This window comes from Neofelis nebulosa, chromosome 14 (genome assembly GCF_028018385.1).
Source record: "Neofelis nebulosa isolate mNeoNeb1 chromosome 14, mNeoNeb1.pri, whole genome shotgun sequence".
Taxonomy (NCBI): Eukaryota; Metazoa; Chordata; class Mammalia; order Carnivora; family Felidae; genus Neofelis; species Neofelis nebulosa.
In genome coordinates, this window is record NC_080795.1 from 65,196,041 (window position 1) to 65,268,129 (window position 72,089).

Sequence of the window (72,089 nt, forward strand, 5' to 3'; positions counted from 1 at the left end):
TCTGTCAACTTAGTTTAAACAGGAAAAAAAGAAGAATTTATCAGTGAGTTTAGACTAAATGAAATAAGACAAAGAAACTGGTCCATACATGTTCTCATTCATGATGGTAGAAAGAGACAGTGAGATTATAGCTGAGGCCCATATTTGTCTGACTCCGGAAGTTCAGCTGGACAAGATCAACTCTGAAGAAATAGTTCAATGTTTATATACAGATTCTCACCCAGTTATATTTCTGTAGACTGCTCGTTATCTGGTCTATGAAGGAAATGATTCAAGCATGGAAAGGGAAGGCAGATAATGCCTATGGCATCACTGGATTTGTCCCTTGCCAGATAGTATTCCAATGGAGATGCTTTCTTAACTGGACCTTGTCCAGGCTAGGCTTCTATCCCTGCACTGAGATATCAGCTCTATATGCCCAGAAGTAATGTTTTGAACAGTTTGGAAGGTGGCCATCTGATGGAGTCACGGCAACATAAGCAGCCTTAATCAAGGCCCCAGAAGGTCAATGGAAGCTTTCAGCCCTCTTCACACTCCTTAATCTCTAGCTGTTTCTTCTGCCAAAAATATACTCGGGGAAAACTAGTACTGGTTCCAAATTACCATCCAGTTCCTAGATTCTTGGCAAGACTGGGTGGGGACTTTTCCTGGGTGGAGTTGAAAATTAGGCAAGCAATAGCTGTGGTCATCAATGCACACAGACGTAGCGTATTTCCCTTTTTAAAGTTATCTTCTCCAGATACTCAGAGATAAAAAGAAGGTTGTCGGCTATCAAAGAAAGTAAAAAACATAAAACCCTCTTTGTGTGCTTAAATCCACATCTATGCAATATTGATTAAAACATGGAAAAAAAAATTTAGATCCGCAGTCTGTATATGACCAAGCCACACAGTTTCAAGTATTTCCTTGGGTCTAACATGTGGGGTAAGTTCTTGCTTCATGGAAATGAACAGCAGAGAGAGGAAAATCCCTTTTTAAAATTTGAATAGCAAATGAGCCATTCTTTATACCCTTGATGTCCTCTGTTACCTGTGCTATGCTTCAATTTGGAGCAAGCAGGTACAAGATTTACGAAAGTTGAGCATTTAGCACCATTATTTTATACCTGTATGTACTTAGCAGTATTCACTGGGCACTTTCTATCTATCCAGCACCGTTCTAGGCTCTGAAATACAGACTATACCCCTGCTCTCTGGGTTTTATTCTAGGAGCTGAGAGACAACAGTCAAGTAAACAAATCGATAAATATTTTAGTTTCCATTAATGGTAAAAGTGTTGAGGAAAATCACAGGATGCTGTGTTAGAAAGTGACTAGGAATGGAGTTGTCACTTTAGGGAGCAGAATCAAGTAAGGCCTCTCTGAGGAGGTGACCTAAATAAGAAGAAACCAAGCATGCTAAGTTCTTAGGCAAAATAAATAGTAACAGGTAGTGATCTTGAAGTGGAAACAAGCTTGTCTCGGGTGAGGAACAGACAGAGTTCCAGTGCGTTGTATACTAAGGAAGAAAGATGGGAATTCAACAATAGGTCATGGAAACAGAAGGCAAATCACGAAGGACCTTGTGGAGCATAGTATCTCAAGATAAGAAGACACATTTGAAGGATTTGAAGGCTTCTAAGCAGGCATGTGACATGATCTCCCACTGACTGCTCTATGGAAAAATAACAAGGAGCGAGAGTGGAGGACAGATGGATGTCTGTGACAACAGGCACAAGATGATGGCAGTGCAACTAGGGTGTAGCACTAAGGATAGAAAGTGTCCGTTAAGACTAAGGGCCCTAGGGGCGCCTGGGTGGCTCAGTCGGTTAAGCGGCCGACTTCGGCTCAGGTCATGATCTCACAGTCCGTGAGTTCGAGCCCCGCGTCGGGCTCTGCTGACAGCTTGGAGCCCGGACCTTGCTTTGGATTCTGTGTCTCCCTTTCTCTCTGGCCCTCCCCTGCTCACACTCTGTCTTTCAAAAACAAAATAAAAACATTAAAAAAAAAAAAAAAAAAAGACTAAGGGCCCTAATCTCACTTCAGCCATGGTAAAAATCTGAATGCCTCTTGACGATCAGAACTAACAGGAACTCAAATCTGAAGGATTTTTCTGAATTTCCGATGGCCTTTCCCTTCCATCATTTGTATTGACCCCAACAGCAGCCTTATAAGGTTTGTGGAGGGGAGTTGTTATACTTTTACAAATGAAAAAAACTAGGGTTTTCACTAAGAGTCCACCGGAATATGGTGGAGGCAGGACTCAAATCCATCTGATGCCAACTCCATGCTTTTCCTACTTCTCATCTACCCTGTTCTAGACATTTCAAAATATTTATTTTGTCAGACACAAAATCGTATTGAGTGCTCTTCTCAAAGTCAGAACATACTAGGCAATTATAACAGTTCACCTGCTTTGTGTCTAAAGGAAAAGAAGGCCACCTATTCCTAGAAGAAATCTTAAGGGCATATAGAAACCAACAATTGGGTGATTTAAAATGCACATTTGAGGGACGTTGAAGGACACAACCAGTGGAATTGGTGGCTTTTGCAAGATTGAAATCATGGCAGGTCCAGAAACGGATGCCCGATCCCATTTCAGTGGTACCAGAAAAGTTTCAACTCACCCTCTCACAGGGAGAATGAATTGTGTACTGGCCACACATGAGGCATTTGTTCTGAGGGTCTTACACTTCAGGTCAAGGTCTAAAAAAAGAGCTGGCCATCGGGCTCTGTGCTGACAGCTTGGGATCCTCTCTCTCCCTCTCTCTCTCTCTCTCTCTCTCTCTCTCTCTGCCCCTGCCCTGCTTGTGGCTGCAGCCCTCAAAATAAATTAAAAAATGAATAAATAAACATGAAAAAAATTAATAAAAATATTTTTAAAATAAAAAAATAATAAAATTAAAAATTAAAAACACCAACCGTGAAAGAGACACGAACAGAATTTAAAGTGCGCCGTATCTGTTAAGTTCCCGGGCCCGGAGAAGCTGATGCTGCCTCATCACGTGATAGTCAATTTGTACCATCGTGAATTATGAACCTGGAAACAAAATAAAGATAAAATGCATCCCTGAGAAAAAAAATTCCTTGGTATTTGAGCTAAACGTCCCAGCCCTTTGTTCAGTGGTTTGCTGTGTAAAGAAATTTTAAGAAGAAAGTAGGGAACAAGTGAAGGAAACAAATTAAGAAAAGGAGCATTGCTTTAGTTGCATTAAAGTTAGTTGCTTAGGAAGGAGGGGGAAAAGAAAAGAAAATTTTACTAAACTTCCATTCTGTGGCAACTTTCTTTCCTAGGGTACTTTTCATGGGCTGTCTTGACACGGTAACTTTGAGATGTGTCACCCCCATTATCCAGATGAGGAAAATAAGAAGTGGGATAATTTTCTCAAGTTTAAGTCAATCTGCAACCAAAACCCAAATACAAAATAAGTCAGACCTCCACACTTGTTCTGGCCTTATGCACTTCCAAAGTGGGTGATATGGTAAAAATTTGTTTTAGGGCAAGAACTTTGGAATATCCATTTTTGACATGTTAAGATATTTCTTAACAGTGCTGAAAATTTCAGGTATTGTTGTAGACTGCCCAGGGTGGGTTTTTATTTAAAATCCAAATATCAAAGCTTATAATTTACAACCCCTTTTGAGGGGAATGGATCTAAGAATAGCCTCAAAATGTCAGATGTAAGAGTAGAGTAGCTGCCCAGAAATCGCTAATTTGAGGTTTTCTGCAGTATAAAGCAGGCCAAAACATCTGGATAAAAGAAACCCAGATTTGTAGCCAGAGGTGCAACCTTGAGCAAAGTGCTAAAATAACTGAATTGCAGTTTGATTCCTTTGAGATAAGGAGCCTGCCTCTCCCTCTCTTTCTTTAGGTCCTTGCCTCGTTCCACCAAAGATTTGAGGCAACTGAGTTGGACTGAATGAACCTCAAGTTTCCTTTTGTGACTATACTGAGAGCTTCACTTAAACAGCCACTCAGTTTTGATCCCAGAGATCCTTTTTTTCCAAGATTTTTATATCCTTAAAACTTTCGTTTATGGTTTTGTTTTTTTTTTTTTGTCTTACTTGAAGAGACACATCACGTGTTTTCTAGAAAAGCGGCATGTGTCCCTACGTGACATGCTCATGCCTCTGTTCCTTCTGAGTAAACATGTGTAACTGTGATTCTATCCTGACCTGGTTAAGAGATGAATGTGTTTGATTTTGCCTCCCAACAACCAACTCAATCCAAGATAAAAGGGAACCTTACCTTTGGCTTATAAAGTAATTGTGCCTCTTTTCAGTCAGTTCTCTATACAATGCCAAATTCTTTCAGAGAATAGGCTCCCTACTCATTCCATGTCTCCCCAACGGATCAGGATTGAACTTCTTGTTGCCCTAAATAGCAGAGCAAAAACATGTCACCTAGGTTTGCTGAAGCCAGAGCAGGGAGAGCTTTCTGACAGCAAGTGGGTGAATTGAACTTTTTGAGAAGAGCCTATTTCTGTAGCCCACAGGCTGAGCCATAATGAACCTGAAGGCTTCTCCCCCTTAACCCCTGATGTCACCTGGAGCTGATTACTCAAGAAATAAGGAGCTTTAAGCTTTGCATGTTTTTTCTAGATCTTGAAAGAACACAAATCCAACTTGTGGTGTCAGGAATTATATACTGGCGTTACCTAAACTATATACTGCAGGATAACAATGTTAATCCAGACGTTAGTCAACATCGCCATGGAATGGATGCCATAGTCATCTAAGTGTAGGAACTTTATGTGATGAGCCTCTCTTACAGATTCATAAAACTCATCAGCACATTGAGGTTTCTGAGAATGTCTGCAATAAAGAAACTTGACTAAGGTAAAGAACAACATGTGTACACGAGGGAGCAACACTACTTTAGTGGGACCACAAAAAATAGTAGGATTATGGACTGCAAGAGAGGACATAAACAGATCATTAGCCTTGAATGCATTCGTAAAGATGTAATGCTTTTATCTTGCTGACAATGAGATGAAATTAAACCTTTTATTCAGAGTTAGGTCTTAGAAGGAGAAGTTTGACAGAAATGTAGAGACTCCATTGGATGAAACAGAAATGAGGAAAAGAGGTAGTCAGGAAGTGTTTTTAACAGTTCAGGCAAGATATACAGAATGTCTTAAGTAGGGTGAGAGATGAAGTTGAGTGACATGGCAAGGCGGGGGGGGGGGGGGGGGGCAGGCAGGAATCAAATGGTTGTTGTGACCAGCTGGTTACATGGCATATGAAAGAAGCTGAAAGATGGTATTTGGATACCTGGAGGGAGACCTACAGGGAACAGGATGAAAGGAGCCAAGTGCCTGGAAGAGCAATACCAGTTTATTAGAAGCACACGTGAACCAAATCATACTTGTTTATGTGGGACGTTCAAATCCAAACCCCCACCATGTAGCTCAGTTTGCAATGTTAGACCCCCATTCAAAATTATCCGCAGGTACCGTGATCTATCACATTCAAACACTTCATCCTAGTATTTCTCCCTGTTGGGTTATGGTCTTCTATGATCTACCTTCAGATGTTCTTTCTATAGCTAAATCTGAACTCTTGGTTAAATACTGCCCACACCTTAATTAAACTTGTTAATTCTGTGGAAAGGAACACATATCAAAATCACACCACATTCTTTTCATCTGGAAAGTCTTCAGTCCCCATAAAGCCACACATCCTTAAAGAATCACCCCAGTGCCACACTATATTGAAGCCTATCTTTACAGAACTACTCATTCACCTCATTCCTTCTTTTTATATCCCCATGCCATTCTTTATACCTTTATTCTTCCATTTTGCACCAAATGTTTGTGTAATCACCATATCCTTCTTACTCAATTATAACCTCTTTGAGTATAAATTTTGATTTCTGGCTCATAAGAGGTGCTCAGTAAACTTCATTAAAACCAGGTATCTGCCGGGCGCCTGGGTGGCTCGGTTGGTTGGGCGTCCGACTTCAGCTCAGGTCATGATCTCACAGACCGTGAGTTCGAGCCCCGCGTCGGGCTCTGGGCTGATGGCTCAGAGCCTGGAGCCTGCTTCCGATTCTGTGTCTCCCTCTCTGTCTGCCCCTCCCCCGTTCATGCTCTGTCTCTCTCTGTCTCAAAAATAAACGTAAAAACAAACAAACAAACAAACAAAAAACCAGGTATCCGCCAACATCCATATTTGATACTAAATGTAGAAAGCTCAACAGGAAAATGCAAATATTTGAAATGATAGTTATCATAGGGATAATACTTAGTCTGAGGAAACCAATACACTAGATTAGAGCAATGCTTCTCAAACTCTAATGTGAGTAAAATCATCTATAGATCTTTTTTTTTGTTTAAGTTTGTTTATTTATTGGGGCATCTGGGTGGCTCAGTTAAGCATCCAACTTTGGCTAGGTCATGATCTCACATTCTTGGGTTGGAGCCCTGCATTGGGCTCTGTGCTGACAGCTCAGAGCCTGGAGCCTGCTTTGGATTCTGTGTGTCTGTCTCTCTCTGCCCCTTTCCCACTCATGCTCTCTCTCTCTCTCTCTCTCTTTCTTAAAAGTCAATAAACAATAAAAAATTTTTTTCAAGTGTATTTATTTATTTTGAGAGAGACAGTGCGAGTGGTGGAGGGCAAAGAGAGGGAGAAAGAAAACCGAAGCAGGGCTTGAACCCACAAAGCCGTGAGATCATGACCTGAGCCAAAACCAAGAGCTGGACGCTTAACCAACTCAGCCACCCAGGTGCCCGCATCTAGGAATCTTATTAAGCAGGTTCTGGGGCCCAGCCCAAGATTTTGATTCAGTGCGTCTGGGGCAGGGCACGCATTTGCATTTCTTTTTTTTTTCCCCCTAAAGCTTATTTATCTATTTTGAGGGAGAGAGAGTGTGTGCACAAGCAGGGGAAGGGGCAGAGGGAGGAGAGAGAGAATCTTAAGCAGGCTCCACGCCCAGCACAGAGACCAGTACAGGGCTTCATCTCACAAACCAGAAGATCGTGACCTGAGCCAAAATCAAGAGTCATGCACTTAACAGACTGAGCCACCCGGGCGCCCCATGCATTTTCCTTTCTAACCAAATTCCCGGTGCTGCTTGTGCTGCTGGACCACGGACGGCACCCTGAGTATAAACTGTTTAAAAGGTAATTCTGACATCAGAATGCCTGGACCTAAATTCCACCATCACAATTGAATAGCTTTATGGTCTCAAGATATCAACTCTAAGCCTCAAGTTCCTCACCTGTAAGTGGCAAAAATAGCGGAACCCCTTCAGACTGATGAGCTAAAATAGCCCGTCTGTACAATGTGCTCTGGCAGTACCTGATGCATGGTATGTGCTCGAAACTTAGATGTTGGTGTATTTAATGGTACAGGTGAGTCAGTAGATTCCTATAGAGTAATAAGCATCTTTAAGCCATGGCCGGCAGGCCAGATCTGGCTCGTTGCCTGTTTTAGTAATGCTGGTAAACTAGGAATAGTTTTAAGATATTTAAATGACTAAAAAATATTCAAAAGAATACTTCAAAATGCATGCAAATTATAAATTCAAACGTCAGTGTCCATAATGTGTTATTGGAAGCTGGCCACACGCATTGGTTGGCATATTGCCGATGGACGCTTTTGTGATCCAAAAGAAGAGTGGTCACATGACAGACCACACAGCCAGAAAAGTCTACCCTGTATACTGGCTCGTTATGTTAACTTTGCCAGCCTCTAACAGAGCACCAAGTGACTTTATCAGTGAATCACTGGTCACTGAGATTAGAACCATCACTGGAGTGGCAATAATGGTCAGTGGCTTAACGTTGTTTTATATTGTGTGTGTGTGTGTGTGTGTGTGTGTGTGTGTGTGTAATGTAACTGTGCCAAAGTAATGAGAGATTCTCAGGAACTAAATAATAAAATCAGGAAGCAACATGAATTTGAGGGATGAGTGGCAAAATGGATTAGCATCAGAGTTCCTCAAACCAGGAAATGCTATTAGATGCCCCGACCCACTTTTTTTAAAAAAGCAATATTTATTGTCCTTTTTCTGATTATAAAAACAATACAGGATCATGGTATTTGGAAAATACAAAAATGTATACAGTATAGAAACCTGTGATATTCCCAATAGTAGAGATGATATTTAAACATGTTTCTTTTTACAAATTTGAGATGTTACTGTACAAAATGGTTATAAAATTTTAATGTAACATTTTTCCAATATCCTCATGTTCTCTGAAAACATTTTAATGGGCAATAATGTTACATTGTTTGAAAATGCCATAATTCATTTAATTATTGCCCTCTATTGGAGTTCAAGTTATTTTTAAGATTTTGTTATTATTTATAATAATAAAGTTGCTTATGAATTTTCTGAAAATCTGTGATTTTTTTCTCCACTATGATAAATTATTATAATAAAATAATTTTTGTCTAAATTTGGGATGCTTCCAAGGGAAATATAAGATTAAAGAAAAGGCAAGATTATATTAACTGAATCTCTCTCTCTCTCTCGCTCCTCTGTTTTCCAGATTTCCAAACCACACTAATTTGAGGGATTTCTGCCTCATCATTAGTAACATGAAATGATTTCTATTACCTTTTACCAAGTATGTTTGTTTATTTTCTATATACCTCATTCTTAAATCTATTCCACTACCATCAGGAAAACAGAGGTTTTGTTTCATTTGAAATTTCCCCTTCCCTTAGAAAAAAAGGCAATACTCTTATCAAAAATATTTTATTTACAAAAAATCAATTATACTATACATCCTATACTGGAAATACATTGAATAATTGCTACAATAAATACAGGCAATTAATTCAATCTTTTATAAGAATGAGAGAATTTGACATTTGAAAGTTATCAAAGCTTAACTTAGAACATAAATAGTTAAAAAGGCAAACTCAAGTTTTAGTTTCATTTATTGGCATGCTGTGTTTTTTTCCCACAAACTCTCCCATCAGTGAGTTTGAGTTGCAGAATGGTATGTACCTTTTGTACTCCAAAGGTAGAATGTGCAGCTTTTTCTTAAGCAGGACAGATGGAACGTAGGCATCTGCATGGAAAGGAAGCAGAATGACAGAGGCACATAGTTGAACCCTTTGCCACACTCACACTCTGCCTCATCACAACATTTTCTATGCGACGACTCATGTGTTCGATTGTGTTTAACACAGGTCTACACAGCACCAGCTACAAGGCAAGATGGGTCATGTCATATGTCCAACTGGGTAACTGAGGCCCTTGGAGTAGCTAAATTAGCCGGGTTAGGGGTACCTGGTCCATCAATTTCTTTTATGTGCCAATTCTTGATACACTTATTAAACCTTGATATTATTTTTACTATGTAAACATACCTAGGTAGGCCAATAACAAGACAGATGAAGCAATTATCTGCATAAATTCAGAAAAAAAATCCTCCCTAGAAAGTAGAAGAGGAACTTAAATGTGTCAATTTTCATATCTATAGGCTTTACACTTATTAAAATGTATCCAACTCACCAGTGTAAACCTCATGGTAACATGTAAAGTGAACTGGTAAGCTGGAAAAAAAAAAAAAAAGACCAGTAAATTATGTTCAATATGTGGACAGCATCTGGTGAATTCAGGCCACAGAACAAAATGATGAACTGCACTGTATTTGTCCAAATAATACAGATATTTTTTTTCCACTTTCCATTGTACTCAGCCTGAGAAAACACTGCCAGAAACCCCAAAGGTTATTAATCTCTGATACCCATGTTTTGTCCAGTGCTGATGCCTAGTGTTTTCTTTCAAGGACTAGCATTCCCTTTTTTTTTTTAATCTTATGAAAAATTGCACTTTTCTACCCCTTTGGCCTTGATTTTCTGATTTTCCTTTTATTTTGTACACCTAAGTACGTATTTCTACTTCCAAAGTGTGACAGGTATATTGGCCTTTTCTAAAAGAAATGAAAAGAAGTTAAAATATTGAAAGTTTAAATATTTTTCACAGAAAGAAACTATTCCATTTTAAAAGGTAGAGAGAGAGAGAGAAATATTTTATTCTTTCTATCGTGAACAACATCAGTCAACCAAGCTTCACATTTTGGGTAGATTTTTTTTTTTTAAAGTATGAATTTTTTCAGAACCTATTTTAATAATAATAAAAAAGAACAGGTGTATTTTGGCAGAGAAGTAAAATATAGAATATGCAAATTTGCTTTAAAAATTGGCATACAAAATTTTAAAACACAGTACAGTTATATAAAAATACAGCACAGCCAACGGCCTTTAAAATTTCCTTTGGCATTTCATTTGGTAGAGTTAAACAGAAAATCCTTTCTAAAAAAAAAAAAAATTAGCTATCAACACAGTCCATAAGTTAGGTTGTATACGTTGAAAGAACTTTTCCTTGAGTTTCCAAAATCCTTTTCTTCCATGATAACCCACATAAAGCATGGCTAGTGAGGTATATAGGGCAAACACTGTTAGGCGGATGTACAGTAAGGAAAAAGTGCATAAACAAAGAATGTTTCCCATTTTCATAGAAATAACAGGTTAAACTCTGAGTTTCTTCTCATTGATGTCTTGTTTTACTTTGGCAGAATCAAAATAAACCCATAGAAATGTCTTTGTTCAAGTCCCAGCAGCAGTGATATGTCTCCTTTGGTGGCACTATCTGATGCCACAAGAGGAACTAAGGTTTTGTGTGTGTCTGCGTGTGTGACTGCAAACGTCAAACAACGTGAGATCATACATCGAGCACCATGTCATACTGTTGTCCCTTCTTCCTCCTGCCACATTTATTGATGAGAACCACATACAGCGTCAAAAGCATGACCCAATAGCATGCATAGAGCAACGTTCCAACAATTAGAACGGTCTGTTTGGATTCTGAGAATGGCTTCTTAGATTCCTTATAAATGGTGAAAATCACACCGCCCAGGAGGATTGTAAACCAAACTGATACTGGAATGAGTCCTATGAAATTAACAACAATGGTTTTCCTTCCAGATGTGCCCCACCCAGCTTTGTTTATCGTGGCAATCGCAAACATCTTGGCGGGAAGTAAACTTGACATGTATAACACTGAGTAGAGGGACATGAAGACCATGACAATATTTCCTCTAAGGCAGCTGGCAAAGGATGACTTTATGAGACCTACTAACTGGACAGTTAACAAGAAGAGGAGGATGTTCCAAATTTTTCCCCTGTAGAAGAGCTGGATTACTGTGGCAATGAGGAAGAAAGGGAAGAATCCAGTGATAACTGCCTCATAGGTCATCCACAAGTGATGTTTATGAAACCACATCGCATTGTACAGCCACTCTCGGAAGTATGACTTACTCCAACGGGTCTGCTGGTTTAACCATCTCAGATATTCTATAGGTGTCTCCGTAAGGCACTTGGATCGAGCTGTGTATTTTGTTGCATAGCCCAGACTCAGCACTCGGTTCGTTAGATGCCGATCGTCACCAAAACTACATTGGCTGCCCATAAATTCCTGATTGTACCAGTCTTCCACAAATTCATGCAGCAAGGAGTTTCTGTACATTCCCAGAGGCCCACTGATGCACTGGACACACCCAAAATAAGACTGGCAGGCCCTTTCTATGTTAAAAGCCATCCAGTATCTCACACTGCTGAGGAAGGAGATCCAGGAATCATACTTGTTTAAAATCTGCAAGAAGGAAAAAAAAAAAAAAAAAAAAAAAGAATAAATAAAGGTAAGCCTTAGCTAAAATACCAACAAAATCTGTGCTGTTGTGAGGTTACTGCCTAGAGCGAAGTATGTTATTTGATCCTCCTATGAAGCATCCTTCTTCATTTTGACACAGTTATCTTTTATTTTCTCTGATCCTATGTTACTAGATTAGTCTGATCAATTGTGTCCATGCATTGGGACTCCTTGATGAGCAATAGTTTTTCTACTTCATGACTCTCTCCTCTTTTTGCTGCTTTTTGTCCTTCTTGTTGTTATGCTATAATATTTTTAGGCTTTAGTTCTCAGATCCTAAAGTTTCCCACTCTTTCCTACCATCTAAGATTTGAAGGTTTTTAAGTCCTCTTCTCTCCTGTTCTGGTTAATTTCCAACTCATTCAATTCTATTAATTTTCCTTCTCCTTCTTTCTCTCTTTTACACAATGCCAGTGATAAATTGCTTGTTCTGGCCTTTCCCCAAAACTTAAATCCTGAAATAATGCTCTATGCAAAAGCTACTGAAAATTAGCAGCTTTTTCTTGGCAATATTTCTAAATTCTTTCTTTCATCTCGGTTTTGTTCAGTTCTCATCTAGATTTCGCATGCTTCCTTTTATCACCAGGCTGTTTCTTTGTCTGTTCCAGGCATTGTCTTTGCCTTCAGTGTCACCATCCATGTGTAAAATGGGTTATACAGCAACGCAGAACCCAAATTGTAAAGTCAAGTTTCCACGTGCTTCTCACCTTTTGCCAAAATCTGATCACGTGTTTGCAAAGCACTCATTTTTTTTAAAGTTTATTTATTTATTTTGAGACAGAGAGAGTGCAAGTGGGGGAGGGGCAGAGAGAGAGGGAAAGAGAGAATCCTAAGCAGGCTCCCCGCTATCAGCACAGAGTCCAAAGTGGGGCTTGTACTCATGAGACTGTGAGATCGTGACCTGAGCCGAAACCAAGAATTGGACGCTTAACCGGCTGAGCCACCTAGGAGCCCCTACAAAGCACTCATTTTAATCTTCACATATTTTCACATATTCACATATATATTCATTTCCAATCCCACATATTCCAAGTAGCCTTCATTAATATTTGTTTACCTGTTCCTCCACTTATAGCAAATACTGGGAAATAAAGAGAATTACCAGGGGGACACCTGGGTGGCTCAGTTGATTAAGCAGCCGACTCTTGATTCCGGCTCATGATTGGAGTCTACTTAAGATTCTCCCTCTCTGTTTCTCTCCCTCTGCCCCTCCTCCCTCTCAAAACAAAAAAAAATAGTGGGAAATAAATCTAATCAGAAAATCCACTTATTAATTATTCCTTTGCCTTTCTTACCAGTATAAATTTGACTCGCTTCTTCTCTTTTCTTTCTTTGTATTCCAATTTGGATTTTTAATCAAGCATATATTGACAAGCTTTTAAATACATAGGTATAAAATATAGAATCCATCATCTGCCCTTCTTCCTTTTTTTTTTTTTTTTTTTTTTTTACCTTCACAGCTAAATGAACTCTAACATCAGATTTTACCAGAACATTAAGTTATGGTTCAAGACGATACGGTAGAAATCATTACACATTTAAATTAAATATATATCACTTATCAGCCACAGCAAACAAGGGTTACATTCCAGGGTTAAACCAAGAAATCCTAATTCTTTTTTTCAATTTAGGAAAGGAAAGAGGCAATAAAGTGGATCAAGGCACATACTAATGTGTCTCTAGCACCAAAAGCCACATCTGGCAGAGAGTTTGGTGTGTAATAAATACGTGTTCAATGAATCAACGAGTAAGAGTATAACTAAAAGCGACTCATGCCGAAAGTGAAGGCTTACACACCTGGACGTCTCCCCCGACACCTCCGACCATAGGGTCTTCTTCTAAAACTTTTACCATTTCCACAGATGACGCAGGGTCAAGCATGGTGTCTGAATCACAAACCTGTGAAGAAAAAGGTACAAAATGAGTTAAAGGAAGAAGTAGGAGTGTAGTCAATACAGTCAAAATTGGGCATATATATTATGTCTTCAGCCTTATTTATTGCAAGGGATGGCCGTTCGTTATGTCACAATCGATACAAAGAGCGAACTCAGTATTGAAGTAAATGGCATTGCTGGCTAGAACAGCTGAAGTGACGTGCTAGGTAGGTTTTGTAGGCTAACCAGCTCATCTTGGTTTACCATGGATGTTCCTCATCATGGCAGTGAAAGTCTTATCTCCCAGGTGACATCCCAGTTTTCCAGGATTTAGTAGACATCTGGGTTGGTCACCATATATGGGTTTTGTTTTTGTTTTTTTTTCCTTTAGGCAACTTATCCCTCAGGTCTGAATGATGGTCATAAAATCCTAAGAGTGTACTGAAAGGGAGGCATGTTTAACAGCGACTTTCCTCCCTATCTTCATATGGTAACTAGAAGACAGGAAAGCCATTCTCCTCCATTCGGTCGTATAGTTCTGAAGCAAGTTGCCCATAAGAGCAGGACTTAGCAACTGACACAGCATCAGAAAGGGAGGTAGCATATCCGCAGACCACCTTTTTATCCTAAAGCATCAAGTATTCATCCAGCCCTTTGTAGATAAAAGCAAATGTAAATTATCTGAAGTCATTCTAGACCTGCTAATAGTTGTTCTTAAAAACAATCTTCAGGGGGGTTGCCTGGGTGGCTCAGTTGGTTAAGCGACAGACTTAAGCTCGGGTCATGATCTCGCAGTCTGTGGGTTCAAGCCCCACGTTGGGCTCTGTGCTGGCAGCTCAGAGCCTGGAGCCTGCTTCGGATTCTGTGTCTCCCTCTCTCTCTCTGTTCCTCCCCTGTTCGTACTCTCTCTCTCTCTCTCTCAAAAATAAATAAAGATCAAAAAAAAATTTTTTTTAATCTTTATATGGGTCCAAAAAAGCAATTCTGAAACCAAACCAAATTATGACTTCAAGAAAATTATTGGGATTAGTCTATATTAGTGAACCTCTGATGAACATTCCTGTTGGAGGCCCAAGGGGGCTGGGTTACAAATACTTTTCTTTCCAGCCTGATTTCTGAGCCAACTGGAAAATGAAACAGAAGAATAAGGGAGATGAGAAACCAAAATATCCCTGGTATCATCGTAAAGCTGGTACAGAGCACAGGGCTTATACCCTGTGGAATAGCAGCCTTCCTAATTACATTTTCCAGTATTAGACAGACTTATCAAGTCCAAACAGCACCTAAGTGCGGGCAGCCTCCTCTTACAGATAAAGTGCATGCCCTTCTAAAGGTCTGGCCGATGCCAGCTCCTTGGTGGCCACCCACTCCCAGAAGGAATGGGTAAGAAGGAGACAGCTTCCCTTCTCCTGGACTCGCCAATCAGATTAAATCACTTCTCTTAGGGAGGGAGGAGTGAGACAGCTGAGAAATGCTACCACCTTTCCCGCAGGTAGGCTATACCTGTGGATAGAGCTTCTTCCACATGATCAAAGAAAACCAGAAATAAGAGAAGTGCCCCCACCTTCCCATCCCTGATTAATACCAATAAGACATGGTATTCCTTTCTGGGGACTACAGCAAAGCCTAGTAGATAAAAATGGATCAGGTTGACATGTAATGAACCAGTTTCACAACCCCATCCAAACAATAAATAATTAGTAGAGACTGGAGTGTTATCAGCAATTCCATTATTTTTCCATCAAGTCTGACTCACCAGAATGGATTTAATCAATATTTAGCCTATTTATTTACACCAAAAGTAATTATCTTTACAGTTCTCCATACTACTTTATTAAAATAGTAGGGATTTCATATACCAGTTCGGAATGGAAAAAAAAATTAGAAAATAATTTGTAGAAGCATAAAGTCTTGAGTTAAAGGGGATTCTCTCTCTCTCCCTCTTTCTCCCTCTCTCTCTATCATGAGTCCCTGATATAATTAATTAAGGAATTTCAACATTTTAAAAAAACTGAATGTCTCAGTTTTACTGACAGCTATTTTTTTCTGAAAAAAGTATAAATTAATTTTTTTCAAAAATATATATATTATATATTAATGAATAACGTTGGTAAAATAGCGATTTAAATGCATGATTGAAACTTATATGGGGTGCCTGGGAGGCTCAGCCGCTTAAGCGTCCGACTTTGGTTCAGGTCATGACCTTGCAGTTCGTGAGTTCGAGCCCATGTCGGCTCTGTGCTGACAGCTCAGAGCCTGGAGCCTGCTTCTGATTCTGTCTGTCTCTCTCTCTCTCTCTCTCTCTCTCTCTGCCCCTCCCCACCTCGAGAACACGTGCATGCATGCACACGCGCGATCTCTCTCTCTCTCTCTCAAAAAATAAACATTAAAAAAATCTTATAAATTAAGAAGTATATAGGGTATTCAGTTATAGTCTCTCTGTATTTAGTTAATCATAGTAATTTTAGGGTTAACATCTGAATTTCTTATTTTACTCTAGTTATTTAGGACCATTCATTTTCTCAATAAAACCATTTATTTTGTTTCGTTTTGTTTTGTTTTTTAGTATTCTCTTTTGGTCCGGCATGATCTCACTTTATCTAGGCAAGAGCTGGGCATTAGTTTTTCAATGTAGAAAGTAGGATTTTACTAATACTTGGGTTTGGACGCAAGCCTCAGAAGCAGCCTAAACAAATTTCAGCCAAAGTGACGTTTTTGCCTCTCTGAGTGCCTGGTCTACCACTAGCTTGTACATGGATGGCTGCAAGCCTGTCCCGCCTGTAATACGGGTAGAAGGGTGGGGGCAAGAGTTCGACCCACCTTTAGCTCCAGCATCCTGAGCTTATGGCCACACCCACCTCTATTGACTCAGGCTGGGAAAGGTAAAACCAGAAAGCTAAAATAAGACTAAAAACAACAGGAAGGGGCAATCTAGAATTAATGCGCAAGTCACTCCGCCTGCTTGTGAGCAGGGGCGAGCCAAGGGAACCGCCCCTTTGAAATGACCTTGAACCACACTTCTGAGGCTCTGAATGTTTAAATTGGTCCTGCCCCTCCCACTTTCCAACTGCAAAGAGCCAGCAGTTCTCCGAGAGAGACTGTTCTGGTGGGTTTAACTGTGTCAGAAGGGAAAGCTCCCAGAAATCTCCTGGGAAGGGGTTTGCAGTGGCAGGATCAAAGAGCTTTAACGAAGTTCGATTTCTGTTAGGTGCTTCAGCAGCACATAAATGAAGCGTGGAACACTACAGAGGAGCCGAGCATGGCCCGGAGCCAGGAGGACACGCAAGGTGAAGCATTCCATATTAAAAAGAGGAGAAAGGAAAAAAAGAGGTCCAACTTCTGGATGCTATTTGGTGACAGAATGCCAGCTAGAAAGCCATCACTTATGACAGTCAGTATGTATGTTCATCGACCTAATAGTTTGTATTTATTAGTATATCAAGAGTGTAACTTTAGTCCCTCTGAAAATCCGTAGAGTGGGAACAGGCTTTCTAGTTGTCTCCCCACCAATTAATAATAAGTATGTGATTTCATAAATGTTGGCTATTTAGCTCTAGGCTAGAAACGGTGGGGGACAAACACCAGTTGACGCAGAGCTTGACCTCACCTGGGGACAAACTACAGGCCATGATTTGCACACAGGAAACAATTAGAGAACAAATCAAAACACCTCACTGTCCACACTGAATGTCTCAACTGTAATTTGTTTAAACCACATCATCACTAGTCATAGGATTTCTCACTAGGAGTTATGGAAATGAAGCAAAGTTTTCACTAAAACGAGTGGGAAAGTGTCAAGGCGAAAAGACACATTTGGGAGGAACCAGCCACCTCAGTCTTAACCACAGAATCCAACTAAAGTGCATAAGATCATCGTCCCTCTGTCTTCATCCTTCCCCAGTGCAGTCAAGAAGGAACACCCTCCCCTTTCCTTCCTATCTAAACCAGGGTTGATGGGATGCCTCGGTGGCTCAGTTGGTTAAGAATCCTACTTCCGGGGCGCCTGGGTGGCGCAGTCGGTTAAGTGTCCGACTTCAGCCAGGTCACGATCTCGCGGTCCGTGAGTTCGAGCCCCGCGTGGGGCTCTGGGCTGATGGCTCGGAGCCTGGAGCCTGGAGCCTGTTTCTGATTCTGTGTCTCCCTCTCTCTCTGCCCCTCCCCCGTTCATACTCTGTCTCTCTCTGTCCCAAAAATAAATAAAAAAAAAACGTTGGGAAAAAAAAAAAAAAAAGAATCCTACTTCCTACTCGCACTCAGGTCACAATCTCACGACTGACTTGTGAGTTGGAGCCCTGTGTCAGGCTTGGTGCTGACAGCTGGGAGCCTGGAGCCTGTTTCAGATTCTGTGTCTCCCTCTCTTTCTGCCCTTCCTCTGCTCTCTCTGTCTCTTTCTCTCTCTCAAAAATAAATGAAACATTTTTAAAAATTAAAAAAATAAATAAATAAGCCAGGGGTTGACGATCTTAGGTCTTCAAGCCAAGTCTAGCCTGCCACCTGTTTTGTTAGGGCCTGTGGGCTAAAATGGCTTTTACCTTTTAAAATAATTGAAAAAATTAAAAAATAATATTTTGTGGCACATGGAAGTTCTATGAAATTCAAATCCCAGTGTCCATAAATAAAGTTGTATTGGAACTCAAGCATATTCATTTTCATGTCATCTATGGCTGTTTTCACACTAAAACAGCAAAGTTGAATAGTTGTAATAGAGACCATATGGCCTGCAAAACCTAATATTTACTCTCAGACCTTTTACAAGCAGAGTTTGCCAACCGTGGGACTAAAGTAATTGGTTGCAGGGGGAGGGTTCTCTTTCATAAATTTTTTTAAAGTTGAGATTAAATACATTCTAAGCCCAATTTTGATTCTAGTGGATTAAAAAAAAAATCCTGGGGCGCCTGGGTGGCTCAGTCGGTTAAGTGTCCGACTTCGGCTCAGGTCATGATCTCACGGCTCGTGAGTTCGAGCCCCGCGTCAGGCTCTGTGCTGACAGCTCAGAGCCTGGAGCCCGTTTCAGATTCTGTGTCTCCCTCTCTCTCTGCCCCTCCCCTCTACATGCTCTGTCTCTCTCTGTCTCAAAAATAAACAAACGTTTAATAAAATAAAAAAAAAAATCCCCAATGCCTCCATCGTCATGTGTTATAAAGAACAGTAACTGTATAAAAAGTGTGAAACATTAATAAAGTAGTTTTTTTTTTCCTTTTGTCAAGTTGTGCCTATTATAAGGATAAATGCCCTCAGAATCAAGAAGCGTCAATTAAGTCTTGGGTCCTGTTTCTCACTACTTCTGTGACCTTTAACAAGCCACTTACCATCATCATGGTACTGGAGTGAGACACTGCATATCAAAGTACCTTGTAAATTTACAAAGGACTGTAGAGAAGTGTATTATTAGTTTAAGGTAATAAGCTTTACACTTTTATACTCTCTAAGTAAACCCATAACCTCAGGGATTAGGACAATCCTTAACACAAAGAGATGGCTCAGTAAAGAATCTCTAAAATGACCATGGGAACTGATTACATATCAAGGATGTCTTATCCCAGTGAACAAATTCAAATGTGTCTGCAACTATCTATAATCCAGTTACAAACGATTAGTGTATAGTTTATTACGTAAGTTATTAGACTATAAATTCATTCCAATTTATCTCACTGATCTTAATCTACCTCACTATAATTTAAACAAAAGTCTCCTTTAGAAATAGTGTTACCTGGCACCTGGGTGGCTCAGTCGGTTCAGCGTCTGACTCCTGATTTTGGCTCAAGTCATGATCTCACTTTTGGTAGGTCTGAGCCCTACGTCGGGCTCCATGCTGACAGTACGGAGCCTGCTTGGGATTCTCTTTTTTCTCTCTGCCCCTCCCTTGCTCATGCTCTCTCTCAAAAATAATAGATAGAACTTAAAAAAAATAAATAGAACTGAAAGAAAGAAGAAAGAAAGAAATTAAGAAAGAAAGAAATTAAGAAAGAAAGAAAGAAAGAAAGAAAAGAAAGAAATTAAGAAAGAAGAAAAAGAAAGAAAGAAAGTAAGAAAGAAAGAAACATTGTTACCTATTCTACCAAATGCTGTTCAAATTCTAAGACCCAAGTCTAAAATGTCAAGTCTCCATGTTTCACTTTTTTGAACGTGTTTCCTTTCAGACTGCCTGGTGGATCTCCCCACCCCCAACTCGAGCCCCAAACCACTTCAAAGGGCACTGAGAGCTACACAGATTAAGAGGAAATCTTAATTACTCTGGCTGCCTTCAATGAGGAAACAGGTTGAAAATAAATCAGGACCCCTTCTGTTGCTACTGCTTTTATCCTTTGCCTGCTTGCAAGGCTTGACCCTTCATCTTAACCTTGACCCAGTGAGACTATTTTTTTCTATAGTGTGTGGAATTTACTCTTGGTCATGACCCTGCTACCAGCTTTCCTGACACAGCTTTACCACAAAGTAAATGGAAAGTCTCCCTCACTCTCCTTTCCCTGGGGACATTTATCTAGTGAAAAGGGGTAGGCCAGAACAACAACAACAAAATTTACAAATAGTTATTTACTAGCAAACACAAGATGATGCCAGTTTCCTTGAACTCTTAACAGTATAATACCAGAGTAAACACACTATTGAAAGAAGAGAAAGCACCATGCAAATATTGGAACTAAACAGATCTGTCTCAATCCACCATTCACCAAGTTTATATAAACTTGGACTAGCTTGTTGACTGTAGTGTCCTTACCTCACTTTCCTAAGCCTCCACCTCTCAGGTGAAAAATATGGATAATCACATCCACCTGAAGTTTGTTATATTGGTAATTTAGTTCGATCACGTATGTAAAGCACTTAATATTGGCTAACTCATAGTAAATGCTCAATAAAAGGAAGACATAAAGTGACGAACCAAAACCAGAAGTGACAAACCAAACACAGAGCCACCCACTAAGGACACTAATCCAATGAGAGAAGGGGTCCTTCGTACAATCACTGTAAATAAGTGATGACTCACCGGGAGAGCAGGGAACCAATCCCTACCTAGTCCAATACCCAATAAACTTAAGTTCAGCAAACTCAATTCTGAGCAGGCAATGTAAAAGTCCTTACACTGGGTTGTTTACTAGAGAAAATTAAAAAATTAGAGAGCAGTTTGCAGCCGATTATGATTCCTTTATAGCCTTGAATGTACCTTTGGGGAAAGTACATTCTATTGTGGGAAAATTCATCCTATAGCAAAGGGTAGACCCTGGACCCACTAAAACTTAAAAAAATGTTTGTTGCATCTTGACTTCATATCTCATTGACATTGAACCTAATGCATGTGATACTATTTAAAATGGGAACATATTCTTTGGTTTCGGAAGTACATAAATGTAGAAGACAGAATTTTATTTTTCAAATCTCAACTTGAAAACTGAATTATCTGCTGAAAAGAAGTACATAATTTGGGTGGAACCACATACATGCAGGAGATAGGGGAGACCAAAAAATTAGGATGGAAAATAACCTTCACAAAAATAGGATATTGCACACAATTTAAAATTTCTCATATAACCAACAAGGTCACTCAAAAGCTTATGATGGATGGTAATTAATTTTATCATAACCAACTTCTAGGACTTTATCAATATTGCATGATACTTTCAATTTTTAAAAATCTTGATTTTCTATTTACTTGGATTTTGGGTAAATGGAATTTACAAGTAAGTCTATAGCTAAATTTACCAGCCTCAGATTCAGTGGCAAATACAAAATCATAAAATTTAAGAATTTTAGAGTTAAAAACACACTTTGAAATTTAGCAGTAAAACCATTCCAGAAAAAAAAAATACCCTCAATGAAAAAATAATCATTCTTTTGTGAGAAGGAGGCAGGATAAGGAAGATTACCCTCTCCTACACCAACTGAGTTTATGACAAAGGATCTCAAATCCATCCAGTGGAAAGCCTCTGTATCATAGACATCTAAGCAATTTGGCCCTTCTCTGTTGCTCTTTTTTAAAAGAATTAGGAAGATATATACCTTCCTTGGGAGAATGAATTACCCAAGTTGTTGTAAAATACTTACTGACTTTGGTCAACCTAGAATCTATTCAAAACATTAAGGTTAAAAAAGGAGTCATTTGGTCATTCTCTTTTCTTTTTAGGAAGGCTTCAACATGAGTGAAAGTCATAGAAGGTGTAAAACAAAGGTGACAAGACAGCTGGGAACGTGGGAAACCAAATGTTGTCACCTCTAAGGCTGAAGTCAAGAAACACCCTTATTCCAAATGGCTGGAATTCTCATTCTAAAGAAGGGAATCAGGAAGTCCCATAATGGTAGCATTTAACTCAGGGCTTACATTCAAGAGCCCAAATTGGGGGGAAAGGGCGTACTAAAAATCAAAGTGAGGGACGTCTGGCTGGTTCAGTCGGTGGAGTGTGTGACTCTTGATCTCAGGGTTGTGAGTTCGAGCCCCATGTTGCCTGTAGAGATTACTTGAAAATAAAATCTTAAAAAAGTAAACCAAATGAAAGTGAAAAATATGATAGTGACTGTTAAAAATGTCAGAGAAATTAAAACTGTACTGAAAAACAAACAAAAAAACAAAAACAAAAAAAAACTGTACTGAGTTAGAGTTCCGAGCTGGGAATGATCTCGGAGATCATCTGTTCTACCAGCTGAGGCCCATAGCAAGGGAACAACAGATTCAAGTCTGGAATTCAGATGTTCCATTCCTATTTCACTGTGCTCCAATCTTATCCTCTAAAATGAATGATATAAAAAGACATAGAACATTCTCAACATTGGCCCTCAGAATAGTTCGGGCTTCCCATACAATACGGGAACCAAGCAAATACTACATACATACTTGTCAATTCTCATGATTCAGGGTAGTTATGTTCCACGAAGTTTCCATGAACACTGATGTAGAGAACACCAAAAAAAAAAAAAAAAAAAAAAAAAAAGGCTTCTAGCAGAAATATAAGGTTAGGTTCCTCTGAGGCTCTGGTCACATCTTTGTCTACTGATCAATACCTAATAAATACCTAATAAATCAATACCTAATAAATCAATACCTAATAAATAACTGTGTTATTTGTGTTCCCATTTAAATACATCTTACTATATGTATTTGAATCATTAACAGTGAATTTAGGGCCAAAGGTACTGTACCTGATGCCTGAACAAAGCCCACCTAAGAAATACATTTTCTCCATAAGGCAATCATAGCTTTGTGCTCAGAAACACTAGACAGCAAGCACTTCAGCACTACACTTGGGGGGGCATTTTAAACAGCTACATCACCAACAAAAAGCACAACAATGTGAAAAACATGATACTAAATACATGATGAAGAAGTTACTTGTTTACAGTATAAAAGCTGAAAAAGGCAGAGCACAGTCTTCTTTGACCTCAGTTGGGAACATGAACATCAGGTGAATCAAATTTCTTGCTGTTCTGCACGTCTCAAAATGATCACAAAAGCGCAGCCAAGTACTGATTTGGGGGTTACAATTACATTTTAATGAGTAGGGTAATTTACAAATACAGACTCCATGAATAACAAGGGTCAACTCTACTATTTTGAATAATTTAGTCTTCCTTTTCTCCTGCTAAAAGGGTCATGGAGGGGCGCCTGGGTGGCTCAGTAGGTTAAGCGTTCCACTCCTGATTTCAACTCATGATTCTGAGATAGCGCCCCGCATTGGGCTCTGTACGGACAGCTCGAAGGCTGCTTGGGTTTCCCCCTCCCCCGCATGCATGCGCTGTCGCGCGCGCGCACTCTCTCTCGCTCTCACTCGCTCACTCGCTCTCTCTCTCTCCCTCTCTCAAATAAATAAATAAACTTAAAAAAAAAAGACGAAGTGAAGCGAACCAGCCAGTGCAAAGATTCAGCCGCATCTGAGAAAAACAATCATCGGCGCCATCTCTGCCCAGCTAAGCAGTGTCTTCAGCCAGGGTAGCAAGGATGTGAGCAGATGGTCCTATTTCTGCCCCAGCCCCCATTCTCTCTTGTGTATGAGCACCTAAACTTTACTTCCTTCCTTCTGTAGCCAATCTGCTCTCCACATTCAGTCACTTGTAATGCTTAGTAGCCAACATCCTTGAACCTCTCTCCTTGGTCTTTCTGTGGCTTCTGCTTTGCAACTCTCAGACCCTGGGTCAGTCAGAATGGATGGTGAGTTTCAAAACCCTAGAGGAGAAAGCAGGAAAAGACCTCTCTGACCTCAGCCGTAGCAATCTCTTACTCGACACATCCCCAAAGGCAAGGGAATTAAAAGCAAAAATGAATTACTGGGACCTTATGAAGATAAAAAGCTTCTGCACAGCAAAGGAAACAACCAACAAAACTAAAAGGCAACCAACAGAATGGGAAAAGATATTTGCAAATGACATATCAGACAAAGGGCCAGTATCCAAAATCTATAAAGAGCTCACCAAACTCCACACCCGAAAAACAACCCATTGAAGAAATGGGCAGAAAACATGAATAGACACTTCTCTAAAGAAGACATCTGGATGGCCAACAGGCACATGAAAAGATGCTCAATGTCCCTCCTCATCAGGGAAATACAAATCAAAACCACACTCAGATATCACCTCACGCCAGTCAGAGTGGCCAAAATGAACAAATCAGGAGACTATAGATGCTGGAGAGGATGTGGAGAAACGGGAACCCTCTTGCACTGTTGGTGGGAATGCAAATTGGTGCAGCCGCTCTGGAAAGCAGTGTGGAGTTTCCTCAGAAAATTAAAAATAGACCTACCCTATGACCCAGCAATAGCACTGCTAGGAATTTACCCAAGGGATACAGGAGGACTGATGCATAGGGGCACTTGTACCCCAATGTTTATAGCAGCACTCTCAACAATAGCCAAATTATGGAAAGAGCCTAAATGTCCATCAACTGATGAATGGATAAAGAAATTGTGGTTTATATACACAATGGAGTACTACATGGCAATGAGAAAGAACGAAATATGGCCCTTTGTAGCAGCCTGGATGGAACTGGAGAGTGTGATGCTAAGTGAAATAAGCCATACAGAGAAAGACAGATACCATATGTTTTCACTCTTATGTGGATCCTGAGAAACTTAACAGAAACCCATGGGGTAGGGGAAGGGAAAAAAAAAAAAAGAGGTTAGAGTGGGAGAGAGCCAAAGCATAAGAGACTCTTAAAAACTGAGAACAAACTGAGGGTTGATGGGGGGTGGGGAGGGAGGGGAGGGTGGGTGATGGGTATTGAGGAGGGCACCTTTTGGGCTGAGCACTGGGTGTTGTATGGAAACCAATTTGACAATAAATTTCATATATTGAAAAATAAAATAAAATAAAATAAAATAGTAAAAAAAAAAAAGAATGGATGGTGAGAACGTACTGGTTTGACTGTTATAATGTTTCCACTTTTATAGAACACACATGGCTAAAAATTGGGGATTTTGATGAGGAATGGCAGGATGAAATCACCTGATTTCAGAATGCCAAATGGTTTTCTACTCTTGTGTCAGTCCCCTTGAACATTTGGGATGGATAGAGAATTCTAGCAGGACTTAGGGCCCAGTTAACAACTGATGCTCAGGTTAGTCTATTTGGAGGCCTCAGCCTGATGGAAGGAAAGTTCTCAAGCCTGATTAGGGTTCTAGCAAGGAGCCCATGCTAATGTTCCATAGCTTGTATTATTTTGTCCTGGTCAGGCACAATGTCAAGTTGTCAAGGATACAAACAAAGTTCAACACAGGAATGATGGAAGAAGAGGCTTTGGGAGGAACAGGCTTTAAAAAAAAAAAAAAAAGAGAAGAAAAAAGAAAACCCACACAATGACATCTTGATTAGAAATGACAAATGTAGCAATTGTTTTCACTAGAATTAAAGGCAAAATATCAAAACATGTTTCTTCATTTTAGGCTTCAGTCTTCAAACCCTCTGTAAATTCCCCAGCCATCCCATCACTTCCTTTAAAAGGATCATTTCATCCTCTATCTGGGCCTGAAGTTACACTATGAAAATACATAAAAATGTCCTGAGTTAACTAAAAGTACCTCGATTGTGAACATTCTAGAAATTAGGAGAAACTTGGTAGTGAAACTCCATCAACTCCCTAGAAGAGATTAATATGCAGATTGGTACCAACTGAGGGGGAAAAAAAATGCCTCAAAACTCCTCAGATAGTAACCAGAATTAACCCCGTGGTAATCTCAAACCCTTTGTGAGACTGGCTTATTCTCTCCATGAAACTGAGGCTTGGAAAGGTGGTCCTGCTCCAGGCGGGTCATCCAGCTGACTCTGAAGCCGGTGCCCATTCTCCCCCAATCACACAGAGCATGCCATCCCACTGGGCATGACCTTGTGACAATCAGGGACCCTAAAGTATATGATGGGTGTTCTGAAAAGTCGGATTTCACTGATTAGAGATTGGGAGAGTGTCCCAATGGATTCTCTTAAACTGCAGACATTTCTCCCTTCTCCGTATCATCATGGCCAAAATTTAACTGAAGTATCTGCAAGAAAATTGCAGTTAGAAAACTCACAGGGAGCCTACTAACATTCTAAAGAAAGCTTCAGTGAGAACTAGGAGGGGAGAAATCCTGGAGCAAACAGAGCAGTCAGGGAATTAATGACAGACACAGCCCGTCTCATTTTCATGCAAGCAAACACCATCACAAATGCTTTCAAAGGTCAAGTGCAGTGAGTGAGGTAATGCTGTTTGGGGAGTGAAATAAACATTACTTCGATTTTGCTCTGGGAAGGGTTTTTGTGTGTGTTTGTTTTTCTCCGTTTTTCATTTTCCTTCTCCTTCTGTCTCCCAGCTTTGAATGCCTTACCCTTTTAAATCAAAATTGTTCTCACCACCCCCATTTTGCCCAGTCTCCGTGAAAAACGTTTTATAGCCATCCCTTGAGCCTCCAGATTTTCTCAAGACCCTTCTGCTCGGCAGACACTATTTTCGTACGAGGTCTGGAGATTTTAAGACTGTGGAAAATGACGTTGGATTTGACTTGGCAGAACCAAGGGGGCGGAGAAGGTAAGGGAGGGGGAGAGAAGGAAGGAAGGGTCTCCTGTTCAAAATAATCTCAATTTCCAACCAATAACACTGCGTAAGTTCAGCATTTTCGTAGATAGTCTTTAACAGTTTCACAAGATTTTTTTTTTCCTCGCTTTCAAAATGTGCTTTCAACAGTCACGCGGTTTTCAAATGAACTGAAAGGAGTACTGTGTTCAGAGGGACAAGGATGGGCTATAGCATATGCCTGGAGAGACACAAAAGCTGCTTTATTTAAATGTATGTTTGCCCTGGCAGGAATTCGGAAACCTACCTGTACATAATCCACACTTCGTCCCAGTGCTCTGAAGGCCGTGTACATGACTTCTCTTTTTCCACCCCATTTTTGCATGATGCAAATACTCTTGTTGGACAAGACCAACTGGGTGACATGCTGCGAGCTTTCCTTATGCGACTCATCCGTCTCACCAGGACCTTTCTCATGGAAGTTGTTCTTCCAGATATAAGTGGCTGATTTGTCCCTGCCCATGACTTCACTAAAGATGTCCATCATGTAAAGGTCATCTTCCGAGTTCCCATCTATGACCATGACAACTTTAATCCCAGGGTAGGTTAGCCTTTTCACAGATTGCAAACATTTTCGTAAGTAGTCTGGATCTTCTTGATACGCGGCGATGCAAAGAGCAACGGTTTTGTTCAATTTAATGGGCGTTTCTAAGGATTTTTTCATTTTTCGGTGCTCCAAAAAGGCAAACAGACTTTGGATGATGAGGTGTGACGCTAAAAAGGCACCATACAGTCCAAAAGAGAAATAGTAATTATCTGTTTGGATAAACTGGTAGCCAACAATGTAAGCAGCTGTGATTCCAAGGAGGAGGGAGACTCCAAAAAGTGTGGTTCCAATTATTCTCAGGATACAGAGAAACCTCTCACAATGCATCTGTAATATAATCAAATGATACTCTTGGTTAACCACTCTTGTCCCATACTTGTTATACACATGGTTTCACGGGGAGTGTTGGACTAGAAGCACTCAGGAGCTCCAACCTCAGTTTCTTACTTAACTAGCTAAGTGACTTTCTGCACCTCAATTTGCTCATTTGCACAACAGGGATACGGATGTCCTTCTGGTAGACCTCAGAGTGCCGTTTCAAGGATCAAATGAGATGATGGTGGCGAGGCTCCACCGAAAAGCACAATGTGTTAGGGGAGCCTGGGCGGCTCAGTCGGTTAAGTGTCCAATTTCGGCTCAGGCCATGATCTCACGGTTCGTGAGTTCAAGCCCCACATCTGGCTCTCTGCTGTCAGCGCAGAGCCTGCTTTGGATCCTCTGTCTCCCTCTCTCTGTGCCCCTCCCCGAATTGCTCGGGCAAACACACGCACACTCTCTCAAAAATAAACCTTTAAAAAATAATAATAAAATAAGTTAAGGAAGAAAGAGCATCACGCTTCATTTCAACAGGTAAATTTCCCATCCTTTTAAAGCCGTAATACAAAAAAACTTAAAAAGAAGAAAGTAATCAAAAAATAAAAAGATGCTTCTAAGCTGAAAAACAAAAAGCTGTGATACATTAGACCCGAAACACATCTCAGCTCTTAATAACAGCCAGGTTTGTACTCCTCCCTATGGTCTGTGTATCTTCTGAATAAGGTTTTGAACAACCAGAGTAGAGAAGAACTATATATTTTTTTGTATTTCCTAAAGTATCTCCAAGGCTGAACATAGAAGAGGTACCTGTAGACTTTTGTTAGTTTGTTTTTCTTTCGGGCCCAACTTTTCCTGGACCCAACTCCAGCGTGTCAGGGAAAGGAGGTTCCTCACCCAACAAACAGTTCTCCAGACAACAGTGGGTGTCCCACAATTTAACTCAATTCTGACACCATCCCTAATAGCTTCAGACTCCACACGTTAAGGGTTCAGTCCCACAAGACTGCCACTCATCTCCCCAACTTCAGACACCAGTCCCAAGCCCAGGTTGTTACCTGTACTTCTAACCAACTGGCTCTAAATCAGAGGTTCCCAAGACCTGCCCACACTGGGTTTGGTTAGTTTGCTAGAGTGGCTCACAGAACTCAGGAAACCTGCTTACCCGCTCGATTACTGGTTTATTATAAAAGGACATTACTCAGAAGCAGCCAGCTGAAAGGGGGGTATGGAAAGGGCACACACTTCCATGTCTCTCCAAGAGCACCACTCTCCCCAAATCTCCGTGTGTTTTAAAATTTGGAGTTGACTTCACCCTAACTAAGACAACCCGAGGTAATGCAGAACAGCCTGGAGACCAGGATTCTAGCTTGTGGATGTTATTTTCTTTTGTTGAATGGAGATAATAATATTTGTCAGGGACCCTTCACAGAGCTGCGGTGAGGAGCCAAATCAAAGTGTTTCTGAGAGGGTTTTAAAAAGCCAAAACAGGGGCGCCTGGGTGGCGCAGTTGGTTAAGCGTCCGACTTCAGCCAGGTCACAATCTCGCGGTCCTTGAGTTCGAGCCCCGCGTCAGGCTCTGGGCTGATGGCTCGGAGCCTGGAGCCTGTTTCCGATTCTGTGTCTCCCTCTCTCTCTCTGCCCCTCCCCCGTTCATGCTCTGTCTCTCTCTGTCCCAAAAATAAATTAAAAACGTTGAAAAAAAAAAAAAAAAAAAGCCAAAACACAATCCAGTTTAAAGTATCGACATTCCACTATATGCTAACTCACTTGGATTTAAATAAAATAAAAAATAGACAAAGTATCAGCTAACAAGGAAGCTAAAACAACCAAACACAGATGTGGTCCCCTTCCAGCACTTCTACAGGACATCACAGTATGTAACCTGGGAGGCTGATAAAGGGAACCCCAACACGAATGGAAAGTTCACGGTGCCGGGGAACAGTTCCAGTGAGAGGCCAGAGAGCACAGCATCCCTTGTTAATTAAAACAGCTGACAGGATGCTGAAAACTCCCACCGGGCACCTTAACGAATGCCTAAAGGTGCTGGGAGCACCAGACTTGGAACTCGTCGTTTCCAAGACGTGAGTCATTCTCACAAGAGTGAAAAATTTCAAGGGGACTGCAACGCTCAGCCAGGGAGAAGCCGAAGTGTGTGCCTCGCTTGGGTTTAAGATCGCCATAGCCAGCAAAAGTACTGCCTGCCATTCTTTTCCATTATTCACATTTTCCTTGCCTTTATCAGCACACGTGGACAAAGAGAGTGTTTGCGTAGCATCTGTTGGCCACAGCTGGAGGGGGAACACCCTCTGACATCATAGGAGTCTACAGAATGTCCCTTTGAAGCCTGGGAAAAGTTGCTAGTACACTGCAGCAGCCTGGTTAAAACTGAACCTTTCTATTTCTGAGATGTATTGTATTATTGCCCGGTAAGACACATGCAACATATGTCAGTACAGGCCAAAGGGCAAAAGGCACATTTTCAGAGCCAACTTTACGGAGGGAATACATTGATCTCAAGGAGTGACACACAGTGTGTGTTTCTTTATCATCTCCCCTGGGCAATTGCATAGATATGGGCACCATATGTGTGAGACTTTCTGAGACAATCCTCAATTCAGATACTCTGCTTCATAAGCAAACTCTCCTCAGACATATGGCTTCATTGTTCAATTGGAAAATACGGTAGTTCTGTCCTGGAGCATAAGAGTTTACTGCTAAAGAGAGAGACGACTTAGAAATCTACCTTCCCTAAGTATGTAAAACATAGAAGTTGGATTTGATTTTAATTATTTTTTTGCCCACATCAAACTTCAATTGATTTTTAAGCTGCTATTTGATTGGATACCAATTATTCACCAGTACTAGTCTTCACAGAATTCTAAGCCAAACCAAGCGTAAAGAATAGATTGATGCACCCTAATGTAAGTTCCACAAAGTCAACAGATTTTTCTAAATCTACTTTTGCTAATGTGCCCCAAGGACATAAAACCCTGCCTGGCTTACAGGTGGTATTCAGTAAATATTTGCTGAATGAATTCATGTAACTTGATGCATCAACATCATCATTGACCTCGTTGTTATATCTGCTAACGTTTATTCACCATTCATTAGGTTCCAGGCAGTGGGCTAAGTATTGTCTGTCTTATTGAATGGCATGATCCCGTTTAATCCTAACTACTTTAGGTGATAAATGTATTCTTAATCTCATGTTACAAATAACATACACATAGGATGAGGAAACCAAGACTCTAAGTATTTAAGTAACAGTCTCAAAACCAGAAGTAGGAGCCGCATGGTAGCATAGAGCCAGGTTACAGTACTCTCAGTAAATATTTGCTGAATAGATTTGATTTGTCATGACAAAACCGGCAGCTTCTTTTTGTTTCCGGCTAATAAAACATGTTGTGCAAGGACAAGGTAGAAAACTCTTTCCTGTTATTATGGAAAACGGGGCATTGACACTCAGGCACAGATACAAGATTAGCCAACACGCAGAGATTTCTGGGTTCTTAGACTTTTCTGCGTGGATGCAGCTAAAAGGGACAGAGAATGGGGTTATCCCAGAGAAAGCTGGTGGTTCCATCTATGCAACAGCATGTTATTACCGCCTACAGCCAAAATCCTGCTTTACCTTAAGAAAAGGTAAAGCACTTTCTTTAGTGCTTTGAATGTAGCACTGCTACATTCATTGTTCCACCTGCAGAGCAGATAGAAGCCTTGCTGTGAGCTCACATACCCCAAGTAGGACTCTATAGGTCAATGGATATCGGAGCCTTTCTTCCTCCGATTCTTTCTATTAACCAGAAGGCAAGGGGGGATGAGCTGGAATGACAGCCGCTCCCATGGCACTAAGGGGTGCAGGGGTGAGAACTGAGTTCCCAAAGCTTCATAAAGTGGTCCTTCTGTTTTAGATTTGGGGAAAAAGAGGAAGTGAATTCAAATTAGTCATCAGCATCTGGGAAAGGCTACAGAGTTAGAACTAAGGGATATCTCTTCAGAGAGGTCTCAGCTTACCATTCTCTTCTAAAATGTCTCCTCCACCCTACCTTCTCTTCACTCCCTGTCACTCTCCCCGGACCACACTTGATTTTCTAACTAGCCCTATGTACGTTCTATGGCTACAGGGACTTGATTATCTCAATCAACTGTGTGTTCTTGTACCAAAGACAGAGGCTGGCGCATAGTGGGCATACAATAAATATATTTTTGAATAAATGAGTAAGTCCTTTTGCACTTGGGTGGGTCCCTCTCCTTTCTTTACTGCAGTGGCAATGAGTATATGTTGAACCCTTAATACCCCTCATCCTAAAGGGTTTTTTTTCTTTCTTTTTCTTTTAATTATTTTATTTTTTTAAGTTTTTTTTTATTTTGAGAGAGAGAGTGAGCACAGAGAGGAGAGGAGAGGGGAGAGGCAGAGAAAGGAGAGAGAGAGAATCCCAAGCAGGATCTGCACTCTCAGCACAGAGCCTGATGTGGGGCTCAAACCCACGAAACTGCAAGATCATGACCTGAGACGAAACCAAGAGTGAGATGCTTAACAGCCTGAGCCATCCAGGTGCCCCTTTTTTTCTTTCTTTTTAAAAGACAAGTTCCATAATCTCTTGCCCAGCTACCTAAACGCAATGGTTTGTAAGAAGTACCAGACCAGCTGTAGAAGACCTTTGGATAATAAAGTTAGAAAAGGCAAATGGCCCTCCAAAAGCATTTCCAGAAACTGTCAGTTACAATTTGAGGAACCTTATGAATTCAGGGGTCAAGTGTGGGTCATGGTGGATAATGAGATCATCTTTTATCTACTTGAAATCTGGAACTCTTAGAATATTTATGGTGCATTGATCCATACACTGTTTTGCGTTCGGCTCTAATAACTTGTGTGTGTGTGTATGTATATGTCCTGGTCCCTCTGGAACCAGATTGAATTGGGGTAGATTCCTGGCTTTTCCTTTTAATGGCATGGCAACATTGGGAAAGCCACATAATACTTGCCATCTTTAGTTTCTTCATCTATAAAATGGAAATAATCCCACTGACTTCACACAACAGATTCTTAATTTAAAAGAGAGAACTCATTTAAGTACCTAAAAAGAATTATCAACAGCTGGAGCTCAGTGATGTTAGATCTCTGCCACTTGTTGCCTGCTCACTAACTACCTAATCAGCCTGACTCGCTCCCCTGCCCTCTAATCCACTGCTAGTTAACTGTGGCATAGGGAAAAGACTAGCAGGACTGGGAAGAAATGGGTTCAAGCCCAAGTTTGGCCTCATATTAGCTGCCTGACTTCAGGCAAATCACCTGAGGGTTCCTGTGAATGAGCCATGTGTCCTTAGACAATGAATATCTCTGAACTTCAAATTTTAGGGACAGGATGGAAACTTTATTAATTTTCATATTGTAGCCACCCATAGCTGAGTGTCTATAAGAAGGATGAATGTAGGTTGCAATGTGGGCATGTTCTTCATCATGGTCATCTGAAGGAGGAGTACAAAGAGTACATTTTTGGTATCTACTCCTGAGCCTCAGTTCCTCATCTGCAAAATGGGAGTGCAACTTTTTTGCAGGCTTACTGTAAGTAGGTAAGGAATATATATATTTATTGCAGCTTCAATGGGATACCAATGGTTCTGATGTAAAGGAAGAGTAACTTAAGGGATAAAGTGCACTTGTCTCTCTTCCTCATTATATTCTCAAATCCACTGAAGACTAAGTTGGTGTCTTTTTAACTTGTAGCCAATATTTACACATACAAAGGCTCAAAGGCCAAAAGGAGATACATAAAGAATATTTGTTTAGAGAATCTCATAAAGAGCAGAACTGGTTCTGGAACACAGGTTTTCTTTACCCCTAAACTCACTGTATGGAGGATGGGGGGGCTAAGCCTCAAATCATATGTAGATCAGAATTAAGAATATTAACTTAGGCAGGTGACACTGGCATGGAGCACGGAAACCCACGTTTTTATACTACAAGACATTCTTTGCTTGTAGACATTTGCCTGCTAACAGTGGATTAGGAAACCATGGTGGTGAGCAAAGGTTAAAAAGTAGTGGTTCCCAAATTTTTGATGTATGTCCAAATTAACTCGGGGGATCTGTAAAAATTACCGATATGTGGCTCCTACAACATCCAGAGTTAATTGGTAGGGGGTGCTAACAGGGCATCAGTAATTTTCAAGTCTCCATAAGTGATTCTAATTGGAACAAAGTTTGGCAATCACTGGGTTAAAGTCTAAGAAAACCTCAGTGATTTATTTGGATTGATACGCATTCCTCCATGCATATTGCCTCTGCTACTGTCCTCAACTAGAAATCCAAGGTAAAAGAACCCAAACGGAGCCTCTCAATAATCTTCACATTAGAGAACATTACCCTCTGGGACATATTAGAGCACATGACCCTCATCTTGTCCCCTTCTGACCTCCTCTCCCTCTCTGGCTTTGAAGTTGGCCTTTGTCTCTCCAGTCCCACTGCATCGATCCTGGCAGAGACCCTGGAGCCAAGCTCGCAAGGTTAGGCAATAAGCCTTTCAAAGGCCTTGTCACCCCAGCTGTGTCTGCACCCACAGCTGTAGGTCTCGAATTTCTTCCTCATTTGTACCATCAGCAATGATCCATGACCCCCAGGATGCCAATTCGCCCAACTGCCCTATTGGTTCTTGAGTTTCACCGCCATAAACTTCATCCTAGAGTTCAGTGTGGCAAAGGGGAGAAAGTTTGCAAAAACAAAACAAAACAAAAAAAACCAAAACAAAACTTGGCATGGAATCTTAGTTCTCGAAGTTCCTCCACTGGCTCTGGGGCACACTATCTTTTAGGTCAACACCCCATGTATGTGCCACAAGTGCCAAGGCTCTTCACAAAATCCTTCCTGATCTCTCGCAGATGTGATTTCTCCTCAATTTAAGCCCTCAGAAAACTTGACTAGTCCAGCCACAGCATAGTCCAGTTCAAGGGCATTATATTCAAGATTTATTGGATTAAATTTCATCCACACTCCTCACTAAACACTGTGACTTTGATTGAGTTGTTCAACCTTTCTGAAGCAAGACTCCTTTAAGTACAAAATTTTCTTGATGGGGGTTTGGCCCATATACATTAGATATAATGTATATAAAATAGGGGCGCCTGGGTGACTCAGTGGGTTAAGCATGGGACTTTGGCTCAGTTCATGATCTCGCGGTTCATGAGTTCGAGTCCCATGTGAGGCTCTGTGCGGACAGCTCAGAGCCTGGAACCTGCTTTGAGTTCTGTGTCTCCCTCTCTCTCTGCCCTCCCCCACTCACACTCTGTCTCTCTGTCTCTCAAAAATAAACAAACATTAAAAAAATATCTAACTCCGTGCCTGATACATTTTAGACATGTAATAAATAGTAGCCATTATTTCACTTTTTGTGGGTCCTCTTCTATCTTGCCTTACACTGTGGTTATTTACAGACTTCTTTGAGTATATTTTTTGTATGACAAATTCCATTAAAATGTGAACTGCATCTTGTTTTTGTTTTTTAGTTTGCAGTAAAATGATGCATTTTAGAGGCATTCTTTTGTAAATATTTTATTATTTAAGTTAAAGAAATATTTAAGAGTGTGACCTCATTATATTTGTTTTGACTTCTATACCAACAACATTTTTCTAGATTGTGTGGGGCGCCTGGCTGGCTCAGTCAGTAGAGCATGCTGCTCTTGATCTCAGGGTCAGGAGTCCAAGCCCTACTTTGGGTGCAAATTCGAAAGACAGATTGTGGACAAGGCAGTATATATACAAACTCTCTAAATCTATATGTATTGGTGACATTCGAAATATACTTGAATAGTTTAAGGTATATGCCGTGGGGCGATACTTATTCTATGCAGATTGCCACTGGAGAGAAAAGGATTAAAACCAAATTGAGGTGGAGGTGATTTTTCTACAGGGAGCTGTCTCCCCCAATCAGCTGTGTAACTAGCTGCCACTGGCTCTGTCCTTGCAGGCTCCTAGTGGAACACAGCCTGAGTGAAGGTGGATTTAAAAACAAAAACAAGCAAAAAAAAAAAAAAAAAAACCCAAAAAAACGAAACAAAAAACAAAAAACAAAACAGAACCCAGAAAGAGACAGTGGAGTTTATGATCTGTTCTCCAATTACATTAACTCATCACTCCCATATTATGTAACAGTCAGGATGCTGATAATGTAACAAACTACTTGCTCTTAGATTGAAAAATGTAACTGTGTGACTAAGCCACAGGGATAAAAGGTACAGAGTAGGGAACAGAATCCCTGGTATTGCAATATGTTTGTACAATACCAGGGGCAGGGGGAGCTACATTGGTGGTGAGCACAGCATGAAGAGCAGACTTGTTGAGTCACTATGTTATACACCTGAAACCAATGTAACACTGTGTGGGAACTATACTTCAATTTTTAAAACTATGACAATGTAATATAGCTTTGCCAAAGGAGACCTACACATCGCTCCCCAAGGGCTTTCCCCACAGTTCCAATAATAGATACTAAATGAATCAGTCTGTGCTTAAAATGTAAAAAAAAAATTGTTTTAAAAGAAAGCTGGTAAGGAAACCATGTGTAAAACAAGAGTTTATGAAATTCAAAACTGTGAGGCTATTCTATAAACCTACCAAAAGTTATTAGTTCCAATCTGACTTACTTTCTAGTAAGTTTCTTATTCGTTTGCTGCTCAAGTCCTGTGTTCTGGGAAGGTTAACCTACTACATCTTTGCTTTGTGGACAGTGACATGCAAATTTGATGCTAATCGTCTGTTTAAGAACTTCATTTTTATAAGCTGCATAACTTTCTCTGGTAAAGAGTTAGTTCCACGTACAACACAAGCAACTGAGGTAATATACTTTTGTCAATGTATCTACAAGACTGTTTTCTATTCCCCTCAGGAAATACATAAATTAAAAAATGTGAATAGGAGTAATGATATTCTAATGACAATGCTATCATCCAGAAATATTTACCTAGGATTCTGAATACTTGTTCCAAAATTGCGAACTCACACATGACATAATATAGACACTAACATAGGCACGTTAAAGAGTTAACCGTTTATTGAAAATGTAAAAGGGCCAAGCAGTGGGAAAAACCTGAGATGTGGCATGATGGATATTAAAAATGCAGCACCTCAGTGGTTCCAGTAATCGTATCTAGCAACTAGAAAAACGCAGCAAAAATATAATTAATGAGTCAATTTGCACACATTGGTATGAAAAGAAAAAGTTTAGAATTTAAGTATTCTTTTCAATCCTATTCTGTAAAATTTAAAACAGCATCTACAAATAATTTGATGGACACAAATATTTGTCCTAGCCAATTCTATATAAATGCACATTTTAATTTTAAACCTTTCGTCACTGCATATGTGTTTGAATAAGTGTTGACCTTTTAAAAAGTGGTTAAAAAAAACCTTTCTAAACAATTATAATCTTGTTTAACACTTCCAAAGGTACATTATCATACTCCCTCACTGCAGTGAAAAATCTCCGAGGGGGAAAAACAAGGGCTTGAAATCTACAAAGGGCAGTGAAGTCTTTCCCCCTCTTGGAAGTCACCTCAGTTTCTCAGCAAAGCCCAACTACCAATACCCTTCACTTTACTCTCAATACTGAGCTGAGAGTCTATATATACTCAGGCCTCCAGTTCGGGAAAGCCCTTCGCGGCCAATCAGGGCTCCCCGACCTATTGCGTCACACCTCCCCCCCAGGGTGTGACGTCAAAGGCAATCCCAGGCCAGCCACGTGGGTTGGAGCGCAGCGTTTCTGGGCAGCAGCTCGGGAGACGCCCGGCTGCAACGGTCCCCAAGCGTGGGGAACCGGGCAGGGAGGGGCCGGCAGGGCTCCTACACGCACCTTCTGGGCGCGCGGCTGCAGCGGCTCGCACGCCCTGGAGGCGCGCAGGGTCGCCGAGTCCAAGTACTCCGCGCGCGCGTTCGGGGGATGGAAAAAGAGGCGCTGGCACCTAAGCCGGTGTAATAGGACCCGGGTCTTGTAAACCCTCCTCCCCAGGCACCGCCTCTCCGCTCCCAGCCCCTCTTTCCAGCCTTAATTATCCTTTCAGCGCCGTTTCCCCTCGGCTGCGTTTCCCTGGCCGGAGGGGAAGTGCTCTCTCGCCTCCCCGTCCGGCCCGCGCACAGACCCTCCTTTCAGACCCGCCCTCCAGTTCACGGGGACCCGTTTCGGAGCCCTTGCTCACGCTGGGCGGGAACCAGCGTGACCAATTCCGCCCAAGGTGTTGATTATCCATCCCAACTCTGCCGCTGGCTCGCCTCCCACTTCGCCCCAGCTCCCGCGCACCCCCGTCCCCCCTCCCCAGGCCGGGCGCTGGGGACGGCACCCCCAAGCCCCCCACCCGCGCGGCCCCGCGCTGCAGCTGCGAAGAGAAGCGCCAGCGTGCTCGGTGCCACGTCGGAGTTGGCTCCCGGGACGTTGCAGCTGCCTGCGCTGCAGCGCGCGGTCCCCACGCACGCCCTGCCCCCGGGCGGCGGCGAGCAGAGGTTCGCGCGCCCTCCTCCCGCTCGGGTCGGCGGCTGCCACCGCCTGTGTCCGGGACCCCTGGCCCAAGTAAGGCTTCCGGAGCCGGGCTGAGCCCGGGCAAACCGAGCCTGACACTGCCTTGGGGTCCAGGGAGTGCAAAGGACGGGAAGCCCGGGAAAGTGGGAGTGGCCGAGCGAGGCCGGTAGCTGCGAGGAGGTGGCGAAGGACCCTCCTTCTCGGAGGGTCTCGGCTCCCAGGAGCTGGGAGTCCAAATCACTTTAACCCTTTGCATTCCAAGTAAGAAGCGGGTTTCCCACTTACAAGTAAAAGGCACTGAGCTGGCTGTTCCAGGGTTTTCCTCCCAACGTAGAGTGTGGGGGGAAAAGAACGGAAGGGAAGGGATGGGAAGGGAAGGGAAGGGGCAAAGGGGGGGGGGGGTAGCTGTGCGGAATGCATTTTCCTTGCACAGTGGAAATTCTGGTTTCCTAGCCCGGGAGCCCCTCTGCGGCTCCGGAAGATGAGGAGTGGAAAAGTACCTCTCGGGACGTGCAGTCTTTCCCAGGCAGAGAGGTTACCTGTGTTCCCAGAAAGGCAGCGGATTTCTGCCGAGCGCCGCAGGGATGGGGAAAGCCAGGGTTGTATTGCCAAGCCTGACAGTGATCTGAAATATCCCCTGATTTTCAGTCTGTTGGAAATTATCAGACCTCAAACTTCTCTGTCGAAAACTAGCTTTACGATTTTTTAACACTTATGTGGGTAATTTCTTCCCTCTCCCTGGCCTATTCGGGGGCCCTCCTGGTTCACCATATCGCGCCAGTGTAACGTACCTTGTTCAGCTCTTGGTCATAAAGTTGTCCTCAGACTGTCTGTGTGGTCCCGGAGGGTCGGTGGCGGGCAGTTTCCAAAATTGAGGTAATAAGAGATCAGATGAATTTGAGACGACCGGCCAAAAAAAATAAAAAATTTAAAAACAACATTTAAAAAGGATGGGGGGAGTCTGAAATGTTTGGTTCACCCCCACTTTAAAAGGAAATTTCACCACTATTCTTTTTAATATTTCCGTTGCACTTCAGTCTAATTCTTAAAAGAAAAATTTGTGCTTTAAAAATAAATTAACTTTATTTTTATTTTATTATTATCATTATTATTACTATTATTTTGCTCCAGTTCCCCCTCCCCTGATAACGGAAAGTCTCTTTTCTTTTTCGTATCAAGAAAAGCCCGGTGAAGTCTCAGCAGAACCCAGGAAGCGCAGAATCGGGAGAAAGTCTTTGGCTGGGGCTGGTTCAAGTCCCTGGTTCAATGGGCTGCTGGAAGCCAGGACTGGGTAATTCTTTCCAGACGTCTTGACTTCTCCTTCCTCGCTGTTGTTGCCTTTCTGCCTCCTCCAACTTAAGGGGGTCTTAACAAGTGAGCCGGTGGGTGTTTTAATAGGGCGGAGGAGGGAGTGGGGGTTGAGGGGAGTGGAGAAGGGAGGTGCGGACTGGGGAACCCGGGGGGAGGGAACTGGGAGCGCGGGCGGGCGGGCGGGAGGCGGGGAGGGGGAGAGGAAGAAAGAGAAATTGGCCATTCAAAGCCCTCTCTGAGCTAGAGGCCGGTTCTAAACTCCAATGAATTCAATTAACTTGATTGCTAACGTGTGCAGAGAAATGCACTGCGCACAGGCTGGCCACCACCTGATTCCCTCCTTCCCTCCAGCGACGGAGCTGGGAGGCCGCGCTTTGCAGAAATCCCTCAGCTCCGGTCTGAGTTACAAGGATTCCCTCTTCGCGATAAACTCCCCAAACGGTTTAACTAATTTGCTGTGAGGCCAAATGGTGCCCTTAGGCTACTAAGTAACAGCCCTGGGGAGAGATAGCTGGGAGAGGGGTGTGTGTGTGTTTGTGTGTGTGTGTGTGTGTGTGTGTGTGTGTGTGTGCGCGCACACCTGGAACCTCCGAACGCCGGCAGCGACTCCAAATAAAATCGGCCACAGGTCTACCGCGTGTTAACCCTTTCTTCCCAGTAGCTCAAAAGTTTCTGAGCAGACGTCAAGTGTCAAAGTCCTCCCTACACAGAAGTTTCGGTCTTGGGTGGCGGGAAAAGTGGAAACATAGTTATATTTTTTTCCTTCACTTGGCCCCCTCACGTAAAAACACGCAAGCAGCGAGCATTATAAAATAAAACAAAATAAAAATCGTGCTCCGTAGAACTCGAAAGTAGCGCGCTTAGAAAAAGCCATTTCCAAGGGAATGGCTTAAATGGCTTCTGCTTCTTTCGAGCTTTCTAAGAAAACGAGTCAGAATACTTATATTTGAGACGCTCTTTTCTCCATCTTTTCCCCAACGCCCTAAAGCTGGAAAGAGTCTTCCCGGTTACTCTTTTCCCCTTTCTTTCTCTTTGGTCCTCGCCAAAGCGTCTCCTGATGACTTAAAATGGACACTAGGTGGCACTGTTTAGGAAAAAATGAGAGTGGGTTTACAAATTCACTAATTTGGCCATTGAAGGTTCCGCTGTAATTATTGCAGGGTAAAAAGAGATTTCTTTCCTTTGCTTCCCCCCCCCCCCCCGCCCCCCCCGCCTTCCAAGGATCCTCTGAAGTGTGAACTGCTTTGGAACTCAGCTAGGCCTTGAAAAGTGGGGTCTTGCTCCTTATCACGTATTTTGGACAATAAGGAACAAGTCAAAACAGAAAAGCCGAGTAAACTAGGAACGATGCTTTTCAACAAGTTCGCGCTGGGTGTGGTGTTAGGGGATGTGCTTAGAGGTCAAGAATTTTATTGCAATACCAGGCCAGGTAGTCAGCCAACCTAGTCCCCAGGGGCCGACCTGCAAAGTACCGCGCGTTTCCGCCCCACCCGCACCACCACCACCCCCACCCCCCCTCCCGCCGCGGTTACACCTCTGGGAAGCATTGCCCTGGCCTGATGACTTCACGCTGGTCTGGGGAAACCCACTCACTAATTTTCCCCAACAAATCTTCAAGGCTTCAGCCTTTGTGTGAACACTGCCTGAGGTGATTCAACTCTTGAGGAACTGGCTTAAATTTGAGAGCCGGATTCATCCCACTTAGACTGTTTCTTGAATTTTAGTTGTATGATAGTTTTTAAAGGCTAAGTTGTAATTGAAAATACATTATCTGGGGGGCTCCTGGGTGGCTCAGTCAGTTAAGCGTCTGACTTCGGCTCAGGCCATGATCTGGCGGTTCGTGGGTTCAAGCCCCTCCTGGGGCTCTGGGCTGACAGCTCGGAGCCTGGAGCCTGCTTCGGATTCTGTGTCTCCTTCCCTCTGCCCCTCCCCCACTCATGCTCTGTCTCTGTCCCTCAAAAATAAAGCGCTAAAAAAATTTATTTAAAAAAACATATTATTTGACTTATGTACTCTTACATATAATGCGGATTAAGCCGATTTACGGGTACGGTGAAAATTGTGCGTGCCAAGTGTCTAGCTGTGGGACCCCACAGGAACACTCAATCTTAGCTCTAAATGTCTATGCTTATTATTTGTAATGCAGAATTGCAGATTTTTGCTCAGTAGCACTTAGCTGCCCCTTTGCTAATAGTTCCAGCAATAAGAACCTTTAGTAAAACTGGGTTTCTTTATTAAACAAAAGCACATTTGTTGTTTGTCCCCTTTTACTTGCAATTCATGGCCCATAAAGAAAAAGTAAAATGTTACCTGACTGTGAATGAATATAAAACCTCATTACATATCCATGCATTTCTATCAGTTCCCCCTACCTCAAGAGAATAGGGAAAAGGCTAGTACAATTTCAAGCCAGAAATGAAAGTTCCTCAAGGGTAGAATATTATATATATATATATATTTAAATATATCAGATTTTCTTTTTTTTTCTTTTTTAATGTTTATTTTTGAGAGACAGAGAGAGCGTGCGCTTGAGTGGGGGAGGGACAGAGAGAGAAGGAGACACAGAATCCAAAGCAGGCTCCAGGCTCTGAACTGTCAACACAGAGCTGGATGTGGGGCTCAAACCCAGGAACCATGAGATCGTGACCTGAGCCGAAGTCGGATGCTTAACCAACTGAGCCACCCAGGTGCCCCAAGAGAGACCTGAAATCCAAACCCTATCTTTGATTTGGGACTGTGTGATGTGGAATCTGTGTGATCCTCGAAGCGTATTCACCTCACTAGACCTTTATTTCCTAGTTGAGAAATGAAGAAAATATCTGCTTTACACTGTTGTTATGATGATATAATTTGTCAAATTATATTAGGAGATAAGGTAAGGCTAAAATCTACTCTTAGGTAATGTAAGCTAGGGGTTCCAAATGTAACCTAGTGGTTGCTAATAGAACCGTTGTGGGTATTCAAAAAACAGTACCCTTCTCCTGGCTTTCTATTCTGTATATTATTCTTGATGAGCATTGACTGAGGTTTTATCCTATGCTCATTTATTTGACCTACTTCAGCTTCCTGCTGTCATCTCACTGAATCTCATGGATTGAATATTTCTCTGTGCCCAGGGATACACCCAAACCTTCACATTTAACCAAAATTCCCTTCTGAGTCGTAGGCCTGAATTATGGCCACCAGCCATGTAGTGCTGATCCACAAGCAGCAAATTAGGGGACATGAGATTCAGTTACACAATCTACAGCACCAACCACCTGAATAACATTCGATAATTAATTTAAAATATAACTTCTATTTTAAACATGAGCTATTTTTTTTTAAATTTTTTTCTTTAATGTTTATTTATTTTTGAGACAGACAGAGACAGAGCATGAACGGGGGAGGGTCAGAGAGAGAGGGAGACCCAGAATCCGAAACAGGCTCCAGGCTCTGAGCTGTCAGCACAGAGCCCGACGCGGGGCTCGAACTCACGGACCGCGAGATCATGACCTGAGCTGAAGTCGGATGCTTAACGACTGAGCCACCCAGGCGCCCCAAACATGAGCTATTTGGATCAGCAGATGACAGGTGTTTCAGGTTTTGACATCCTAACTCCTACCTTATACAACTTCTACTTACTATGTTGTTGACTACACAAGACAACGTAGCAAAGAAATTCAGAGGTAGGAGTTTTACTTTAGTTAATGTGAGTTAGTATCTTGTTGCTGATCTCCCTCCTCCCACATCACAAAAGAAGTGCTCACTATGTCTGAGAGGCAGTTTCCAGAAAAACGATTTGGTACCTTCACAATTCCAGGCATAAGGGGCTCTCAACTTTTTGATGTAAAGGACCTCTCTATACATTCTTAAAAATTATTGCAGACTTCACAAAGCTTTGCTTATAGGGTTTATGTTTATCAATATTTACCAGATTAGATATAAAAGCTGACTGAAAGTTTTAAAATATTTACTAGTTCATTTAAAATAATAATAAACACAATGGCTTGTCAACTTAATAACGCTTTTGTGAAATGTAACATTGTTTTCCATTTTTGCAATCCCTACTATCTGGCTTAATAGCAGACAGCTGGATTCTCATATTTGCTTTAACATCCAATTGTTGTTTTGACTGAAGTATATAAAAAAATCTGGCTTCAAACAGATATGTAATTGGAAACTGGAGAAGTATCTTAGTCGTCTTTTTAGATATTCTTTGACACTATGTCAAAACTTGACCAGTAATAATTTTCTTTATTTTTTATTTTTATTAAAAAAAATTTTTTTAATGTTTATTCATCTTTGAGAGACAGAGACAGAGCATGAGTGGGGAAGGGGTAGAGAGAGGGGGAGACACAGAATATGAAGCAGGCTCCAGGCTCTGAGCTGTCAGCACAGAGCCTGACGCGGGACTCGACCTCAAGAACCGTGAGATCATGATCTGAGCCAAAGTAGCATGCTCAACCAACTGAGCCATCCAGGCACCCCAATAATTTTTTTAAGTAATAAAAATAATAAATTTTTTTCAATGTGGGGCTCAAACTCAGGATTCCAAGATCAAGAGTCTCATGCTCTATGACTAAGCCAGCCAGGCACCCCAACAAATAGTAATTTTATTTTTATTTTATTTTTCTAATGTTATTTATTTGTGGGGGTGGGGCAGAGAAAGAGGAAGACAGAGGATCCAAAGGAGGCTCTGCCCTGGCAGCAGTGAGCCCCAGGTGGGGCTTGAACTCAGGAACCGTGAGATCATGACCTGAGCCCAAGTCAGACACTTAACCAACAGCTTAACCAACTGAGCCACCCAGGCGCTCCCAAATAGTAATTTTATAAAGGTAAATTGCAATGTTGTATCTGAAACAATAGTAATGTAAATAAAAAATAAAACAATAGGAATGAACTTTGTATACTCTGTTACATTAAAATCTGTTGGTTTACTTTACAATTTAAATGCATCCTTTACAACCATTAATGAATTTACATTGTGAATTGATTCTTTGGAAAATACCCTTTCACTGAGTAATGCAGAATTTTCAAATGTTGATGTATTTCCTTATTCTATATACATTTGAGATGTAACATTCTCTAAACCCTAAGACTGTACCCCAGTAGGGATTAAAACACAGCATTTTTCAGCTTTAGAAAACATAGAAGTTTGTGAGTCTGAGCTGTGCAAAAATGGAAAGAGATTGAACTGGAATTTAGTTTTCTAGATCCCAGTTTGGATAATGTGAAGGAGTTTCCAGAATCACATAGATATCAGACTACTTTTCGTGTTAATTCCAAGGCTAAACTTTGAGGCTCTCTTTTTCATTCAGACCAAATTTTGAAAAGGGTATGGCTAACTGTGTTTATGACTAAATTTGAAGATGTGAATATAGGGAGATATGGAAGCATCTATCAGACATCCAGGAAATTAGAATAAACACATTGGAAAAGACCAAATACTTACTGATTCACTGATAAAGGTAGAAGAGGATAGTTTATATTTTATTATAGTTTTTGAAGATCTTACCATATCAGAGTAGTAAATTATCAATTGTTGATCATTTCAGATTACATCCTGATTATTATTAGAATTATGTTGTAAGGATTATTCAAATGAAAGAAAAGGGATGGAAATCCCTTTCTCATCAGACACTCTTTGTAACCAGCTTCTAACATTCCTTTCCATGAGTGAGGAAACTATCTTTAAAATATTATATGACTTGGGGTGCCTGGGTGGCTCAGTCTGTTGAGTGTCTGACTTCGGCTCAGGTCTTGATCTCACTGTTCATGAGTCCGAGCCCCGCATCGGGCTCTGTGCTGACAGCTCGGAGCCTGGAGACTGCTTCGGATTCTGTGTGTGTGTCTCTCTCTCTGCCTCTCCCATGCTCTCTCTCTCTCTCAAGCATAAATAAACATTAAGAAAGAATAAAGAGGGATGCTGGGCTGGCTCAGTCAGTAGAGCATGCGAGTAAGATAGTGACTTCTAGCCCCACATTGAATGTAGAGTTTATTTAATTACATATATCGAAAGAAAACTTTATCTTTTGGAACTGCACCTTAAACCACTGAATATGTGGGAGCTTTACTTTCATATTATTGGTCTATCAAAATTTTTTGATAATTTTTAAAATTATTTTATATAAATTTTAATTTTTTAAATTACCTCCAGGATCCTATGTATTTCGGATTGGAGGGGGAGCAAATTCTTTATACATTTATAATTTGGATTTTTCTGACTCAGATTACAGAAAAGGACAAAACTATTTATCCTCCTTGATTTGAATGCCAACGATTTCTGTCAATGAGGATTTATTATTTACATGACAAATCGATAAAAGCAGAAAGTGTTACTCAAAGGGAAATGTGTAGTCTACTTGTCCTTTGATATTTTAATCCTAATCCTAATGACCAAGGAGAAGATGTTATAATATCTGTGTCCACAAGCAGTTGCTAATAGTCTTAATTGTGAAATTAGATTAAGTAGCCATATTATTTAAATGATCTGCCTTGGAGATTTTCACCTTAGTCCTGAAAAGATTAACAAACTTTCCAGCTTTTTAAAATCTTAGAAAAGATATGCTTAATTTCTATAAACTAATGTTATTTCTGATTCCATATTCCATATTCCATTATTTCTGATTCCTTATTCTAAACTAATTTATTTCTTACTAGTTGTTAAAGTTTTCTAGGTAGAGGGAACCCGTTTTTATAATTAAGAAAAAAACTGACCCTGTTCCCAGAAAAGTGAATATTCACTCAAATTTTTCCATACTATTTCAGGGGGTTCACAGATTGCTTTCTCCAAAATCTGTTCATGGAGGAACTAAAAATTCCCTTGTCCAAAAGAAGTATTATTCAGTCTTTGAAAATATCACATCTTCCTAATTCGTTACATCATATACTTAAAGCTTTAAAAAGAAGACAAAGGGGGGGGGGAACCCTAAGTGAACCTTTTCTTTTCTCTAATGATTCACACTAATTTTCTTTTTAAAGCCTAAATTGGGGGAGGGGAAATCTCAAAGGACTCCTAGGTATTTGGGAGAAAGCTACCCGAGAAGAATAGGAACCAAGAAATACAAAATTTTTCAAGAATCCATCCCATTTAGGCTTCCTCAGGCATTGAGAACTGCTTTTATCCTTTTAGAAAAACAACAACATCCAAACTTTCAGGGTGAGAAGCCTGCCTTCAAATACAGGTGGCTGAAATCCTTGGAAGGAAAAACCCTGAACCAATTCAGTAAAGTGAGACTTCCTACCTTTCTCCAAGAGAGGTGTTAGCTCCAAGACCCAATTAGCAGAATTACCATTCCAATGGCACCTGAGACCCGTACCGCCACCTTCAGTCCTAAAAATACCATTAAGAGTCGTCACTCCATATGCATGGCCTTAGTCACTTCCTGCCTACCACAGGTATCAGGATAATTTGGGGTTAAAAGCAAGGAATTGTGATGCTATTCAAAAGAATTCCATTTTTCTGAATTATGCACACGTCCTCACCCATAGCATTTTTTTTTTTTTTCGAGGATTTTAAAGTTTCAGAGTTCAGCCCAGATCGCTGGTTTTGAGAACTCAATAGGCCAGGGTTCCATCTACGTATTTACGCGTAAGCCAAGAACCAGTACACATTCTGATTCGGGTCCTGACTCACCTCTTGCAGATAGCACCTGTTGTTTGTTCACACCAAATTTGTCAGGCTGCTATTAAGCAATTTGGGAAGTAGCCTTATTGTTTGTTTTGAAAAGCCAGGTATCTCCAAGAATCCGAGGTGAAAAGAAATTTCAGAACTCAAAGTGTGGACTGAGGGCGGCCTCCCCTGCAATTACTTGGCTGCTTTTAAAACTACAGACTCATGTTCAAACCCTAGACCTACTTCATGCAAATTCATAGCAGTGAGTCCTGGGGACGAGCCTATTTTGAAAGATTCCTCAGGTAATTCTTAGGCACTCTGAAGCTTGGGAACTTCTGCTTTAGAGATGAAGAGATCATTTCCTGGGCTTTTTACACATAGCTCTTTAAGATTCGATTTTTGTCCCTAACTGTGATTGGATAACAAAAGAGTAAAAATGCCTCTTTTGCAAAATACAGCTGAATTGTGAGTTCCAAAGAATATCTCTTTTAAAGCCAGCATCTTTGTCTTGATGAGGCTTATCTAATCAATACGTTATCTGCTGGCATATTAATCCAGTGATTTCCACCCCAAGGAAGGTAATACCAAGTGTGAAAGTGAGAGCTCTAAACTCCCACCACCTGTCTCGGGCAATGCTATATGGTCTTGGGCAAATCGCTTAATCTCTCAAAGCCTCAGTTTCTCTCTCTGTAAAATGGGTATAGTAGGAAAACTTGACTTTAGAAGTTCATGTGAGAAGTAAATAAAATTATCCACCTAAAACTCTGATAAGTGTGCAAGCAATTTTAACCAAAATTATTGGTGTCGTTGAAAACACTGTTAGGTTGAAATATAAGTATCTAAGAACTTGCTCCTTCGCTGCTATGGAGATATTCAGTCTTCCCAGTCCTAGAGGGCTTTTTGCTCCTATTTTTACTGATGAGGGAGCATGAGGCAGGCTAAGGGGCAAAGAACAAGCTAGCACACCCGCCCCCCCCAACCCCAGGTGGAATATGTGTGATATTTCTCAGACAATCCTGGCTGCCCAAGAACAAAGGAAAGGGGCTTAAGTGCTTGGCATGGTAATGTGGGAAACTAAGGCAATTAAAAATTAAATTCCTTACTGCCTATAACCCATTGACAAGTCCTTGAAACTGGCAGAGTGACCTCCCTCTAGGACCTCAGCTGCCTGGAGGATGACACTTTGCTAGGGGCCAAAGAGAAACTTAGCTTAATTATCCCAATCTTGAGGATCCTTTAAATATACTTCCTTTATCTCAGCTAGCCCAGGATATGCTGGCAATTGGACTCCAACTTATGGACCCCTGATATACATCTGAAGGGTCTCATGACTGAGGTTTTACAAAACAGCAATAAATGATGTTTTCCTAACAACAGGTAACCACTCAAGGTCCTGGAAACTTTGCTTCCAAAATTCTTTAGAGACTTACTCTATCCCTGACCCCCCCCCCCCAACCTGAGGGCATGTAATGAGTTACCCATCAGGATCCCATGCAACTCTTCCTGCCCATTGGTCCTGTCCCCATGCTTTAATAAAATCACCTTTTTTGCACCAAAGACGTCTTCAGGAATTCTTTCTTGGCCATTGGCTCCAGACCCCACAACCCCCCCAGGACCCCAAAACTTCATCACTAGCATTGCTCAGATTTCAAAAAGTTCAAAACCTGCGAATCTCAAAGATTTAAAAGCTGCAGATTTGGTTTTTAATTCCTAAAGAAAATCCTTTTACAATAAAGTTGAGTACCAGAAGTAAGTATGCAGTTCATAAGGAATTTGCTATCTAAGTATTCACCAAGTTCTAAGAAGCCCCATGTTTAAGAATTAAACGCCAAATTTAAAATACTTCTTTGAAAGAATCCAATGTTCTTTTTCTTCCACGATGTATTTACCAACTTAGAAGCCAACTTAGATGGAGCATCTGGTTTTCAGCACACTCTTGCTTTACACCTGTGTTTCCTGCTGAATGTTCTGAGAGGTCAAGTGACTTGCCCCAGGTCATACACAATGAGTCAGTGATTCAGGCCTGATTGAATCAAGGGTTTTTATGCCCAGGCTTCTGGCAAGTTTCTTTGGTAGGAGTGTCCACAAATAAATGGTTAACTGAGATAAATATTTACACTTCTGCTTTTAGAGCAAAGAAGAGAGATACATTTGCTATTTCTTGGGTCATTATTAAATTTAAATTTCTAAATAAAATAAGAAATATTCTAAATATAATAACTTGAACGTGGCTTACCAACTCTCTTCCAAATAACTAAATTTATGCTGTTTAACTGACGATACTGAGTTGGAAGTATAGCAGGAGAGTTTGTCTCTTGGAAATACTGGCCAAGTTGGTCTACGCTCCGTCCTTGTTCCCCAGTTTGAGTTACTGTGTTCATTGTTGCCAAGTATTCATTCCCCAAAAGCTTATCGATCATCTACTATGTGCTTATCAATCATCTGTCCTACAGTCTGGCCACTAACATTTGCAGGACTCAGCACAAGAGTACTAGTGAAGGCTGATATGCCATATATCTAAAGGCCTAATATCTATAAATCAAACTGGCTTCCTTTTTCCTACTCCAGGCTACATCCTCTAATGTGATGGTGTAACCAAACCAACCAAGGTGAGTTCTCTCCCTCCTGAGTCAGAAACTGCCCCAGGTTGAGTTGTTGTACAAAGAAAACTCTTATTTGCAGTAAACAAAGAGATCACAGAATGGGTTCCAAAGCCTGGCTCCCCTGGAGAGGGTGAATGGGTTCTTTTTGTTTAGGGTTAGGATGAATAGTTAGATAGGGAAGGCTTGTCATTGTATGTAAAGATGGGCATAAGGTCCTGGATGGGCCTTAAGGAAACGTGCCTACACTTTGTGTGTTATGTAAGTGAGGCTGAGGCTTCTCCTTGGGTGGAGATTTTAGTATTATACTGATGTAAAAATAATGGTAGGTCATTCCATAGGTCACTCCATGGTCCATCTGCATAGGCACCAAATGGGTTTAGCTCAGAAAGTCTGGGGGCGCCTGGGTGGCTCCGTTGGCTAGGCGATCGACTTCAGCTCAGGTCATGATCTCGCAGTTTGTGAGTTCAAGCCCTGTGTCGGGCTGTGTGCTGACAGCTCAGACCCTGGAGCCTGCTTCAGATTCTGTGTCTCTCCCTCTCTCTACCCCTCCCCTGCTCATGCTCTGTGTCTCTCTGTCTCTCAATAATAAATAAATGTTAGAAAGAAAGAAAGAAAAGAAAGAAAGAAAAGAAAGAAAGAAAGAAAGAAAGAAAGAAAGAAAGAAAGAAAGAAAGAAAGAAAGAAAGAAAGAAAGAAAAAGAAAGAAGAAAGTCTGGGTGGTCTGGGCCAGCTGGAGACCTTGTCAGGGCAGTTGCCATCACCTGAGAGGTGGTTTCTGGTTCCATTTGCCTGAGTTAAGAGTTAAGCTGGAGAAAAGGGATTAAGGAAAATGTGGGACAAACATTAGTGAGTACAAGAAAGTGGACAGTCTATGTCAGGTCTTGTGGTCTAGCTGGTGACAGGGGCCTTGAACATATGTATTGTATGAGTACCAGCTTACACGGCCAAGTGCCTCCACTGTTCCTGAAATCAGGCACCACAGCATCCTTCCTCGGACCCCTGACCTCCAAGGGTGGAAGCTTTTGTTAGCCCTGGGAATAGGCTCAGAAATAAGGTCTTTCCTCTAAGTGTTGTACTGCCAGGAGCTACACCAAGGCATCCACGCAAGACTAAAATTTTATGCCGTGCAATCTGAGTATATCATTCACCTAAAATATCACCACTTTTCATCATCAGCTCAGCAAAGACCCAAATTCTTTGTCTGATATGGCCTTAAACTTTCCAACCTGATAGCGAACTTTCCCATTTACAGTGTTAGAAAGAAAACCCCAGGTCCAAAATGGTGTTACTTAGGCTAAGTCACCAAATCTGGACATCATACCTAACCTAATTGCAGTTTCAGCCTCCCGCAGAAATATATGTCTTAGGGAGTCAGTCAGGAATTTTCTGATCAGTACCAATGAGGCAATCTATCACACGGGCCCTCTCCATATCCCCCAAAAATGAGGTAATCCATCTAACAAGACCCTTGCCCTTCTCCCTAAAGGAATGTGGCCTTGTCTGGAACAGTCTTTTCTTTTGTTAACTTCTTTTGTTAACAACCTCCTTCCTATGAAAACCTTCTGTTTTTACACCTCCTCAGAGCTCCCCTCTGCTTGCTAGATGGGACGCCGCCCCACTCATGAATCATTTAATAAAGACAATTAGATCTTCAGATTTCCTCGACCGACTTTTTGTTCTTTGACAACAGTGTGCTTATGGTAAGCAAGTTAGAGCATGTTTCCATCCCAATAACTTCCTCTGTTTGTCCTTTCTTTTCTTTTTTTAAATTTTTTTTCATGTTTATTTATTTTTGAGAGAGAGAGGGAGAGAGAGAGAAAGAGAGACAGAGAGAGAGAGAGAGAGACAGCATTAGTGGGGGAGGGGCAGAGAGAGGGAGACACAGAATCCGAAGCAGGCTCCAGGCTCTGAGCTGTCAGCACAGAGCCTGATGCGGGGCTCAAACTCACAAACTGCAAGACCGTGACCTGAGCTGAAGTCAGACACTTAATTGATTGAGGCACCCAGATACCCCTCTATTTGTCCTTTCTGCCTAAAATACTTTTTCAAGGGCACCTGGGTGGCTCAGTGGGTTAAGCATTTGACTCTTGATTTCAGCTCAGGTCATGATCTCAGGATTGTGGAATCAAGGCCTGCGATGGGCTCCGTGCTAACAATGAGGAGCCTACTCAGGATTCTCTCTCCCTCTCTCTCTGCCCCTCCCTCCTCTCTAAAATAAGATAAAATAAAATAAATATAATGAAATTAACAATAAAATAAAAATACTTTTCCTATCTCTGCCTGGCTTGATGTTCTTATTCATCTCCCTTTATCTTTATGAGACTCCACGCTGTTCTTTTCATCACACTTATCCCTAACGAGTTGTGTGTTTACACTAGTTTTGCTTGTGAATTCTTGAAGCCTAGTCCTATGGCATTCACTTTCTTTCAATTCTTTGAAAATAGCTTTCTTGGGGGCACCTTGGTGGCTCAGTCAGTTAGTGTCTGACTTCAGCTCAGGTCATGGTCTTGGCAGTTTGTGAGTTCGAGCCCCGTGTCCAGCTCAGAGCCTGGAGCCTGCTTCAGATTCTGTGTCTCCCTCTTTCTCTGCCCCTCCCCTGCTCACACTCTGTCTCTTTCTCTCTCTCAAAAATAAATAAATATTAAAGATTTTAAAAAATAGCTTTATTGTTTTTGTAGAAATGATGCTTATTTGTTGTAAGTGAATCACACCACAAGAGAGTGTAAAAAGAGAACTGACACTCAGAAGTGTTGCCAATCTTTTCATATAGATACATGGATTGATGTATAGAAGTTACAAAAAGAGGAACATTTATTTTTTGTACCTTTTTTTTCAATTGTTACAGTGATCTACATAGTCTTTTTAAATGACTGCTTATTATTCTATGCTACTAATACTTCAGAACATATTTAACCAATCTCTTTTGCTTAATAGTTTATTTTATTCTCCGTTATCTATTACAAAAATATTGTAAGACATGTTTTCCATTTTAAACTTTTTCAGTCGTGTACCATTATCCCCTTGGCATAGATTCTTCTTCTTCTTTTTTTTTTTTATTAAGTTTATTTATTGATTTTGAATGGGGCAGGCCGAGAGAGAGAGGGAAAGAGAATCCCAAGCAGGCTCCATGCTGCCAGCACAATCCTGACATGGGACTCCGTCCCACGACCCTGAGATCATGACCTGAGCTGAAATGAAGAGTCAGATGTTTCACCAACTGAGCCACCCAGGCGCCTCATCCCTTGGGATAAATTCTTAAAACTAGAGCTTCTGGGGGCACTCAGCTGGCTCAAGCATAGAGCCTGTAACTCTTGACCTCAGGGTTGTAAGTTTGAGCCCCACATTGGGTATAGAGATTACTCAAAAATAAAATCTTTTTTTAAAAAAAATTTTTTTTACCGTTTATTTATTTTTGAGACAGAGAGAGACAGAGCATGAACAGGGGAGGGTCAGAGAGAGGGAGACACAGAATCTGAAACAGGCTCCAGGCTCCGAGCTGTCAGCACAGAGCCCGACGCGGGGCTCGGGCTCACGGACCGCAAGATCATGACCTGAGCCGAAGTCGGCCGCTTAACCGACTGAGCCACCCAGGCGCCCCTCAAAAATAAAATCCTAAGAACAAACCAAAGCAAAAACTAGAGTTTCTGTCATGCCAAAGCAGTTGTGACATTCACTTTTGTGTCTCTTGGAGCACCTGATGTGAAGCCTTAAAAATAATAGATATTAAAAAAATATTGGCTACTGACTGACCTATAATATGATGGACCTAATGCAATAGTATTAGATGTTCTGGGAGGAGCCAACCCAGACTTATGCTACTTGTTTACATAGACAAAAACTGCAGGAAAAGGCGGTGGAGAAGGAAATGGTAAGATTTAAAATAAAAGGAGCAAAGGGCACCTTGAGTGGCTTAGTCTGTTGAGGGTCCAACCCGTGACTTCAGCTCAGGTCATGATTCCAGGGTCATGGGATCAAGCCCTGTGTTGGGCTCCGTGCAGAGCCCGCACAGGATTCTGTCTCCTTCTGCCCCTCTACCCGGCTCGCACGTGCACATCGGCTTTCTCTAAAATAAACAATAAATAAATAATTTTTAAATAAAAAGAGCAAGATACATTTGCAGTGAACATTACCTGTGTCTATTTGATATTCCTAACAACGCTATGAGAAGATAAAACTGATCTCGTTACTTCTGTTTCGCAGACGAAGAACTTGAACTCAGAAGACATGATTTGCCCAAGGTTACCCGACTTGCAGAAGGAACCTCACGCTTTGTTTCTGCTCCAGTCCAGTGTCTTCTCAAATGCTCCGCTTTGCCTTTTAACTAAATAATGGCTTTCCACCATTTCACTTAATAAAGTACTCTGCCACAGGCATTGGCTTCTTGGAATCACTGTTTGCACAGGCGGTCTCTCCTTTTGCCAGTGGGAAAACCCAAATTGGAGAAGGCCAACAACCTTCTGTTTCTTCAGTGGCCTCTAACTGGCCAGCTACACCTGAGGGTGACTTGGCTTTTCTCGGTGAAGATTGCAAGTTTGTTGAAAATCTTGTGCCTTGTTTATTTTTTTTTTTTTTGGTATAATTTTTTAATGTTTGTTTATTTTTGAGAGGGAAAGAGAGACAGAGCACGAGCAGGGTAGGGGCAGAGAGGGAGACACAGAATCCAAAGCAGCCTCCAGGCTCTGAGCTGTCAGCATAGAGCCCCACTCAGGGCTCGAACCCACGAACCACAAGATGGTGACGGGAGCTGAAGCTGGACACTCAAACGACTGAGCCACCCAGGCGCCCCTCTTGTGCCTTGTTTAGATGAGGAAGGAATGTGTCCTGCCTATTTAAAACATGTAATTCATTTTAGTCAGGGACAGGCTCTGCCCTATTCTTTGATTAATCCCTAGCATCTAGCACACTGCCCAGTATATGTAGATCCTAAAAACTATATATATTTATATAAAAGGAGGGAAGGAGCAAGGAAAAAAGGGAGTCTAATGTTTATATCTTCTACAAAACATTATTCTTTTTTTTTTTTTTTTTTTTTTTTTTTTATTTATTTTTGGGACAGAGAGAGACAGAGCATGAACGGGGAAGGGGCAGAGAGAGAGGGAGACACACAGAATTGGAAACAGGCTCCAGGCCCCGAGCCATCAGCCCAGAGCCCGACGCGGGGCTCGAACTCACAGACCGTGAGATCGTGACCTGGCTGAAGTCGGATGCTTAACCGACTGCGCCACCCAGGCACCCCATACAAAACATTATTCTTGAACAATAACTGTCATTGGCTTATTTTTATTTATTTTTTAAATGTTTTATTTATTTTTGAGACAGAGACAGAGACAGAGACAGCATGAGCAGGGGAGGGGCAGAGAGAGAGGGAGACACAGAACCCTGAAGCAGGCTCCAGGCTTTGAGCTGTCATCACAGAGCCCGATGTGGGGCTCGAACCCACAAACCATGGGATCATGACCTGAGCCGAAGTCGGATGCTCAACCGACTGAGCCACCCAGGCGCCCAGCTTATTTTTATTTTGACAGATGAAATTTTAATCATCCTCAAACATCTACAGTAACTCACCCAAGTACGATTAGATCAGTTTCCAAAGGTTCTTTCCTCTTTTGTCTCTCTCCAAATATTCCTATTTATATTTTGAAATATAGGCTATAATCTAAAAGGCTAAAAGTTTTTATTTTGGGGGGAAATGGTGACATTAGGATCAGTGGGGAAAAATGATTGTGGTTTAAAAATAATTGTTTAAACAAATTGGCATAAACTGTGCTAATTCTTAACTTTCACACATATTCCTATTCTTTGTAGAGACTACCAAAAATGTTTTCTGTTGCTATACAAATAATATCATTAAGGTGAGATAAATATAATTATATATAATGCATAATATAAATGTGTATAATATATAAAGAAATATATACAGATATATATAAACTCTTTCTCCCCACCCACCCATATATCCACATTCTTTAAGTAAATTGACCATATAGGGAGGATTTACTAGGCAGTCCCAATTTCAAATATTCTAAACCTTTATTCACTTGCTATATATCATCCCATTCATGCAAGTCTTGAGTGTACGAGAAAAAGTGGCGTCAATACCTATGGCTCATAGAAATAACATGTTCTGACAGGATAATAAGGAAACTCATCGGCATATATTAGTCAGCTGAGGCTAAGTTATACTACGGTACAAAAAAGACCCCAAATCACAGTGACTTACGAAAGCAAAGGTTATTTCTCAATGTATTTGTGTCATTGACTGAGGCTTTGCTTCATGGCTCTTTACTTTGGTGTCCAGGCTGAGAGAACAGCTCCTGCCTGGGACATTCAAAGGAAGAGAAGGTGGCAGAGGAGGCTGGATTTGGGCCGCTTCTGCTCAGAAGTGACACCACGCTTCTGCTCCCAGTTCATTGGTTTAAACAAGTCACGTGGACAAAGCTGACATCAAAGGGGTGGAAAGTGTAATTTTCCAACGAGCTCCTAGGGGACAGGATCTACAGGGAGAGGAATGGCACATTGGGGGCAACTGTACTCCATACTGCTGACACCCTCTGGTAAGTCCTCCCAGCTAGAGCACGGGAAGTAATCTTTTCGTCTGCCACTTCCCTCATTCAACCAACATGCAAGTTGTTTTACTTTTATTTTCTATACATTTCTCAGATCTAATCTCCCTTCTGTATCTCACCTTTGTTCAGGTTCTCAGTATTTATAAACAGGTCTTCTGATCATACATTAATTCCACACAGAGGCACCAATGTGAAGTATGCAAAGTGCACAAATCTAAAATGTCATTTTTCTGGGGCACCTGGATGGTTCACTTGGATGTGACTCTTGACGTCGGGATCTTGAGTTCAAGCCGTGCGTTGGGCGTAGAATTTACTTTTTTTTTTTTTTTTACTTTTTTTTTTTTTTTTTTAATGTTTATTTATTTTTGAGACAGAGAGAGACAGCGCAGGAACGGGGGAGGGCCAGAGAGAGGGAGACACAGAATCTGAAACAGGCTCCAGGCTCTGAGCTGTCAGCACAGAGCCTGACGCAGGGCTCCAACTCATGGACCGCGAGATCATGACCTGAGCTGAAGTCGGACACTTAACTGGCTGAGCCACCCAGGGGCCCCAGAATTTACTTTTTTAAAAACTCAGCTGGATTTAATAAAAACTTTTAAAAACCCAATGCTATAAAAAAAATGTCATTTTTCTTTCCACAAATTAATTGTATGATAAATAGAATATATGAAACCAGAGGTAAAAATAAGTCTAATCATATTTTAAAATGGCAATATAATAAGCATAAATGTATTAAGTTTACTCACATAAAAAGCTCGTTTTCCATTTTGGCTATCTCACACACACACACACACACACATTTCTACCATTTTTTCCCTAAACAGACACATTTTTGAAAACAAAAAAGCCAAGCAAAAGAAATTTTTAAGAAAAAAAGCTAACAGAAATTTGAAATGATGGATGATACACACCAAATGAAAGCCACAATAGCAATTTAATATCAGTTGCTACTTTATTCTGTTTAGTAGTAAACTTATAGGTACTTCTGTGTTTCCTATACTTTTTATTTGTTATTTATTTTGTCAGTTAGCAATATCCTTTTTTGTCTCTTAGTCATATAAACTTGTAAATTAGTAGTAATAAAATAAAGTAGCAACTATTGGAATTATAAGAACTTATAAACTAATCTAAATTACTATGTAAGAATTTTTAAAAATTTCTATTTATTTAGATATTTCTTCTTTTCTAAAGCATGCATGTAGAACACTGTAAATTTCCCTCTCAACACCATTTTAACTACTCCCCACATGCTTTGATATGCTGTATTTTTATTTTCATTCCATTCAGTATATTTTCTTATCTACCTTGAAAGTTCCTCTTTGACCCATGGATTATTTAAAAGTATATTGTTTAGTTTCCACATGTTTGGTTATTTTCTTCCCTTTCTGTTATCAATTTCTAGTTTGATTCCATCGTAGCAGAAAACACATTCTGTGTGATTTCATTTATTTTAAATGTTTTGAGATCTGTTTTATGGTCCATGGTATGGCCCACCTAGCAATATTTTCTGTGGACACTTGAATATATTCCACTCTTGGTGAACAAAGTGTTCTATAAATGTTGATTCGATTCTGTTGGTTGATTGTGTTGAGTTGTACTGTTTTTCAGATTTTCTGTTTGGTTCAGCCAGTTGTTGAGAGAGAGATTGGAAGTGTGAATTTGTCTATTTCTCCTTTCAATTTTATTATTTTTTCCTTCACAGATTTTGAAGCTCTTGTTGTCTGATGCATACACATTTAGGATTCCTTTTTTTTTGCAGATTGATCTTTTTTACCATTATGTAATATACCTCTTAGCATATCATAACTTTTACTGCCTTGAAATCTACTTTAGCTGATATTAATACAGATATTTCGGCTTTCTTTTAATGTTTTTTTAAAGATTTTATTTTTAAAGTAATGTCTACACCCAGTGTGGGGTTCTAACCCAGAACCCCAAGAACCAGAGTCATATGCTTCTACTGAGCCAGCCAGGTGCCCCTGCTTTCTTTTAATGTTTCCACGATATATCTTTTTCCTTTCGTTTACTTTTAACCTACCTATATCATTATATTGGAAGTAAGTTTCTTGTAGACCGTACATACTTGCACCATGTTTTTCATTTACTCTGCTTATTTGTATCTTACAATTGGCATCTTTGGACCATTTACATTTAATGTTATTATTGATATGTTGGGGCTTAAGTCCACCATTTGAAATTTTCTTTTCTTTTTGTTCTGTTTTTCACTTCTGTCTTTTTTCCTTTCCTTCCTATGGATTGCTTAAACATTTTTTAAAAATGCTATTTTGATCTATTTATAGTTTTTTTCAATTTATCTCTTTATATATCTTTTTTAACGGTTGCCATAGATACTACATTACATATATCTAATTTATCACAGAATACTGGTGTTGAAATTTTATCAACTTGAGTGAAATGTAAAAACCTTATTTCCCTTTGTGTCCCTTTAACTTTGACCTTTTACAATTGTCATGAACATCTCCTTTTCACAAATATTAGATCTTTCGTGATAGTCCCACAGATTTCCATTTTGGCTGTCTCACACACACACACACACACACACTTCTACCATTTTTGCTAGAACTCTATTTCTTTTGCTTTGGGTTGTTTGGTTTTTTTTTTTCTGTCTCTATTCTAATTTCCAGAAACAGACTTTTTAAGGTTTCCTTTGTTTGTCTTATCTATAATTTCAAGGTTTCAGTTGTACTTTGTAGGTGAAATAAAGAAAAATATATCTACTCTATCTTCTTAGAAGTAGAAGCTTACCTTATTTTTGGCGGTTATGATTATGATTATGATTACCTTAAGAAATTATACATAAATTAACAAAGCAGTGTTTGTGTCAGGAGAATTAATGGATCTATAAAAACTAACATCATTTGAAATAAAGAAAAATTCCATTCGAAGAGCAATTTTAACTTAATATGAATGCATTTGTACTCACATGTTTATAGCAGCACTATTAGCAATAGCCAAATTGTGGAAAGAGCCCAAATGTCCATCAACTGATGAATGGATAAAGAAGATGTGGTATATATATATATATATATATATATATATATAATGGAATATTACTTGGCGATCAAAAAGAGTGAAATCTTGCCATTTGCAACAATGTGTATGGAACTAGAATGTATTATGCTAAGTGAAATAAGTCAATCAAAGAAAGGCAAATATATGATTTCACTCATATGTGGAATTTAAGAAACAAAACAGATGGATATAGGGGAAGGGAAAGAAAAATAAAATAATATAAAAACAGGGAGGGAAGCAAACCATAAAAGACTCTTAAATATAGAGAACAAACTGAGGGCTGCTGCAGGAGAGGTGGGTAAGGAATTGGGCTAAATGGGTGACGGGCATTAAGGAGGGCATTTGTTGGGATGAGCACTGGGTGTTATGTGTGAGTGATGAATCACTAAATTCTACTGAAACCAATACTACACTATATGCTAATTAACATGAATTTAAATTAAAAAACAAAAAGAAAGCAAAAAAAATATGAACGCATTTGTAATTTACCTTTTAAAATTCGCATTTTATAAGACCTGGTCATTATTTTGTACGTGGGTGCACACACATACACACACACACACACACACGAATATGCTTCATAAAACAAAGCTAGCTATATTCTTGCACCTGCAACTTCTGGGTGGTAATAACTTGAATTACATTGAAACTCATGTGATGGAGATGTTAATTTCTCTACTCTCTTTGGACAGTGGAACAGATGCTGTCTTAAACTTCAAAGGGGCTTGACTACTTTCTGAGTTTCATTAATGAACAACAACTTTTCACAGCCTGGCTTAAAAAAAACACAACTAACAAAACATACAAAGGAAAAAGACCAATGAGGAATCCATCAATCTTTTCCTTCTGAAATGTTTTTTAGGGATAGAAAGGAAGTCAAACTCAAAACATTCGATCTTTCCCAGGAAACTGGACTGCACTGTATTTATTGCTTTTCAAATCTGACAGTTCATCCTGTGACCTCACATCATGGTAAGAGACCCAATTGTATCAGGAGAAGATGGGCTTGGGGAGATAATTTGTTAAAGAGCTTGATAAAAAAAGAAAACCCAATTGGTGATAAAGTTTCTATTTTTGTTTTTTTTGGTTTTTTTCCATACTATCTTATCTAATTCTGTCTGTTGAGGTTAGCTCAGGTAATTGCTTACAGTTTTAAAAGAGGAGACAAATAAAAGAATAAAGACTCCATAGTTTTGAGCAGTCTGATAGAGCTGGTAAGTTCTGAAGCGAAGAAAGCAGGTTGACTAATATTCTAACCAAAAATATTAAGAAAATCTTCAACTCTTAGAAAAAAAAATTAAATGTCTATAACATTGATATATTACAGGGAATTTTTTTAAATCAAGATTATTTATGTGTTAATTTTGTACCCACAGTTACAGATCTCTTCAAGAGGGGCAAATAGAGGTTTGGGTTCTAAGTTTACCAGACACAGATTGGAACACAAGCTCCACCATTTAATAGCTGTGTCATCTTGAACAAGTAAGTAACTTAACATTTCCAACCATCTGTTTTTGTAGAACTGGTGTGGTAATAGTGACCTATAATCTCTTAGTCAAAACTCGGGATCAGAAGTATTTTGGAATTTAGGAGAAAAATACAGACTTTTCACGTCTAAACTTTTACTGAGGTCCTTCAATATAATTCAGATACTCATTAGACCCTTATTTAAGCATCTTTATGAACCACAAGCAATACAAAAATGAATAGAACTATCCTTGCTGTCTAGGGGCTTACTATTCTATAAAACAAATTCAGATGACTAGACTATATTGTTAAGTTTCCTTACAGAATCATAAAAGTCTGTGGAGGCCCATAAGGAGGAAATGAATTCTGATGGAATGGGATGATTCAAGAAAAATGATAAAAGAAGCAGTATTTGGAATTATTCAATTTCATTAATTTTTTGAAAATTCCTTTTACTACTCTTTTTTAGTCTATTTTGTGTATGTTGTGTGTGGGGTTTCTTTCTCTTTTGTGAAAACTGCTATCAAATTCACTCACATGTCATCACAGATTCAAATCCTGTGTGGACAGCACTCAAGTCCTTTTATCATCCAAGTCTAGCTTCAGTCTAAAACACCAAACACCATGGTCAGCGGGGATGTTAAACTTGAAAGGTTACAGGTGTTCCTTAATTAATTTTTTTGTTCCTAATAATTATGTATGTTTATCTTTCCATAATGACCTTTTGAACATAGTGCTATTAAGGTAAAATTTAAATATTATGTACATTGATGTGTTTTCTGTGTACAATTCAGTGATTTTTTTTTTAAGATTTTATTTTTAAGTAATCTCTATACCCAACATCCTTGAACTTACAACTCTGAGATCAAGAGTCGCATGTGCCACTGATCAAGCTAGCCAGGCACACCCAATTCAATGATATATGTATTTTCAAATGCATGTGTACTTTTATTTACTTATTTGTTTGTTTATTTGTTTTAGAGAGAGAGAGATGAACGGGAGGAGGCAGGGGGAAGAAGAGAGAAAGAATTGCAAGCAGGCTCCATACCCAGCATGGAGCCCAACGCTGAGCTCGATCCCATTGTCCTAGGATCATGACCTGAACCAAAAGCAAGAGTCAGACGCTCCACCCACTGAGTCACCCAGGTGCCCGCAGCGATTGTTTAAGTAAATTGACAGAATTGTACAACTGTCCTCACAGTCCAGTTATAAAACATGCTTTTAAGTTTATTTACTTATTTATTTAGAGAAAGAGAGAGTGGGGGGAGGGGCGGAGAGAGAGAGGGAGAGAGAGAGAGAGTCCCAAGCAGGCCCTATGCTGGCAGCCTGATGCAGACTCAGTCCCATGAACTGTGAGATCACGACCTGAGCCGAAATCAAGAGTCGGTCGCTGAACTGAGCCACCCAGGCACCCCAGTTATAAAACATTTGTGTCACCCTAAAGAGATACAATTTAGAAGTTTCAAATAATAAAAGGGAATGCAGTGCAAACATTATGTATTATCTAACAACCTAACAATGCATATTAACATCTCCAGGGGATTTGAGACAGCTCTTCATTATAAAAACGTTTACTTTCTCTAGTGAATCATGCTCCTGTTCACACTAAATGGAAGTCTATACATTGCTTTATGTCCATTCAAGTCAGATTTTTGCCTGCAAAGGAGTTCCAGTGAAGTCATCCAATGAATAATGAAGCATTTTCAGTGTTCGGGGCCTCTGTCATTCTGAGATTGCAGGTAAGGTGCTGTAACTGAAAAACACTCACCTGACAGGATCACTGTGAGAAATGAAGAGAAAAGGTGGTAAGGTGCTTAGCACAGCACAGAATACATAGCGGACTCAGTCTCTCTGTTTGTATATGTGTTGATAGTTAATTAAAGCACGCCATTAGAGGGCATGTGGTACAGTGTAAAATGTACTGTTCGTGCAGCCAGGAGACTTGGTTCCTGGACCCTTTGTTTTGTTATCTGCTGTGGGATATTGGGTCAAGGTGGGAAACGACATTTAATACTTCTGATGAATCAGGCACCACTCTTAGCATTTAACACATGCTAATTGATAGATCTTTGCATCAACCTTATCACACAGGTATCATTCATCAATATCGCCCATTTTATAGGTGATAAAAGAAGCACAAAATATTTACACAACTTGTCTAACGTCGCAGAGCAAGCAAAAGTGGGAGCGAGATTCAAACCCAGGCATTCCGTCCCTAGAACTCATGCTCCGAAACACCAAATTCTGTCTCCGAAATACCGTTAACATTGTTAAGTCTCTCTGAGCTCTGCTTTTCTAATTTTTGAAATAAAGGGAGAACAGCGGTGCCTGGCTGGCTCAGTCAGTAGAGTATGTGACTCTGGATCTCAGGGTCATGAATTCAAGCCCCATGGTTGGCCTAGAGCTTACTTAAAAACAACAACAATAATAATTAATTAATTAAATAAATAAATAAATAAAATAAAGGGAGACCAGAACTGCACATTTTAATTTACATGATGTTACAAACTCAGAATTTGTGAGCCCTAAAGGATCTTAGTAGTTACATCATCCAAATTAGCATTTTGTCGCTAACGAAACTAAATTCTAGAGATTAAACAGCATACCCAGGGTCACACAATTAGTAATAGACCTAAAACCTGGCACTCTGGTTCCCCCAGAGGAAATCCTTGTCGAATGCCAAACAACATACGTTAACAAGAATATGTGTATTGGGGCGCCTGGGTGGCTCAGTCGGTTAAGCGGCCGACTTCGGCTCAGGTCATGATCTCACGATCCGTGAGTTCAAGCCCCGCATTGGGCTCTGTGCTGACAGCTCACACCCTGGAGACCGTTTCAGATTCTGTGTCTCCCTCTCTCTCTGACCCTCCCCCGTTCATGCTCTGTCTCTCTCTCTCTCTCTCAAAAATAAATAAACGTTAAAAAAAAAAAAAAAAAAAAAAGGATATGTGTATCAAAATGGTAAGACATGATATCCCAAATTGCATATTTACATAATAAGAACACAATCATCTTAATTATTAAATTTTTTTTAACATTTATTTATTTTTGAGAGAGAGAGAGACAGGGCACAAGTGGGGGAGGGGCAGAGAGGGAAACACAGAATTGGAAACAGGCTCCAGGCTCTGAGCTGTCAGCACAGAACCCAACACAGGGCTCGAACCCACGACCCGTGAGATCATGACCTGAACTGAAGTTGGATGCTTAAAGAACTGAGCCACCCAGATGTCCTTGTTCTAATTTCTTCTTTTAAGTAATCTCTGTACCCAACGTAGAGCTTGAACTCAGAACCCCAAGATCAAGAGTCATACGCTCACAGACTGAGCCAGCCAGGTGCCCCTGCCTAAGCTTTTCTTTAAAAAACATTTTTTAAAAAAATCTTTTTATTTACTTTTGAGAGAGACAGAGTGTGAGTGGGGGAGGGGCAGAGAGAGAGGGAGACAGAATCTGAAGCAAGCTCCAGGCTCTGAGCTGTCAGCACAGAGCCCGATGTGGGGCTCCAACTCACTAACTGATCATGAGATCACGATCTGAAGCTGAAGCTGAAAGCCTGTGGCGTCTTCAAAGTGTGATGAATTCATTTACAATTATTTGCTGAAGTCAGACGCTTAACTGACTGAGCCACCCAGGTCCCCCAATTCCTAATCTTTTCTTAATCATTAAGCATTTTCTTTTTAAGTATTGCTTTTACAAAAAAATGATTATCTTATTAAAAGCTCCTTTATAAAATGCTTTAAAAAACTTTAGTACAATGTAAACTCAGACACATGTGAACAGCATAGCTTTCTCATCCTCCTGCTTGTTTTCAAAACCAAACCTATGGTTAAGGCTCTCCCAGAAGACACTTTGACAATTAAAGTCATCCAAAGAGTTACAGAGTTCACACATATTCCAGTCAGCTGGTTGTTAGACCAACCCTCGATGCATCAGGCTAATTCCTCCCAAAAGAAAATGCTAGAAACTACAAAACTCAGAATAAGGTGGGGTGGATTCGCGGTACTGATTTGCATGTCTCCACAGTACCGCCTTCAAATCCTTTATAATCACCTTGCAGGCAGCCCCACCCCACTCAATCCTGTTTGTTGTTTTAATTTCCCATCTCAAGAAACTAAACTGACTATACTACTCCAGTAAGAGGTAATTAGAGTAAATGGTCAACAAGAATGTGAGAAGCAGCAGAGGCAAATGATTTCACAAACTGCTGTCAGTTCCAACTAAATCAATGTGATCCCATCAAATGGAGTGGATGCCTGCCAGGTTCCCTACTCTGGGAGATAAAAAATGAAGCAAATCTTCCTGGCAAGAAGTTCATAATCTAGCAAAGATAAGTCACAGAAGCCAACCCGGCAAGTCCATGCAGTGCTGTGAGGGAGGTATGGACAGGTTGCCAGGGAGTAACAGGATGGGGGGACCTGGGACCTGTTGTATTTGGGAAGGAGTGGGAAAGAGACACATGGAAGGCAGGTGGTGAGGGAATCCATGAAAGACATCATGCAGGTCTCTGCATGCAAGTTTCTATCTTGAAAGAAGGATAAAATTTCTAAAGGCTGGAAAGGAAGAGGCATTCAAAATGGAATGAAATACATGAACAAAGGTAATGTCATGGCAGCATGAAGGACGTTTTGTGGAGGCTGAGGAGAATACCATTCAGGTGGGGCGCCCTTTTCTAAAGTTTATTTTTATTAATTTTGAGAGAGAGATAGAGAACGAGCAGGGGAGGGGCAGAGAGAGAGGGAGACAGAATCTCAAGCAGGCTCCTTGCTGTCAGCACAGAGCCCGATGAGGGGCTCGAACTCACGAACCATGAGATCATGACCTGAGCGGAAACCAAGAGTCAGACACTCAGCCGACTGAGCCACCCAGGTGCCCCTGGGGGGCCCTTTTCTAAAAGAGTGAAAATATGATAGGAAAAGATACAGTGCAGTAGGCAGAGAGGGAAAGATTAGGACCTCAGGTCCCGGGGTGGTGAAAAACATGTATTTTGGAACAACGCTGGGAGTGGCTGACCACAGCAATCCCCTCAGGCATAAGGTCCCTCTTAAGAATGTAACAGACACTGGGGCGCCTGGGTGGCTTAGTTGGTTAAGTGGCTGACTTCGGCTCAGATCAGCAGTTCACAAGTTTGAGCCCCTTGTCAGGCTCTGTCAGCTCAGAGCCTAAAGCCTGCTTTGGATTCTGTGTCTCCCTCTCTCTCTGCCCCTCCCCTGCTCTCTCTCTCTCTCTTTCTCCCTCAGAAATAAACATTTAAAAAAATTTTTTTTAATTTTTAAAAAAAGAATGTAACAGATACCACCTACCCCCCTCAAGTTCCCCTCAGGAATTTGACAAAAGACCTGACTAAAACTAGGTAGACCATAAAAGCTTATGACCCTCAAGGAAGGTATGTCCATAGACCACCCCTCATACATGTCTGACTCCTGATACATACAGAGTGCGATGCATACTATGTGCCCGAGTCTTTGCTCAGCTCTGGAGTCACATATAACTAAGCGACACAATCCACGCTCTCTGGGACCTCTTCTTGCCCCTCAAAGGATTTCAGCAGCTTAGTTTAGATGGAGTAAAAGAAAGTCATGTTCTAACATGCAGTAGTCCATGCAATCCCCACGACAAACTTGGGAAATAGGTGTAATGATCCCGTTTGATAAGTCAGGTAAACACAAGGATTGACTGGTAATTTGAGACCACATTGTAGGAAATAACCTAGAAGTGTGGAATGACCATGCCTGCTTCTTCCCTCCCTTACATGGTAACCTCTCAGCTCCAACGTTCTGCTGTGATGAGAAATGAGTATTCGAAACCATGGCAACCCCAGAAATATTCAGAACACAACAAGTGTATGTGGGATGGAAGTATATCCAAGAACACGGCATAATTCAGGACAAGAAGTTTTGAGGGACACTTCCTTGGGAGATTCAAGGGCTTAAGCAGAGGCCAGGATATAAGCCCCCAGGTGGAAAAGCTGAGTTTTTTTTTATAAATAGAAAAGAAGTTTCCCTGCAAAAGTTGGCAATGAGTCCTTCGACTCTGTAGAGATATGATTCAATGAGCTGTCTTCTCGCCTTCAAGTTGGGGATTTGTCTTCTTATTATTTAATAAGGGCAGTGATAATAATAATTACTATTTATTGAGCACAAGCAGTGTTAAACCCCATATTGGATCCTTTCCACACATTATCCAAAACCTTTTTGTTAACCCTGCCAGGTGACAATTAGCTCTGTTTTATGGATGAAAAAGCTGTGGCTCAGAGAGTTTAAGTGACTTGTTCAATTTACTGCAGATTAATAGAGCTAGGATTAAACTCCTACTCTTTCCATTAGGCCATCTTGCATTCATTAGACATTTATTATTTCATTTTAGCTTGGGAAACTCGTCCACCACGCTGAGCTGATGTAATTCCAGTCAAAAGCAAATAAATTAGTAAACATGCAGTCTTATTTCTGCAAAAGGTGGCAATAAACAACTGGGTTCACGAGGGTCCAAGATAGGTGTTAGATTTGTGAACACATCCTTATACTGGAGCTAGGTTTTAAACCTCTGACTTCATCCCTCCAGTTCTTGGCGTCACCTTCTGGAACACAAGAGTATTGGATTCAAAGTCTAAGATATGCCACAGCTCTGTGATGCTTTGCCTCTTTGCTTCCCCTATTCCGTTGTCCACAGGACTAAATATCTCAACCAGCTGGGTGTCCTGGATTTTTGAGATTTCTGGAGACTTAATGAAATAAAAGGAGCATTTTCCTGTTTGTAAGGGTAGCTTTCCTCCTTTCTTCCTTGAGATGCCGTGCTTAAAGTGCTTCTCAGGCTAAAGACCAGAATGAAAAGGTCCTGGTTACCTTTATGTTATCTAACTTCATGAGCTTATCAGTTTGCCCTGTTTGACAGTACTACTGTCCGAGAGAGTAAGTTGAACTTCATGGCTTTATAGCTTCTTCACAAATCATCACATGCAAAAACCGGAAATGTAACAGAGAAAATTATCTCCTTTTCCTAAGAGATAAGAAAAAGTTCTAAGAAGCTCCTCTGTTGAAGAGCACTTAAGAGCACATCTTAGGGATCCTCGGAAATCTGCATTCCAACTGCTTCTCCATATCTACAGGGCAGCATCTGAAGGGGGTACAGTCTGCTTTCTCTCCTCCACACCCAACTGATAACGCACAGATGTTGGAGTTGAGGCAACTGGCAGCATGCCTATATCAGGCTGTCTCAGAATTGGAAAGTGGGAAGAGGCAATTCAGGGTCAGGAAATAATCTAGGTTCAAGCTGGACCAAGTCTCCCGCCAGATCCAGTCTCGGCCAATGTCTAGACATGGCAGCCAAGTTTCCATCCGCTTTGCCATTATTAACGTATATAGAGACATGCATTTCTCAATAACAGAAGACGAAACCAAACAGGAAGGTAACTGGCTGTTAGAGGCCAGGTTTCATTTCTGGGTAAATCAGCTGTCATTCCACAGAGGCACTCCTGTGTGTAATCTCAAACCAGCTATGACAAATGAGACAGAATAAGAGAAAGTGTGTTTAGCAACTGCTCTTAAATTTCCCCTGGTCGTCAGGATCTGTCTTAGTTTGGGTTTTAGATTCTTTAAAGTAGCAGTTGTCATGTTCAACTTTAGATAACCCCATAAATCCGGAAATAGCTAATGTGATTCATGTGGGAATCAGTTACGGTAACGATCTGTGTCTAAATGTTGGTTGAATAGTCAATACCTATTCCAAGAGCTGTGTTCCGTGAAAGGATGGCAAGTCATGGTCTCTGCAACCCTGAGTCACTGCTCCTTACCTACAAAATCCTATTATCTGGACTGATTTTGAAGTTGGCCTGTCTGTTAGGCTCTGGGCCAAGTTTGGACTTTTAGGGCAGGAGTGAGGGTGGGAGTAGAGGAAGGGGGGGGAAGGTCTGCTCAATGAGGTGAGTAAAAAGTGAGAAGACCTTTTAGGGGTTACAGATTACAAATGTTCCAAAGAATTATTTATGTAAGCTGCCTTTGTGATATAAAGCCTGAGGTATGTGTGTGTGTGTGTGTGTGTGTGTGTGCATGTGTGTGTGAAGACTAAAGATAGTGAAAGTTCTAGCAAAACTGACACATCTTACCCTCTTCCTCTTTAAAAAGTTCATAACCTTTATCTCAATATACTAAAAATATATTGGGGATCAGCTGTGTAAAAAGCTCCCCCGTGGGAACTACAGATCTGAAGAGGAAAAAGCACCTGCTCTCTCAGGGCTCACAGACATGTGCAGATGTAATTCTAAATCAGGGCAAACTGGGGTGGGTGCAGAGATCATTTCCTCTTGGAATATTTCTCTGACCTCACAAATTTGGGTTTCTGTCCCCTCATCTGAATACCTGTAACACACTGTATTTGTGGCACAGAATGCCTGTCACCAATCAATATCCAATTTCCCCTTCTTACTAATAGAACCCCAGTTTATCTGGAATAGCAATGTCCATATTAGAATAATACATTTCCCATCATCTTTCTGCAGCCAGATATGGCAATGTGACTAATTTCTGGCCAATACAACGTGAGCGGAAGTACTGTGTGGGACCTGTGGAAAGCTACCTACAGGATGCAGACTTGGCTGGCAGTTCTCTCTTTACTCGTTCGGTTTCCTCCTTGAGCCAGCCTAGCATGTGCACGTGCCGGCTATGTAGCCAAGAGCTGTCTGGGACCAGAAGTGGACCTTGAGGATGGAAGTCATGTACTAAGAATAGCAGAGCAGGAAAACAGGAGTCTGGGTCCCTGATAACTCTGTGGACATGTTGTATTAGACCTGGACTATTCTACTGCTGGGACTGATTGCTTGAGGGGTGCCTGAGTGGCTCAGTTTGTTAGGCGTCCAACTTTTGATTTCAGCTCAGGTCATGATCTCACGGTTTGTGGGGTCAAGTCCCATGTAGGGCTCTGCACTGACAGGGAATTCCCTCTCTCCCTCTCTCTCTCTCTCTCTCCCTCTGCCCCCTCCCCTGCTCATGCTCTCTCTCTTGCTCTGGAAATAAACATTTTTTTAAAAGATTAATTAATTCATTCATTTTACATGAAAGAGAAATACATTTATATCTTTTAAAAGCTCTATTTGGTTTTCTCTTCAAGGAAAGCAAACTTGAGGCACCTGGGTGGCTCAATTGGTAAAGTGTCCAACTCTTGATTTCAGCTCAGGTCATGATCCAAGGGTCATGGGATCGAGCCCCACTTCAGGATCTGTGCTGAGCATGGAGCCTGATTAAGATTATCTCTCTCCCTCTGCCCCTCTCTCCTGCTTGTGTGCTCATGCTCTCTCTCTCTCTCTTTCTCTAAAAAAAAAAAAAAAAAGGAAAGTAAACCTAATTATAGCTAATACACCTGATATTAAACTTAACATACTGCATGTGATTGCTCATTTAATATTCTCATTCAGAAAAAATAATCCTAAAATTTGTATGGAATCAGAAAAGACCCTGAATAGCCAAAGCAATCTTGAAAAAGAAAACCAAAGCAGGAGGCATCATAATCCCAGACTTCAAGCTATACTACAAAGCTGTAATCATCAAGACAGTATGGCACTGGCACAAACAGACACTCAGATCAATGGAATAGAATACAGAACCCAGAAATGGACCCACAAACGGATGGCCTACTAATCTTTGACAAAGCAGGAAAGAATATCCAATGGAATAAAGACAGTCTCTTTAGCAAGTGGTGCTGGGAAAACTGGAAAACATACAGAAGAATGAACCTGGACCGCTTTCTTACCCATACACAAAAATAAAATCAAAATGGATGAAAGACCTAAATGTAAGAGAGGAAGCCATCAAAATCCTCAAGGAGAATGCAGGCAAAAACCTCTTTGATCTTGGCTGCAGCAACGTCTTACTCAACACGTCTCCAGAGGCAAGGGAAACAAAAGCAAAAATGAACTACTGGGACTTCATCAAAATTAAAAGCTTCTGCACAGTAAAGGAAACAATCAGCAAAACTAAAAGGCAACCGACAGAATGGGAGAAGATATTTGCAAATGACATATCAAATAAAGGGTTAGTACCCAAAATCTATAAAGAACTGATCAAACTCAACACCCAAAAAACAAATAATCCAGTGAAGAAATGGGCGAAATACATGAATAGACACTTCTCCAAGGAAGACATCCAGATGGCCAACCGACACATGAAAAAATGCCCAACATCACTCATCATCAGGGAAATACAGATCAAAACCACAGTGAGATACCACCTCACACCTGTCAGAATGGCTAACATTAACAACTCAGGCAACAACAGATGTTGGCCAGGATGCGGAGAAAGAGGATCTCTTTTGCATTGTTGGTGGGAATGCAAGCTGGTGCAGCCACTCTGGAAAACAGTACGGAGGTTCCTCAAAAAATGAAAAATAGGGGCGCCTGGGTGGCGCAGTCGGTTAAGCGTCCGACTTCAGCCAGGTCACGATCTCGCGGTCCGTGAGTTCGAGCCCCGCGTCAGGCTCTGGGCTGACGGCTCGGAGCCTGGAGCCTGTTTCCGATTCTGTGTCTCCCTCTCTCTCTGCCCCTCCCCCGTTCATGCTCTGTCTCTCTCTGTCCCAAAAATAAAAAATAAAAAACGTTGAAAAAAAAAATTAAAAAAAAAAAAAATGAAAAATAGAACTACCCTATGACCCAGCAATTGCACTACTAGGTATTTATCCAAGGGATACTGGTGTGCTGTTTCGAAGGGGCACATGCACCCTAATGTTTATGGCAGCACTATCAGCAGTAGCCAAAGTATGGAAAGAGCCCAAATGTCCATCGATGGATGAATGGATAAAGAAGGTGTGGTGTATATATATATATATATATACAGACCACCTGTATATATATATATACAATGGAGTATTACACGGCAATCAAAAAGAATGAAATCTTGCCATTTGCAACTACGTGGATGGAACTGGAGGGTATTATGCTAAGCAAAATTAGTCAGAGAAAGACAAATATGTTAAGACTTCACTCATATGAGGACTTTAAGAGAAAAACAGATGAACATAAGGGAAGGGAAGCAAAAATAATATAAAAACAGGGAGGGGGACAAAACGGAAGAGACTCATAAATATGGAGAACAAACAGGGTTACTGGAAGGGTTGTGGGAGGGGGGATGGGCTAAATGGGTAAGGGGCTTTAAGGAATGTACTCCTGAAATCATTGTTGCACTATATGCTAACTTATTTGGATGTAAATTAAAAATTTTTTTTTCTGATTCTTCACATATCCAGATTTTAATCTACTTAACGCAATAGACCTTGTTTACTTAGTGCTTATTGTAAATATTTATGTGTTAAATTGAAAGATAGAATAAATATAAAAATTTATTAGATTGGACAAATTTCATAAGTTGAAAGATGATGTACAGATTTATTGGAAATTGGAAACGGGATCTGAGATCCCAAAAGAAGTCAAACATGATTTCCAAGTAGTTAGCCTGAGCAACTGAAAGGATGATTCAGGGCAGGTTTGGGGAAAAGATCCAGAGTTTGGTCCTGAGTATACTAAGTTTCAAATGGACATATAAATTTGGGAGTTGCCAGCAAATTGTGGCAATTAAAGCCCCAAAACTAGATGAAATCTTTCAGGAATCCACGCAGAGACAACA

The 72,089-nt window shown here is 40.9% G+C and overlaps 1 protein-coding gene across 1 annotated transcript; it reads right to left on the reverse strand.

Annotated features, from left to right (window-relative positions):
* Positions 1 to 8,668: 8,668 nt before the first annotated feature.
* HAS2 (hyaluronan synthase 2) lies at positions 8,669 to 39,092 on the reverse strand. Its single transcript, XM_058698942.1, has 4 exons — positions 38,704 to 39,092; positions 26,794 to 27,420; positions 13,446 to 13,547; positions 8,669 to 11,591 (listed from the first exon to the last, which is right to left on the reverse strand). The coding sequence occupies exons 2-4, from the start codon at positions 27,418 to 27,420 to the stop codon at positions 10,662 to 10,664; spliced, it is 1,659 nt and encodes a 552-aa protein (XP_058554925.1). The 5' UTR covers positions 38,704 to 39,092; the 3' UTR covers positions 8,669 to 10,661.
* Positions 39,093 to 72,089: the final 32,997 nt, after the last annotated feature.

Excerpts from the sequence above, each read along its gene's own strand:
- HAS2 (XM_058698942.1), bottom strand. The coding sequence starts at position 27,420 with ATGCATTGTGAGAGGTTTCTCTGTATCCTGAGAATAATTGGAACCACA. Across the intron at positions 13,548-26,793 it reads GAAGTGTGGATTATGTACAG|GTTTGTGATTCAGACACCAT; the intron begins GTAGGTTTCCGA and ends TTTTCTTCACAG. Across the intron at positions 11,592-13,445 it reads GTGTCGGGGGAGACGTCCAG|ATTTTAAACAAGTATGATTC; the intron begins GTGTGTAAGCCT and ends TCCTTCTTGCAG.